This window comes from Lolium perenne, chromosome 7 (assembly GCF_019359855.2).
Source record: "Lolium perenne isolate Kyuss_39 chromosome 7, Kyuss_2.0, whole genome shotgun sequence".
Classification (NCBI taxonomy): Eukaryota; Viridiplantae; Streptophyta; class Magnoliopsida; order Poales; family Poaceae; genus Lolium; species Lolium perenne.
The window spans coordinates 75118581-75190669 of record NC_067250.2 but is presented as its reverse complement, the minus strand read 5'-3'; the positions used below and the strand labels follow the sequence as shown (position 1 = coordinate 75190669).

The 72089-nt window shown below is 45.0% G+C and overlaps 1 protein-coding gene and 1 pseudogene across 1 annotated transcript; both read left to right on the top strand.

The window, feature by feature from the left end:
- Positions 1-32994: 32994 nt before the first annotated feature.
- LOC127317026 (uncharacterized) lies at positions 32995-39838 on the top strand. Its single transcript, XM_051347547.2, has 4 exons — positions 32995-37550; positions 37645-37732; positions 38548-38675; positions 39317-39838. Exons 1-4 carry the CDS (start codon positions 33118-33120, stop codon positions 39591-39593), a joined length of 4926 nt encoding a protein of 1641 aa, XP_051203507.1. The 5' UTR covers positions 32995-33117; the 3' UTR covers positions 39594-39838.
- Positions 39839-64374: 24536 nt separating this feature from the next.
- LOC127315909 (UDP-glycosyltransferase 89B2-like) lies at positions 64375-65903 on the top strand (annotated as a pseudogene).
- Positions 65904-72089: the final 6186 nt, after the last annotated feature.

Genomic DNA, 72089 nt, shown 5'->3' with positions numbered 1-72089 from the left:
ATTGGAGAGATAGTTTCTCTATTAGCCAGCCGAATAACCACATCAATATCTTCAAGTTCACAAGAACCAATTTCGTGCATAATCTCCGTGTAAAGCTCATAAGGAATAGCACTAATACTTGCACCAATATCACATAAACCATAATAACAATGATCTCCAATTCTAACAGATAACATAGGAACACTAGCTTTCTTAGACTTATTAGGATGTGAAACAATATTAGAAGCATCTTCACAGAAAATAATATGACCATCCTCCACATTTTCAGTCACAAGATCTTTAACTATTGCAACAGCAGGTTCAACTTTTATTTGTTCTTCAGGTTCTATAGATTTCTTTTCACTTTTATGAACCGCACTATTTATAACAGAGTACTCCTTCATTTTAGCAGGGAAAGGAGTTTTTTCAATATAAGCTTCAGGAATAACATGATCAACAGTTTCAACTACAACACATTTATTAATAGATGAATCAATTTTATCTTTATACGGTTCATGATACTTATCAAAATTCTTCTTAGGCAATTCATAATGAGAGGCAAAAGCTTTATAAAGATTTGCAGCAACTTGAGAATCAAGACCATAAGTAGCACTCATATTACGAAATTTATCAGTATCCATAAAATCTTCAATGTATTTATAATCATAATTTATACCTGATTCTCTATTTTTGTCGTTCTCCCAACCTTCAGTATTTTCCTGGATCCGATTAAGAAGGTCCCTTTTAAACTCTTCTTTGTTGCGCGTAAATGATCCAGAACAAGAAGTATCCAGCAAGGTCTTGTCTTCAAAAGAAAGTCTTGCATAGAAATTATCAATAATAACATTACCAGGAAGCTCATGAATGGGGCATTTGAGCATTAAAGACTTCAATCTCCCCCACGCTTGGGCAATACTCTCTCCATCATGAGGCCAAAAATTATATATGCGATTCCGATCCTTGTGAATTTCACTTGGAGGATAGAACTTAGAATAAAACCGGGGCACAATATCATTCCATTCAAGAGAATCCCCATTATCCAGTAATTTATACCAATGCGCCGCTTTACCAGACAGCGATATGGAGAATAGTTTCTTCCTCACTTCATCCATAGCAATACCTGCACACTTGAATAAACCGCATAATTCATGTAAGAACAGTAAATGATCTCCAGGGTGGACAGTTCCATCCCCTGTATAACGGTTATCCACTACACGTTCAATAATTTTCGTAGGTATTTTGTATGGTATTTCTTCCTCACCTGGCGCCTCATCCACTACCTTTGCAGTAGTAGTAGATTTTCCAAATAAAAACTCAAGAGAAGATCTCTCCATAATGAATTATGGCAGCAGGCAGAAATAAAATCAGCACAAACAGTAGAAATTTCCCTTACCAATTCCACTTACCAATAGCGCTTCACTCCCCGGCAACGGCGCCAGAAAATAGTCTTGATGACCCACAAGTATAGGGGGTGTATCGTAGTATCTTCGATAAGTAAGAATGTCGATCCCAACAAGGAGCAGAAGGTGTTGACAAGCAGTTTCGATGAAGGATTCACTGTAAATGCTCACAGACAAGTATTCAGGGGGTTTTGATGTAACAGATGAATAAAGTACGAGTAAGTAAAGTGCGAGAGTAACAATTGCAGCGAGTGGCCCAATCCTTTTTAGCACAAAGGACAAGCTGGTTTGTTTACTTATAATGACCAAACGTTCCTGAGGACACACGGGATTTTAGTCTAGTGCTTTCGCTACATACGGCTAATTAATCTTCATTGTTTTGATAAGTGTTGTGTGGGTGAACCTATGCTAATGTACCGCCCTTCCTAGGACTAATACATACTTGTGATTATACCCCTTGCAAGCATCCGCAACTACAAGAAAGTAATTAAGATAAATCTAACCACAGCCTTAAACTCTGAGATCCTGCTATCCCTCCTGCATCGATATACCAACGGGGCCTCAGGTTTCTGTCACTCCGGCAACCCCGCAATTGGCAAACGAGTACAAGATGCATTCCCCTAGGCCCATAAAGGTGAAGTGTCGTGTAGTCGACGTTCACACGACACCACTAGAAGAATAACACCACAACTTAAATATCATAACATTGAATATTACTCAACCATACTTCACTACTAACATTTAGACTTCACCCATGTCCTCAAGAACTAAACGAACTACTCACGAGACATCATATGGAACATGATCAGAGGTGATATGATGATGAATAACAATCTGAACATAAACCTTGGTTCAACGGTTTCACTCAATAGCATCAATAACAAGTAGAAATCAACACCGGGAGAGTTTCCCCTATCAAACAATCAAGATCAAACCCAAATTGTTACAGCGGTGACGAGGTGCAGCGGTGGAGACGGCGGTGATGATGATGGAGATGATGATGATGGTGATGGAGATGATGTCCAGCTCGATGACGGTGACGATGGCGTCGATTTCCCCCTCCGGGAGGGAATTTCCCCGGCGGATCTCAGCCTGCCGGAGAGCTCTTTTCTCTCTGGTGTTCTCCGCCTCGCAGAGGCGGCTGTGATTCTTCGCGACCTATCCCCTGGAGCTTGGGTTTTCGGGACGAAGACGTTCGCGAAGAAAAGGAGGCGAGAGGGGGTTGTGGGCCCCCTCCTCACAGGGCGGCGCGGCCAGGCCTTGGGCCGCGCCGGCCTATGAGGTGAGCCCACCTCGGGTCCCCGCGGCTCCCTCTTCTGGCTCCCTTCGTCATCTGGAAAAATAGGATTTTTCATATAATTTCCGTCAACTGTTGATCTTCCGAAATATTGCATTCTGACGGCGCTTTTTCCAGCAGAATCCTGACTCCGGTGCGCGATCCTCCAATAATCATGAATCATGCAAATTAGATGAAATAACATAAGTATTATCCCCAAATATGAAATATATCAATGAATAACAGCAAATTATGATATAAAATAGTGATGCAAATTGGACGTATCACTCGTCATATGCATATGGACTCCGATGCTACAAGTGCAAACAAGAAGGCCACCTTCCACGGGAATATCCCAATCTCCTATGTGATGTGTGCAAGGCAAAGGGTCACATGTTGTGGCAATGCACAACGCCAAGCGCCAAGATGCTCCACTTCGACGAGCTACATGCCCAAGCCACCAAGAAGTCTATGGCGCCCACACTTCAAGATGAAGATCAACAAGGTCAACTCAAGGGTGAAGTTGATCCGAGCCTAGCTCTCAACGACACTATGGCGCCACCGCTTGAGGAAGACTTGGGAGGCGATGGAGTTGAGATGGTTGAGCATGGGAATTTCCCTTCAACCAAGGAGGCGCATGGCGATGAGAAAGTCGAGCCTACTCCTAGATGCTTACATGATGAGTTGGTACCAATCCCATGTGAGCATGAGCGCCACTTAGCCCACTTGAGTGAGAGCGATAGTGAGTTGAGTGACTACCACCTCATATGCGAGATTGAGTGCTTACATTTGGAGGACATGAGTGAGACACCGAGAGAGTTGCGAGAGGTAGTTGATAGGTCCATGGAGGAGATCACATTTTCTAACACATTAACCTCTCCCTGTATTGGGTCTTCTTATGTTGCCCTAGGTTCCATGGATGTCGAAGCGCTGACGATGGAGAAGAACATGTACATGGTGCAAGAAGTTCACACCACACGATGCTTATTTGACGATGAGAAGATCGACCATGTGGAGCCTACCACTACCACAATACCTACATCAAGTGAGTCGAACTACCAAGATAACAATAAAGGTATTGTTGAGAACATGATCCCACTAGTGGACATGAAAAATGATGAATTGTCTTGCTTGCCATATGAGGACCACTTTCTCCTTCACATATGTTGTTGACAAGGATGACATTAGCTTTCACATGATTTGCCCTAAATGTTTGCACTATTCCATGATCCTTGCATCCAAGATTTCGCCCAATTGCTCTTTACTATGCTTGGTATGCAAGAATGCTTATTTGATTGTTCACGAGATGGCCCCCATAGCCTTCTCAATTTTTGATGACTCCAAGTTACCACATACCACAAATGCACCATCATGCCATATGCACACTCGCCATGCATTTCATAAAACCTTGATTGACACTAATGGTGATGTGCACAAGACATGGCACATCATGATGGATGATGTGTTCATATACCATGCACACACGCTTTTTGTTTGGCCTATTGTGTGTATAGGTACAAGAACGACAATCTCAACCTCCACGGAGCATGGATAACGAAAAGAGCGCTAGAGAGCTACCTCAACAAGGACTTAAACAAGAAGATCGAACACCGCACCGTACTCATACTAACCGCTCACCGCACCAAACCCGACGGCAAGGACGAGATGCATCATCCAACTCATGATATTCATGCCAACGTGTATGTTCATAAAAGCCTTCACCCACGCGTGTTTCCGACAATTCTTGGCATGCTTGCGGTTTTTTCCAATGCTTCATCATCCCTTTTTGCGTCTTATGCAACATATCTTGAAACATCGTGTTGGCACAATGGTTGTTGTATGTCTCGATGATAACATCATACAATCCAAGAATCTCAAGGACCATGTTATACATGTGAGAGACATCTTATGCATCTTGTGCCACTCTTCACACAAAAAGTTGCTTTCCTTTCGATTTGTCGTTTCATCTATGGCATTTGGAACGGATTCTTTGAAACTTGAGGATACTCATGCTCGGCTCACGCCAACCATAATTGCCCAAGCTAGAAGTTTCCATAGCTTTGCCATTGTACATAGCAATTTTGAACAAAATTTTGCCTCCATTACTTGCCTCTTGAATGTTCCATTTGTTTGGGACAACGCTACGCACCACGTTTTTGGCAACTTGCAAAGGAAACTTTTCCACGCACAAACTTTCGCTCTACCAAATTTTGAATACACTAAAACTCTTTTTGTCCCCATTTTTGCCAAATGTCCCTTTGAGAAAGGACTTGATGCTTCGTATTTGCATGAGAGTTTTTTATTCCCCGATATCAAAATTTGCAAACCCAAGTTTTCCATTCGAGATTTGCTTTTACCCAAATTCTTGTTCGGACGCGACATTCTCTCCCCACCACTTCATGAGAGAACCATCATGGACTTTGCTTGTGACGGTAAAGCCTACGTCCGTTGGGAACCCCAAGAGGAAGGTATGATGAGTACAGCAGCGAGTTTTCCCTCAGTAAGAAACCAAGGTTATCGAACCAGTAGGAGATGAAGATCACGTGAAGGTTGTTGGTGAAGGAGTGTAGTGCGGCGCAACACCAGGGATTCCGGTGCCAACGTGGAACCTGCACAACACAATCAAACTACTTTGCCCCAACTTAACAGTGAGGTTGTCAATCTCACCGGCTTGCTGAAAACAAAGGATTAAACGTATGGTGTGGAAAATGATGTTTGCTTGCAGAAAACAAAACAGAACAATGATTGCAGTAGGTTGTATTTCAGATGTAAAAGAATGGACCGGGGTCCACAGTTCACTAGTGGTGTCTCTCCAATAAGATAAATAACATGTTGGGTAAACAAATTACAGTTGGGCAATTGACAAACAGAGAGGGCATAATAATGCACATGCATATCATGATGACTACTATGAGATTTACTTAGGGCATTACGACAAAGAACATAGACCGCCATCCAGCATGCATCTATGCCTAAAAAGTCCACCTTAGGGTTAGCATCCGCACCCCTTCCAGTATTAAGTTGCAAGCAACAGACAATTGCATTAAGTACTGTGCGTAATGTAAACAATACAAATATCCTTAGACAAAGCATTGATGTTTTTTCCCTAGTGGCAACAGCACATCCACAACCTTAGGGGTTGTTGTCACTCCCCCAGATTCAATGGAGGCATGAACCACTATATAGCATAAATACCCCCTCTTGGAGTTACAAGTATCAACTTGGCCATAGCCTCTACTAGCAACGCAGAGCATGCAAGATCATAAACAACACATATAAGATAGATCTATAATCAACTTGACATAGTATTCCATATTCATCGGATCTCAACAAACACAACATGTAGCATTACAAATAGATGATCTTGATCATGATAGGCAGCTCACAAGATCTAAACATGATGGCATAATAGGAGAAGACAACCATCTAGCTACTGCTATGGACCTGTAGTCCAAGGATGAACTACTCACGCATCAGTCCGGAGGCGGGCATGGTGATGTAGAGCCCTCCGGTGATGATTCCCCTCTCCGGCAGGGTGCCGGAGGAGATCTTCCGAACCCCCCGAGTTAGGGTTGACGGCGGCGGCGTCTCTAGAACTGTTCTGGTATTTTGGCTCTCGGTACTAGGGTTTTCGGAGACGAAGGAATAAATAGGCGAAGGGGCAGCGTCGGGGGAGCCAGGGGGCTCCCTCCCCACACCTTGGCACGGCAGTGGGGTGATACGTCCAAAACGTATCTACTTTCCCGAACACTTTTGCTATTGTTTTGCCTCTAATTTGTGCATTTTGGATGCAACTAACGCGGACTAACGCTGTTTTCAGTGACTGATACAGTGTCTCGTTTTTGTGCGAAATCCAACTTTCGGGAAAATCCTCGGAATTTCTGCGGAAGGTCCTATTTTCCAAGAATATTGGCGGAGCCGAAGGGCAAGCCGGTGGGGGCCGAGGGCCCCACACACTAGGCCGGCGCGGCCCGGAGGGGCCGCGCGGCCCTAGTGTGTGGCGGCCTCGGTCAGCCCCCGACGCCCTCCTTCGGACTACTTATTGCCTTCGACCTAAAAACGCACGGGAAGAAGTCGAAGTCGCCAGAAACCCTCCAGAACGCCGCCACATCGCGAAACTCCGTCTCGGGAGCCAGAAGTCTCCGTTCTGGCACTCCGCCTGGACGGGGAATTGGAGGAGATCATCGCCATCATCACCACCGACGCCTCTTCATCAACCAGCCATATTTCCCCCATCCATGTGTGAGTAATTCCCCCGCTGTAGGCTGAAGGGGATGGTAGGGATTGGATGAGATTGGTCATGTAATAGTATAAGATTGTTAGGGCATAGTGCCTAGTGTCCGTAATTGGTACTTTGATGATATTGTTGCAACTTGTTATGCTTAATGCTTGTCACTAGGGCCCGAGTGCCATGATCTCAGATCTGAACATGTTATTGTTTCACCATGATATTCATTGTTTTATGATCTTACCTGCAAGTTGTATACACATGTCATTTGTCCCGGAACCAATGGCCCCGAAGTGACAGAAATTGGGACAACCGGAGGGGATGGTAGTGATGTGAGGATCACATGTGTTCACGGAGTGTTAATGCTTTGCTCCGGTACTCTATTAAAAGGAGTACCTTAATATCCAGTAGATTCCCTTGAGGCCCGGCTGCCACCAGCTGGTAGGACAAAAGATGTTGTGCAAGTTTCTCATTGCGAGCACGTACGACTATATATGGAACACATGCCTATTGATTGCTTTGTACTTAGACACCGTCCTATTATTATCTGCAAATGCCCTGCTATGATTGTTACATGAGTTTCTCTCATCCATGCAACGCCCGTTATCCGTCCCCGTGCCTACAATATTTTAATCCTGCTGTTTACTATAATCACTACTGCTGTCTCTGTTACTCTGCTGCTGTTATTTCACTACTGCTACTGCTATAAAACTGTTACTACTGATAAACTCTTGCGAGCAAGTCTGTTTCCAGGTGCAGCTGAATTGACAACTCCGCTGTTAAGGCTTTCAAGTATTCTTTGTCTCCCCTTGTGTCGAATCAATAAATTGGGATTTACTTCCCGCAAAGACTGCTGCGATCCCCTATACTTGTGGGTTATCAAGACTGTTTTCTGGCGCCGTTGCCGGGGAGCATAGCTTTATTTGGAAGTTCACTTGGATTGATATTGTTCGCTGCAAATTCTCCATCATGGGTAAAACTCGTGATTCTAAAGTCGCCATATTACCATCCACTACAAGAAAAGGTACAACTCTGAGTACCTCTGCTACTCTTGATTCACCATCTGTGATAAGTCAACTTGTTTCACCGCCGCAAGCTTCATTTGCTGGTACTTCTGCTGAATCTGAAAACTCTCATAATATTGATAATGTTTCTGCTGTGCTTGATGATAGTGGTTCATTGGGATCCTTTCTAGATGCTACAATTGCTAGGTCTAGACAAATTGAAAATGCTGAAACTCCTAATGAAAATGCTACTACACCTGTTAATTCACCTGAACTTGATTATTCTAGTGATGATCCTGATGAAGATTATGTGGAGCTTAATGATGATTTTATTAATAGATGCAATGCTACTGATGATGCAAGAAAAATTAAAAAGTTTCTCGCACAATATACTGTTAGACATAAGTTATCTCCTGATCCTGAATTTGCCACATCACCTATATGCATTAAGGATAAAGATTATGATTTTTCTCTTGATCTATCTCATATAGCTATTGTAGAGAAAACACCCTTTTGTGGTACTGAAAAAGAAAGTGCTGTAGAACACATGATTGAACTTTCTTCTATGAGTAGCTTGTTTTCTGATGATGGCAAGATGCGTACTTACTTTGTCGCTAAATTTTTTCCTTTCTCATTAAAGGATGATGCTAAAACTTGGTATAATAATTTGCCTCCTGGTTCTATTAAAAGTCCAACTGAGCTGCGTGATGTTTTCTTTCGAAAGTACTTTCCTTCTAGTGCTCAACATATTGCTTTACAGAAAATTTATAGATTTGACCAGGGAGATGAAGAGAAATTGCCTGAGGCGTGGGCAAGATTTTGTTCTCTTATCAGAGCTCGACCTGGACATGATTTAGAAAAGAATGATCTACTTGATATATTTTATAGTGGACTAACCATTGAGTCTAGAGCATATTTGGATAGTTGTGTGATGCGTGTAGTTGACACGTCCATTGGGAACCCCAAGAGGAAGGTGTGATGCGCACAGCGGCAAGTTTCCCTCAGTAAGAAACCAAGGTTTAATCGAACCAGTAGGAGTCAAGAAGCACGTTGAAGGTTGATGGCGGCGGGATGTAGTGCGGCGCAACACCAGAGATTCCGGCGCCAACGTGGAACCTGCACAACACAACCAAAGTACTTTGCCCCAATGAAACAGTGAGGTTGTCAATCTCACCGGCTTGCTGTAACAAAGGATTAACCGTATTGTGTGGAAGATGATTGTTTGCAGAAAACAGTAAAATAGTATTGCAGTAGATTGTATTTCAGTATAGAGAATTGGACCGGGGTCCACAGTTCACTAGAGGTGTCTCTCCCATAAGATAAACAGCATGTTGGGTGAACAAATTACAGTTGGGCAATTGACAAATAGAGAGGGCATGACCATGCACATACATATTATGATGAGTACTGTGAGATTTAATTGGGCATTATGACAAAGTACATAGACCGCTATCCAAAGCATGCATCTATGCCTAAAAAGTCCACCTTCGAGGTTATCATCCGAACCCCCTCCGGTATTAAGTTGCTAACAACAGACAATTGCATTAAGTATTGCGCGTAATGTAATCAGTGACTACAACCTAGAACATAGCACCAATGTTTTATCCCTAGTGGCAAAGACATCCATAACCTTAGAGGTTCTTGTCACTCCTCCCAGTTCACAGAGACATGAACCCACTATCGAGCATAAATACTCCCTCTTGGAGTTACTAGCATCAACTTGGCCAGAGCATCTACTAATAACGGAGAGCATGCAAGATCATAAACAACACATAGACATGAATTGATAATCAACATAACATAGTATTCTCTATTCATTGGATCCCAACAAACGCAACATATAGAATTACAGATAGATGATCTTGATCATGTTCGGCAGCTCACAAGACCCGACAATTAAGCACAATGGGGAGAAGACAACCATCTAGCTACTGCTATGGACCCATAGTCCAGGGGTAGACTACTCACTCATCACTCCGGAGGCGACCATGGCGGCGTAGAGTCCTCCGGGAGATGATTCCCCTCTCCGGCAGGGTGCCGGAGGCGATCTCCTGAATCCCCCGAGATGGGATTGGCGGCGGCGGCGTCTCTGGAAGGTTTTTCGTATCGTGGCTCTCGGTACTGGGGGTTTCGCGACGGAGGCTTTAAGTAGGCGGAAGGGCAGGTCAGGGGGCCACACGAGGGCCCCACACCACAGGTCGGCGCGGCCAAGGGCCAGGCCGCGCCGCCCTAGGGTTTGGCCGCCTCGTGGCCCCACTTCGTCTCCTCTAAGGTCTTCTGGAAGCTTCGTGGCAAAATAGGACCCTGGGCGTTGATTTCGTCCAATTCCGAGAATATTTCGTTACTAGGATTTCTGAAACCAAAAACAGCAGAAAACAGCAACTGGCCCTTCGGCATCTCGTCAATAGGTTAGTTCCAGAAAACGCATAAATATGACATAAAATGTGCATATAACATGTAGATATCATCAATAATGTGGCATGGAACATAAGAAATTATCGATACGTCGGAGACGTATCAGCATCCCCAAGCTTAGTTTCTGCTCGTCCCGAGCAGGTAAACGATAACAAAGATAATTTCTGGAGTGACATGTCATCATAACCTTGATCATACTATTGTAAGCATATGTAATGAATGCAGCGATCAAAACAATGGTAATGACATGAGTAAACAAGTGAATCATAAAGCAAAGACTTTTCATGAATAGCACTTCAAGACAAGCATCAATAAGTCTTGCATAAGAATTAACTCATAAAGCAATAAATCAAAGTAAAGGTATTGAAGCAACACAAAGGAAGATTAAGTTTCAGCGGTTGCTTTCAACTTATAACATGTATATTTCATGGATAATTGTCAACATAGAGTAATATAATAAGTGCAATATGCAAGTATGTAGGAATCAATGCACAGTTCACACAAGTGTTTGCTTCTTGAGGTGGAGAGAAATAGGTGAACTGACTCAACATAAAAGTAAAAAGAATGGTCCTTCAAAGAGGAAAGCATCGATTGCTATATTTGTGCTAGAGCTTTTATTTTGAAAACATGAAACAATTTTGTCAACGGTAGTAACAAAGCATATGAGTTATGTAAATTATATCTTACAAGTTGCAAGCCTCATGCATAGTATACTAATAGTGCCCGCACCTTGTCCTAATTAGCTTGGACTACCGGATCATCGCAATACACATGTTTTAACCAAGTGTCACAATGGGGTACCTCCATGCCGCTTTGTACAAAGGTCTAAGGAGAAAGCTCGCATTTTGGATTTCTCGCTTTTGATTATTCTCAACTTAGACATCCATACCGGGACAACATGGACAACAGATAATGGACTCCTCTTTAATGCATAAGCATGTGGCAACAATTAATTTTCTCATATGAGATTGAGGATATTTGTCCAAAACTGAAACTTCCACCATGAATCATGGCTTTAGTTAGCGGCCCAATGTTCTTCTCTAACAATATGCATGCTTAACCATAAGGTGGTAGATCTCTCTTACTTCAGACAAGACAGACATGCATAGCAACTCACATGATATTCAACAAAGAATAGTTGATGGCGTCCCCAGAAACATGGTTATCGCACAACAAGCAACTTAATAAGAGATAAAGTGCATAAGTACATATTCAATACCACAATAGTTTTTAAGCTATTTGTCCCATGAGCTATATATTGCAAAGGTGAATGATGGAATTTTAAAGGTAGCACTCAAGCAATTTACTTTGGAATGGCGGAGAAATACCATGTAGTAGGTAGGTATGGTGGACACAAATGGCATAGTGGTTGGCTCAAAGATTTTGGATGCATGAGAAGTATTCCCTCTCGATACAAGGTTTAGGCTAGCAAGGTTATTTGAAACAAACACAAGGATGAACCGGTGCAGCAAAACTCACATAAAAGACATATTGTAAACATTATAAGACTCTACACCGTCTTCCTTGTTGTTCAAAACTCAATACTAGAAATTATCTAGACTTTAGAGAGACCAAATATGCAAACCAAATTAGCAAGCTCTATGTGTTTCTTCATTAATGGGTGCAAAGTATATGATGCAAGAGCTTAAACATGAGCACAACAATTGACAAGTATCAAATTATCCAAGACATTCTACCAATTACTACATGTAGCATTTTTCGTTTCCAACCATATAATAATTAACGAAGCAGTTTCAACCTTCGCCATGAAAATTAAAAGCTAAGAACACATGTGTTCATATGAACCAGCGGAGCGTGTCTCTCTCCCACACAAGCATTTATTCAAAAAAAAAACAAAAACAAAAGCACACAGACGCTCCAAGTAAAGTACATAAGATGTGACCGAATAAAAATATAGTTTCAAGAGAAGGAACCTGATAATTTGTCGATGAAGAAGGGGATGCATTGGGCATCCCCAAGCTTAGATGCTTGAGTCTTCTTGAAATATGCAGGGATGAACCACCGGGGCATCCCCAAGCTTAGACTCTTCACTCTTCTTGATCATAGTATATCATCCTCCTCTCTTGACCCTTGAAAACTTCCTCCACACCAAACTCGAAACAAACTCATTAGAGGGTTAGTGCATAATCAAAAATTTCACATGTTCAGAGGTGACACAATCATTCTTAACACTTCTGGACATTGCCCAAAGCTACTGGAAGTTAATGGAACAAAGAAATCCATCCAACACAGCAAAAGAGGCAATGCGAAATAAAAGGCAGAATCTGTCAAAACAGAACAGCCCGTAAAGACGAATTTTAAAATGGCACCAGACTTGCTCAGATGAAAATTCTCAAATTGAATGAAAGTTGCGTACATATCTGAGGATCACTCACGTAAATTGGCATAATTTTCTGAGTTACCTACAGAGAATTAGACCCAGATTCGTGACAGCAAGAAATCTGTTTCTGCGCAGTAATCCAAATCTAGTATCAACCTTGCTATCAAAGACTTTACTTGGCACAACAATGAAATAAAATAAGATAAGGAGAGGTTGCTACTGTAGTAAACAACTTCCAAGACACAAAAATAAAACAAGGTACTGTAGCAAAATAACACATGGGTTATCTCCCAAGAAGTTCTTTTCTTTATAGCTATTAAGATGGGCTCAGCAGTTTTAATGATGCACTCGCAAGAAATAGTATTTGAAGCAAAAGAGAGCATCAAGAGGCAAATTTAAAACACATTTAAGTCTAACATGCTTCCTATGCATAGGAATCTTGTAAATAAACAAGTTCATGAAGAGCAAAGTAACAAGCATAGGAAGATAAAACAAGTGTAGCTTCAAAAATTTCAGCACATAGAGAGGTATTTTAGTAACATGAAAATTTCTACAACCATATTTTCCTCTCTCATAATAACTTTCAGTAGCAACATGAGCAAACTCAACAATATAACTATCAAATGAAACATTCTTATCATGAGTCACATGCATAAAATTATTACTCTCCACATAAGCATAATCAATTTTATTAGTTGTAGTGGGTGCAAATTCAACAAAGTAGCTATCATTATTATTCTCATCATCAAATATAGGAGGCATATTGTATTCATAATCAAATTCATCCTCCATAACAGGTGGTAACAAAAGACTACTATCATTATAATCATCATAAATAGGAGGCAAAGTATCATCAAAGTAAATTTCCTCCTCATTGCCCGGGGGACTAAAAAGATCATGCTCATCAAAACCAGCTTCCCCAAGCTTAGAATTTTCCATAGCATTAGCAACAATAGTGTTCAAAGCATTCATAGTAATAACATTCCCATTAGCATGCATATAAAGTTCCATGGGTTTTTTAATTCTCTCTTCAAACACATCATGTCCTAATTCAAGATAAAGTTCATAAAGATCTCTCATATTTTTGTTGTTTTCCATTATGCCTAACTAGTGTAAACAAGAAACAAAAAGTTGCAATTGCAGGATCTAAAGGAAATAGCTTCGAGCACACACACAATGGCGCCAGAAAAGTACTTAACCTGGAACCGAAGTATGAGTGCCTTTTACCTTTCCTCCCCGGCAACGGCGCCAGAAATTTATTTGATGCGTGTAGTTGACACGTCCGTTGGGAACCCCAAGAGGAAGGTGTGATGCGCACAGCGGCAAGTTTCCCTCAGTAAGAAACCAAGGTTTAATCGAACCAGTAGGAGTCAAGAAGCACGTTGAAGGTTGATGGCGGCGGGATGTAGTGCGGCGCAACACCGAAGATTCGGCGCCAACGTGGAACCTGCACAACACAACCAAAGTACTTTGCCCCAACGAAACAGTGAGGTTGTCAATCTCACCGGCTTGCTGTAACAAAGGATTAACCGTATTGTGTGGAAGATGATTGTTTGCAGAAAACAGTAAAACAGTATTGCAGTAGATTGTATTTCAGTATAGAGAATTGGACCGGGGTCCACAGTTCACTAGAGGTGTCTCTCCCATAAGATAAACAACATGTTGGGTGAACAAATTACAGTTGGGCAATTGACAAATAGAGAGGGCATGACCATGCACATACATATTATGATGAGTACTGTGAGATTTAATTGGGCATTACGACAAAGTACATAGACCGCTATCCAGCATGCATCTATGCCTAAAAAGTCCACCTTCAGGTTATCATCCGAACCCCCTCCAGTATTAAGTTGCTAACAACAGACAATTGCATTAAGTATTGCGCGTAATGTAATCAGTGACTACATCCTCGAACATAGCACCAATGTTTTATCCCTAGTGGCAACAGCACATCCATAACCTTAGAGGTTCTTGTCACTCCTCCAGATTCACGGAGACATGAACCCACTATCGAGCATAAATACTCCCTCTTGGAGTTACTAGCATCAACTTGGCTAGAGCATCTACTAATAACGGAGAGCATGCAAGATCATAAACAACACATAGACATGAATTGATAATCAACATAACATAGTATTCTCTATTCATCGGATCCCAACAAACGCAACATATAGAATTACAGATAGATGATCTTGATCATGTTCGGCAGCTCACAAGACCCGACAATTAAGCACAATGGGGAGAAGACAACCATCTAGCTACTGCTATGGACCCATAGTCCAGGGGTAGACTACTCACTCATCACTCCGGAGGCGACCATGGCGGTGTAGAGTCCTCCGGGAGATGATTCCCCTCTCCGGCAGGGTGCCGGAGGCGATCTCCTGAATCCCCCGAGATGGGATTGGCGGCGGCAGCGTCTCTGGAAGGTTTTCCGTATCGTGGCTCTCGGTACTGGGGGTTTCGCGACGGAGGCTTTAAGTAGGCGGAAGGGCAGGTGTCGGGGGCCACACGAGGGCCCCACACCACGGGTCGGCGCGGCCAAGGGCCAGGCCGCGCCGCCTAGGGTTTGGCCGCCTCGTGGCCCCACTTCGTCTCCTCTTCGGTCTTACAAGCTTCGTGGCAAAATAGGACCCTGGGCGTTGATTTCGTCCAATTCCGAGAATATTTCGTTACTAGGATTTCTGAAACCAAAAAGCAGAAACAAACAAGCGGCCCTTCGGCATCTCGTCAATAGGTTAGTTCCAGAAAACGCATAAATATGACATAAAATGTGCATATAACATGTAGATATCATCAATAATGTGGCATGGAACATAAGAAATTATCGATACGTCAGAGACGTATCATTGTGCTGGTTGTGTTTTCAGGAAAAGAACTCCAGACGAAGCTGAAGAATTATTGGCTAAAATAAGCCGGAATCATGATGATTGGAATACACCTGAACCAACTCCAACGCCAATATTGAAGAAGAGGGGTTTAATTGAATTGAATGATGAAGATATGAGGGAAGCTAAGAAGTCTCTCAAGGAGAAAGGTATTAAATCCGAAGATGTGAAGAATCTACCTCCCATAGAAGATATATGTGAGATAATTCCCCCTTCATCCATGATTGAGGTAAACTCCCTTCAACGCTTTACTAGGGAAGATATTCCGTATTCAAAACCTCCTGCGCAATGCTTAGATGAGTTTGATAATTATATTGTTAAGCAAGAAAATTTTAATATGAGAGTAGAGAATCATCTAATGGAAAATTCTCAAGCTATTAGCAATTTGCATGATATTGTGGAGAGAACCTCCAATGATGTTAAGATGCTTGTTAAACATTTTCAAATGATTCAAACTCAAATTGATCAACTCACTAAAGTGCAAAATGACTTGTTAAAAAATAATCCTAAAGAGAAACATGCTTATGAAGTAACAACTAGAGGTGGTGTTTCTACCCATGATCCTCTATATCCTGAAGGGCATCCCAAGAGAATTGAACAAGATTCTCAACGAATTGAACCTAGTGCTCCTTCTAAGAAGAAAAAGAAGAAGAAACATAAAAATGTTGTAGAATCCTCTGAACCTGTTAATGATCCTAATAGTATTTCTATTTCCGATGCTGAAACTGAAAGTGGTAATGAACATGATAATGGTAATGATAATAATAAGAATGATGCTTCTGATAAAGAAGAAGTTGAAGATGAACCTGAAAAGCATGCTAAAAATAAAAAGTATACTAAAGAAGATTTTATTGCTAAGAAACATGGTAATGAAAGGGAACCTTGGGTGCAAAAGCAAATGCCTTTTCCTGCTAAGAAACTAAAATCAAAGGAAGAAGAACACTATAATAAATTTTGTGATTGGATGAAACCTTTATTCTTGCAAATCCCTTTGACTGATGCTATTAAATTGCCTCCTTATTCAAAGTATATGAAAGATATTGTTACTAACAAAAGGAAAATCCCCAATGAGGAGATTTCCACTATGCTTGCTAATTACTCTTTCAATGGCAAAGTTCCAAAGAAGTTGGGCGACCCAGGTATACCTACTATTCCTTGTTCTATTAAGAATAATTATGTTAAAACTGCTCTATGTGACTTGGGAGCCGGTGTTAGTGTTATGCCTTTTTCTCTTTATAAGAGACTTTACTTAGACAAGTTGATACCTACTGATATATCTTTGTAAATGGCTGATAAATCTACTGCCATTCCTGTTGGTATATGTGAGGATGTTCCTGTTCAAGTTACTAATAACTGCTTGATATTAACTGATTTTGTTGTGTTGGAAATGCCTGAAGATGATAACATGTCTATTATTCTTGGGAGACCTTTTCTTAACACCGCAGGGGCTGTTATTGATTGCAATAAAGGAAAGGTTACTTTTAATGTTGATGATAAGGAGCATACCGTCTATTTCCCCAAGAGGATTGATAAAGTATGTGGAGTTAATACTATTTCTAATGTGAGAACTATCAAAATTGGAACTATTGATTGTCCAATATATGAGCCTAAAGAAGGATATCAAAGTCTTATGATTGGATCCATATCAATACAATTCAAGGTAACATGATTGATTTGAGGTTTATTTCTTCTTATGCTATGTAAAATTTATTTGGTGGCAAGACTTGATCAACCTTGTTAACAAATACTTTTTATATGCATAGAGGAGGTAAACAACATCTCTTTCTCCCTCCATTTGCTTTACTTGCTGTATCTCTTTTGATTTGCAAAGTTCCTTAGTGAATTAGAGATTTCAAAAATTTTCCTGGCCAGTAATAATAAATTTAATACCCAGAAATGTGCATTTTTCAAAGTTTTCAAAAATTCACAAAAATTATACCATTGGTCCTATTTTTCGAAAATGGACCTGCGAGCACCTGGGGATGACCAGTGGGGCACCCCAGGGTGGCACCCCACAGGCCGGCGTGGCCAGCAAGGGGGGCGCGCCACCCTGGCGTGTGGGTCCCCCTTTGCCCCACTTTAGCATCTCTTCCTCCCAGACTCTTCTCTCTCCCGAAAAAATTGACACCAGCTTTCTCTCACTCGCGTTTTTGCTCAAGAGCTCAGGATTTTTCGATCTCTTTGCTCAGCCCAGATTTCTCTCTGAAATTTGGCACATTTGCTCTCCGGTATGTGACTCCTCCGATTATCCAAGTAGAATTTTGTTTGGTTGAGTATATCTTGAATATTTTGCTGCAGTAGGTAACATGTTTAGTGAGCTTGCATGCTTGTTCTAAGTTGTATAAACTAGTTTTGATGCATGATTAGTACTCTAGCAAGTTCCTATAGTAGTTCCCCTTGATTATATGTCACCAAATCAAATTTTATATTGTTTGTTGAAAAATTTCAGAAAATGGAGTGGAATAAATATCAACTAAACCAACAAGAATTGGAGGTGCAACAAGTCATGAGAGTGAACCGCGAAGAGGGAGTATACCCCTCTTACTACCCGTGCACAGATTTCATGAGAAGTGCAGGAATATTGGAAGATGTTCAGAATCTAATTTCTCGTGCAGGGTTGAATGATTTTGTTGATGGAGAACCATGCCAATATGCAAAATTGACTATGTCTGTTGTGTAGGATTTTAAGTTCAATTGGTCGCAATCTAACCCCATGGTTCAGTATAAGATTTATAATAAAACTGTCAACTTGCCATTCAATGATTTTTGTACAGCAATAAGAGTACCGCAATGGGGATCATGCGAGAAGATAAGGGGATCGCCGCGAGAGCTCTTAAGCCTCTTCGAGATGATTTGTCATGGAAGGAGTTTCTCAGAGGATGGTGGTAAAATCAGTAGCATTCAACTCCCAGCTATCCGCTACTTTGCTTATTTCATTACTAAATGCGTTCTTGCTAGGAAGAATGGTAGTAAATTATCTGTTCAGGATTTAGCTTTTCTAGCTGCTGCACTGCAAGGCAATAGGGCTTATAATCTGGGTGCATTGATAGCTTATAGACTTGCTACTAACCGTGAGAAGGGCGGAATTTGTGGAGGTCTCATCGCCTCTCGTTTACTAGCTTTGCATGGTGTAGAACCTCATCATCTTGATATTCAACTTTCCATAGAAAAACTTGACATAGTCTCCATGATTAAACATGAATTTGTTTCTGATTCATCTAACTTGAGTAACCTGTCTTACAAGATAACATTTTACAAGAAGACTTGGAGAACAACTAAGAAAACTGAAAAACTAGTAAGATTACCTACGCCTGTTCTATTTAACCTTGATTCCAGGGAGGATTGGTCAGTCACAGAAGGTGCACTGAATGCACACATAGAGGGAGGAGGCCACCATGCAAGAGACAACATGGAGGAGGCTGAGGAACACCTCGACTCGTCATCCGATGCAGCAAGTTCCTCGCATCAACATTTTGGGCATGTGGAGCCTCCACGCTTTTCTTCTGCACAAGGACCCTACTATGACTACGCCATGCATTATCCACCGGCGAGGAACATTGACCCTCGCTGGGGTTGAACTCCACTTAGGCCAAAAGCCTAAGCTTGGGGGGAGGTATACCGACATCACTCATTCTTTGCATATTATGGTTGCTGGATACTTGTATATACCTGTTTAGTTTGTTTGAGTGGTTTTCTAATGAGAGGGAGATGATATTTGGGGAAGTGCTGCCTGAAAACAGATTCTGGACTGTTACCGAAAAAATTCTCAAAAATAGCCAGAACGATATTTTGCGAAGCCAATTTTTGCGCATGTTCCCCAGGTTGTTATCTAACTTTCATTAGTTGAACACTTTTCGATTTGAGCAGCGGAAGAATTTCTTAAAAATCGAGTACTGTACTGCTGTCAAGTTTGACGAATTTTTGCTGCTTTGTGTTTATGTGACTCTCCTAGTTTGCCATTTCTTGTTTTTGCTTTGTTTCTTTCCTAAAACCCAAAAAGACCAAAAATATTTCTGTTGCTTCTCTTCACCATTTGTTTGTTTTGATTTCTAGCATTTATTTCGCTTTATTTGCTATCGTTGGTTTGCTATAAGAAAATCCAAAAAGATTTTGCTTTGTTTGCTTGTTTCCTTTTGTTCTTGTTTCCAATTCGAAAACACCAAAAATATTTGCTGTTCTTCTTTGGTTTGTAAAGTTCATCATGAGTTCAATGGTCTTCGGTGGCTGGAGCGTGGTTTTCATTTCATATTATCCAAGCTACACAAGTGAAAGGCAATAATGACGATCTACGACAATTGGATTGTGGTGAGAGGCTGGTATGAACTTTATTTGTTTTCATTTTTGTACATATACTCATCCATGTGAGCATGCTTAGTTGGTTCATGTGAGGTATATGTCATTTGAGAAAGTCTAGTAGTTCATGATCTCTCATGTTTAGCTCCAATTTATTAATATGAGTAGCATGTCATGGATGTTTGCTTGCATTGTTTTATTCATAAGTAGGTATGGCATTGTGGTATCCTCCTCTGAATAATTCATTTATATCGACTTGGCACATGCTCACGCATGCATATGACTGAACAAAAGTCAATTAAGCCTCTATGATTTACATTGCTTCAGAGTTCTTGTATCACTTTTATGCCTCCGTTAATTTATTTTGCCGCAAGCATGATTATGACAGTGACTGCTCTCTTGATTTGTCGCTCCCTAGTCTATTGCTAGCCTTCACTTGTACTGAGCGGGAACGTTGCTCGTGCTTCCAAACACCTGAAAACCAAGTTGTTCCAAAGTGTCTACCATAAATACCTATGCATGGCATTTCAAACCATTCCAAGTAAATTCTCATGCGCTACCTTTAAAACCTTCGAAATGCTTCTCAATTTGTGTTAATGTTTCATAGCTCATGAGGAAGTATGTGGTGTTTAACTTTCAACCTTGTCATTTACTCTTGACGGACTTTCATTATGGACTAGTGGCACATCCGCTTATCCAATAATTTTGCAAAAAGAGCTGGCAATGGGATTCCCAGTCCCAAATTAATTAACCTAAATAGACACTCCTCCATGGTATGTGATTGTTGGACGGCACCCGAAGGATTCGGTTAGCCATGGCTTGTGTAAGCAAAGGTTGGGGGGAGTGTCATCACAATAAAACTAAAATAAAAAGGCACTTCTTCATGGTATGAGATTGTTGGCAGGCACCCGAGGATTCGGTTAGCCATGGTTTGTGAAAGAAAGGTTGGAAGGAGTGCCACATAAACATAAAAATAATTCATGGGAGCCGCTCTTGGGAGTCCGGTTGGCGAGGTAGTTGGTGTACCCATTACCATTCGTTGACAACAACAAACACCTCTCAAAATAATTTTACTCATGTTTTAGAAATGAAAAGCTCTAGCGCATGTTAATCCCTGCTTCCCTCTGCGAAGGGTCAATCTTTTACTTTTATGTTGTGTCTCCATTCTTTCTTTGAGCACTATCTTGAGAGCACGACTGTCATTCTTAGTACAATATGCTTGTCTCAAAATATGATTGATTGTGGTATAACTTTGATGCTTTTATCTTTGACAATCACTACTTCTAGTCTTTCTATGAACTTCAGAGGTGCCTGAGCATTTATGTTTTGCTGATCAAATATGGGCAAGCGAGATACCACTCTATCATACTCTTTTATGAATATTGCAATCATGCTTATAGACATGATTCATGATGCTTATTATTAATTATTGGTACATCTCCATGATTGACATAGCTGTTAGATGATCTTATTTGCATGTATCTTATTATGGACTGCCTAAGTATTAGCCATAGCATGAGAATATTTACATCATATGAACAAATGTGTTCGTGAAAGTTCTTTTATCGCTCAGTTGTTAACTGAATTGCTTGAGGACAAGCAATAAGCTAAGCTTGGGGGGAGTTGATACGTCCAAAACGTATCTACTTTCCCGAACACTTTTGCTATTGTTTTGCCTCTAATTTGTGCATTTTGGATGCAACTAACGCGGACTAACGCTGTTTTTAGCAGAACTGTTCTGGTGTCTCGTTTTTGTGCAGAAATCCAACTTTCAGGAAAATCCTCGGAATTTATGCAGAAGGTCCTATTTTCCCAGAATATTGGCGGAGCCAGAAGGGCAAGCCAGGTGGGGGCCCGAGGGCCCCACACACTAGGCCGGCGCGGCCCAGGAGGGGCCCGCGCGGCCCTAGTGTGTGGCGGCCTCGGTCAGCCCCCGACGCCCTCCTTCGGACTACTTATTGCCTTCGACCTAAAAACGCACGGGAAGAAGTCGAAGTCGCCAGAAACCCTCCAGAACGCCGCCACATCGCGAAACTCCGTCTCGGGAGCCAGAAGTCTCCGTTCTGGCACTCCGCCGTGACGGGGAATTGGAGGAGATCATCGCCATCATCACCACCGACGCCTCTTCATCAACCAGCCATGTTTCCCCCATCCATGTGTGAGTAATTCCCCCACTGTAGGCTGAAGGGGATGGTAGGGATTGGATGAGATTGGTCATGTAATAGTATAAGATTGTTAGGGCATAGTGCCTAGTGTCCGTAATTGGTACTTTGATGATATTGTTGCAACTTGTTATGCTTAATGCTTGTCACTAGGGCCCGAGTGCCATGATCTCAGATCTGAACATGTTATTGTTTCATCATGATATTCATTGTTTTATGATCTTACCTGCAAGTTGTATACACATGTCGCTGTCCGGAACCAATGGCCCCGAAGTGACAGAAATTGGGACAACCGGAGGGGATGGTAGTGATGTGAGGATCACATGTGTTCACGGAGTGTTAATGCTTTGCTCTGGTACTCTATTAAAAGGAGTACCTTAATATCCAGTAGATTCCCTTGAGGCCCGGCTGCCACCGGCTGGTAGGACAAAAGATGTTGTGCAAGTTTCTCATTGCGAGCACGTACGACTATATATGGAACACATGCCTATTGATTGCTTTGTACTTAGACACCGTTTTATTATTATCTGCAAATGCCCTGCTATGATTGTTACATGAGTTTCTCTCATCCATGCAACGCCCGTTATCCGTCCCCGTGCCTCTGATTATTTTAATCCTCTTGTTTACTATAATCACTACCGATGTCTCTGTTACTCTGATGCTGTTATTTCACTACTGCTGCTGCTATAAAACTGTTACTACTGATAAACTCTTGCGAGCAAGTCTGTTTCCAGGTGCAGCTGAATTGACAACTCCGCTGTTAAGGCTTTCAAGTATTCTTTGTCTCCCCTTGTGTCGAATCAATAAATTGGGATTTACTTCCCGCGAAGACTGCTGCGATCCCCTATACTTGTGGGTTATCATGGGGCCCCCCGCGCCGCCCTATGGGGTGGGCCCCCTGCTGGCCTTCCTCGACTCTTCTTCGGTCTTGTGGAACACTCCGTGGAAAATAGGGCCGTGGGCTTTTGTTTCGTCCAATTCCGAGAATATTTGTAAACCAACTTTTCTGAAATAAAAAAGCAATGAGAAAACTGGCACTGTGGCATCTTGTTAATAGGTTAGTCCCAGAAAATGCATAAAAACATTACAAAGTGTGAATAAAACATGTAGGTATTGTCATAAAACTAGCATGGAACATAAGAAATTATAGATACGTTGGAGACGTATCAAGCATCCCCAAGCTTAGTTCCTACTCGCCCTCGAGTAGGTAAACGATAAAAAGAATAATTTCTGAAGTGACATGCTACCAACATAGTCTTGATCAATACTATTGTAAAGCATATGAGATGAATGAAGTGACTCAAAGCAATGGTCTATAGTTTGCTAACAAAAAAATAATGACTAAACAACTGAATCATATAGCAAAAACTTTTCATGAATAGTACTTTCAAGACAAGCATCAAAAAGTCTTGCATAAGAGTTAACTCATAAAGCAATAGATTCTTAATAAAAGGTTTTGAAGCAACACAAAGGAAGATTTAAGTTTTAGCAATTGCCTTCAACTTTCAACATGCATATCTTATGGATAATTGTCAACACAAAGTAATATGATGAGTGCAATAAGCAAGCATGTAAGAATCAATGCACACAGTTGATACAAGTGTTTGATTCTAAGATAGAAAGAAGTAGGTAAACTGACTCAACATAAAGTAAAAGAAAGGCCCTTCGCAGAGGGAAGCATGGATTAAATCATGTGCTAGAGATTTTCAAGTTTTGAAATTATAAAGAGAGCATAAAAATAAAGTTTTGAGAGGTGTTTGTTGTTGTCAACGAATGGTAGTGGGCACTCTAACCCCCTTGTCAAATAGACTTTGAAAGAGCGGCTCCCATGAAGGATGTTATCTCTACCAACAAGGTAGATCATCCCTCTTCTCTTTTGTTTACACATGTATTTTAGTTTTATTTATAGATGACACTCCTCTCAACCTTTTGCTTTCACAAGCCATGGCTAACCGAATCCTCGGGTGCCTTCCAACATTTCACATACCATGGAGGAGTGTCTATTGCAAAATAAGTTGCTTACTGATAAATCAGGGCAAAACATGTGAAGAGAATTATTAACGAAAGTTAATTAATTGGGGCTGGGCACCCCGTTGCCAGTTCTTTTTGCAAAATTATTGGATAAGCGGATGTATATGCCACTAGTCCATTGGTGAAAGTCTTCCCAACAAGATTGAAAGGTAAAACACCACATACTTCCTCATGAGCTATAAAACATTGACACAAATAAGGAGTAATAAAATTTTGAATTGTTTAAAGGTAGCACATGAAGCATTTACTTGGAATGGCAGAAAAATACCACATAGTAGGTAGTTATGGTGGACACAAATGGCATAGGTTTTGGCTCAAGGTTTTTGGATGCACGAGAAGCATTCCCTCTCAGTACAAGGCTTTGGCTAGCAAGGTTGTTTTGAAGCAAACACAAGTATAAACCGGTACAGCAAAACTTACATAAGAACATATTGCAAGCATTATAAGACTCTACACTGTCTTCCTTATTGCTCAAACACTTTTACCACTTTTACCGGAAAATATCTAGACCTTAGAGAGACCAATCATGCAAACCAAATTTCAACAAGCTCTACGGTAGTTCTCCACTAATAGGTTTAAACTACATGATGCAAGAGCTTAAACATGATCTACTTGAGAGCTCAAAACAATTGCCAAATATCAAATTATTCAAGACAGTATACTAACTACCACATGAAGCATTTTCTGTTTCCAACCAAATAGCAATAAGTGCTGCGGCTTTCAGCTTTTGCCATGAACATTAAAAATAAAACGAAGAACACCAGTGTTCAAATGAAAAAGTGGAGCGTGTCTCTCTCCCACACAAGCATGTTAGGATCCGATTTATTCAGAAAACTAAAATAACAAACAAGAATAAAAGCACACGGACCCTCCAAGTAAAGCACATAAGATGTGACAGAATTAAAATATAGTTTCACTAGAGGTGACCTGATAAGTTGTTGATGAAGAAGGGGATGCCTTGGGCATCCCCAAGCTTAGACGCTTGAGTCTTATTGAAATATGCAGGGATGAACCACGGGGGCATCCCCAAGATTAGACTTTTCACTCTTCTTGATCATATTATATCATCCTCCTCTCTTGATCCTTGAAAACTTCCTTCACACCAAACTCAAAGCAATCTCATTAGAGGGTTAGTGCATAATCAAACTTCACATGTTCAGCAAGGACACAATCATTCCCAACACTTCTGGACATTACCCAAGGTTACTGAAATTTAATAGAGCAAAGAAATCCACTCAAACACAGTAAAAGAGGCAATGCGAAATAAAAGGCAGAATCTGTCAAAAACAGAACAGTCCGGAAAGACGATTTTTTTCGAGGCACTTAACATGCTCAGATGGAAAAGCTCCAGTTGAATGAAAGTTGCGTACATATCTGAGGATTCCTCATGATTTTTTTCAGGATTTTTAGATTTTTCTACAGAGAGAAAAACTCAAAACCGTGACAGCTAAAAATCTGTTTCGGCGCAGAAATCCAAATCTAGTATCAACTTTCTATCAAAGACTTTACTTCGCACAACAATGCAAGAAAATAAAGATACAAATGTATTGCTACAGTAGTAACAATCACCTTGACTCAAATATAAAACAAAAATTGCAGAAATAAAATAATGGGTTGTCTCCCACAAGCGCTTTTCTTTAACGCCTTTCAGATTAAGAGTTAACTCATAAAGCAATAGATTCTTAATAAAAGGTTTTGAAGCAACACAAAGGAATATTTAAGTTTCAGCAATTGCCTTCAACTTTCAACATGCATATCTTATGGATAATTGTCAACACAAAGTAATATGATGAGTGCAATAAGCAAGCATGTAAGAATCAATGCACACAGTTGACACAAGTGTTTAATTCTAAGATGGAAAGAAGTAGGTAAACTGACTCAACATAAAGTAAAAGAAAGGCCCTTCGCAGAGGGAAGCATGGATTAAATCATGTGCTAGAGCTTTTCAAGTTTTGAAATTATAAAGAGAGCATAAAAATAAAGTTTTGAGAGGTGTTTGTTGTTGTCAACGAATGGTAGTGGGCACTCTAACCCCCTTGTCAAACAGACTTTGAAAGAGCGGCTCCCATGAAGGACGTTATCTCTACCAACAAGGTAGATCATCCCTCTTCTCTTTTGTTTACACATGTATTTTAGTTTTATTTATAGATGACACTCCTCTCAACCTTTTGCTTTCACAAGCCATGGCTAACCGAATCCTCGGGTGCCTTCCAACATTTCACATACCATGGAGAAGTGTCTATTGCAAAATAAGTTGCTTACTGATAAATCAGGGCAAAATAAGTTTCACATACCATTCCCTCTCAGTACAAGGCTTTGGCTAGCAAGGTTGTTTGAAGCAAACACAAGTATAAACCGGTACAGCAAAAACTTACATAAGAACATATTGCAAGCATTATAAGACTCTACATTGTCTTCCTTATTGCTCAAACACTTTTACCAGAAAATATCTAGACCTTAGAGAGACCAATCATGCAAACCAAATTTCAACAAGCTCCACGGTAGTTCTCCACTAATAGGTTTAAGCTACATGATGCAAGAGCTTAAACATGATCTACTTGAGAGCTCAAAACAATTGCCAAATATCAAATTATTCAAGACAGTATACCAACTACCACATGAAGCATTTTCTGTTTCCAACCAAATAGCAATAAGTGCTGCGGCTTTCAGCTTTTTCCATGAACATTAAAAATAAAACGAAGAACACCAGTGTTCAAATGAAAAAGCGGAGTGTGTCTCTCTCCCACACAAGCATGTTAGGATCCGATTTATTCAGAAAACTAAAATAACAAACAAGAATAAAAGCACACGGACCCTCCAAGTAAAGCACATAAGATGTGACAGAATTAAAATATAGTTTCACTAGAGGTGACCTGATAAGTTGTTGATGAAGAAGGGGATGCCTTGGGCATCCCCAAGCTTAGACGCTTGAGTCTTATTGAAATATGCAGGGATGAACCACGGGGGCATCCCCAAGATTAGACTTTTCACTCTTCTTGATCATATTATATCATCCTCCTCTCTTGATCCTTGAAAACTTCCTTCAGACCAAACTCAAAGCAATCTCATTAGAGGGTTAGTGCATAATCAAAACTTCACATGTTCAGCAAGGACACAATCATTCCCAACACTTCTGGACATTACCCAAGGTTACTGAAATTTAATGGAGCAAAGAAATCCACTCAAACACAGTAAAAGAGGCAATGCGAAATAAAAGGCAGAATCTGTCAAAAACAGAACAGTCCGTAAAGACGATTTTTTTCGAGGCACTTAACATGCTCAGATGGAAAAGCTCCAGTTGAATGAAAGTTGCGTACATATCTGAGGATTCTTCATGATTTTTTTCAGGATTTTTAGATTTTTCTACAGAGAGAAAAACTCAAAACCGTGACAGCTAAAAATCTGTTTCGGCGCAGAAATCCAAATCTAGTATCAACTTTCTATCAAAGACTTTACTTGGCACAACAATGCAAGAAAATAAAGATACAAAGGTGTTGCTACAGTAGTAACAAGCACCTTGACTCAAATATAAAACAAAAATTGCAGAAATAAAATAATGGGTTGTCTCCCACAAGCGCTTTTCTTTAACGCCTTTCAGGCTTTCAGTTAGACGCAGAAAGCGAAAATCAGGTAACATCAAGAGAAGAAGAATCAACAACATAATTTGTTCTAATAATAGAATCAAAAGGCATCTTCATTCTCTTTAGGGAAGTGTTCCATACCTTTTTAAAGAGGGAATTGATATTTAATATTTCCTTCTTTCATATCAATAATAGCACCAACAGTTCGAAGAAAGGGTCTTCCCAAAACAATAGGATAAGATGCATTGCAATCCAAAACAACAAAATGAACGGGGACAAGGTTATTGTTAACCGTAATGTGAACATTGTCAAATTCTCCCCAAAGGTTTCTTTATATAATTATCAGCAAGATTAACATCCAAATAACAACATTCTAAAGGTGGCAAGTCAAGCATATCATAAAGTTTCTTAGGCATAATAGAAATACTTGCACCAAGATCACATAAAGCATTACAATCAAAATCATTGACCTCCATTTTAATGATGGGCTCCCAACCATCTTCCAACTTCCTAGGGATAGAAGCTTCAAGTTTTAATTCCTCTTCCCTAGCTTTAATGAGATCATTTGTAATATGTTTTGTAAAGGCCAAGTTTATAGCACTAGCATTAGGACTTCTAGCAAGTTTTTGCAAGAACTTAATAACTTCAGAAATATGGCAATTATCAAAATCAAAACCATTATGATCTAAGGCAATGGGACCATTGTCCCCAACACTTTAAAAAATTTCAGCACTTTTATCACAAATAATTTCAACAGTTTTAGGCAATTTTGCACGCTTTGTAGTAGAAGTAGAAACATTGCCAACACCAATTATTTTACCATTGATAGTAGGAGGTTTAGCAACATGTGAAGCATCAACATTACTAGTGGTGGTAATAGTCCAATCTCTAGCTATATTATTCTCTTTAGCAAGTTTTTTTTTTCTTTCCCACCTAGCATGCAATTCAGCCATCAATCTAATATTGTCATTAATCGAACTTGGATAGCATTTGCTGTAGCAAATGACTTAGTATTTTTAACTTCATTAGGCATAACTTTCAGTTTTAAAAGATCAACATCAAGAGCAAGACTATCAACCTTAGAAGCAAGAACATCAATTTTACCAAACTTTTCCTCAACAAATTTGTTAAAAGCAATTTGTGTACTAATAAATTCTTTAAGCATTACTTAAAGATCAGAGGGTACACTCCTACTATTGTTGTAAGAATTACCACTATTAGAAGGATATGACCTATAGTTGTTGTTACCAAAATTATTCCTATAAGCATTGTTGTTGAAATTATTATTTTTAATGAAGTTCACATCAACATGCTCTTCTTGAGCAACCAATGAAGCTAAAGGAACATTCTTAGGATCAACATGAGATTTACCATTAACAAGCATAGACATAATAACATCAATCTTATCACTCAAGGAAGAGGTTTCTTCAACAGAATTTACCTTCTTACCTTGAGGAGTCCTTTCAGTGTGCCATTCAGAGTAGTTGATCATCATATCATCAAGGAGCTTTGTTGAAGCACCCAAAGTGATGGACATAAAAGTACCTCCAGCAGCTGAATCCAATAGGTTCCTTGAAGAAAAATTTAATCCTGCATAAAAGGTTTGGATGATCATCCAAGTAGTTAGTCCATGGGTAGGGCAATTCTTTACCAAAGATTTCATTCTCTCCCATGCTTGGGCAACATGTTCATTATCCAATTGCTTAAAATTCATAATGCTACTTATCAAAGATATAATTTTAGCAGGAGGATAATATTTTCCAATGAAAGCATCTTTACATTTAGTCCATGAACTAATACTATTTTTAGTCAAAGATAACAACCAATCTTTAGCTCTTCCTCTCAAGAAGAAAGGAAACAATTTCAGTTTTATAATATCCCCATCTATATCCTTATACTTTTGCATTTCACAAAGTTTAACAAAATTATTAAAATGGGCAGCAGCATCATCAGTACTAACACCAGAAAATTGCTCTCTCATAACAAGATTTAGTAAAGCATGTTTAATTTCATAAAATTCTGCTGTAGAAGCAGGTGGAGCAATAGGAGTGCATATGAAATCATTATTATTTGTGCCAGTGAAGTCACACAACTTAGTGTTCTCAGGAGTACTCATTTTAGCAATAATAAAAATAAATAAAGCAAAACCGAATTAAATAAAGTAAAACAAGTACCTAATTTTTTTGTGTTTTTGATATAAAGAAAGCAAACAAGATAGAAAATAAAATAAAGCAAGACAATAAACAAAGTAAAGAGATTGGGTGTGAGAGACTCCCCTTGCAGCGTGTCTTGATCTCCCCGGCAACGGCGCCAAAAAAGTAGCTGCTTGTGATGGTAAAGCACACGTCCGTTGGGAACCCCAAGAGGAAGGTATGATGAGTACAACAGCGAGTTTTCTCTCAGTAAGAAACCAAGGTTATCGAACCAGTAGGAGATGAAGATCACGTGAAGGTTGTTGGTAAAGGAGTGTAGTGCGGCGCAACACCAGGGATTCCGGTGCCAACGTGGAACCTGCACAGCACAATCAAACTACTTTGCCCCAACTTAACAGTGAGGTTGTCAATCTCACCGGCTTGCTGAAAACAAAGGATTAAACGTATGGTGTGGAAAATGATGTTTGCTTGCAGAAAACAAAATATAACAATGATTGCAGTAGGTTGTATTTTAGATGTAAAAGAATGGACCGGGGTCCACAGTTCACTAGTGGTGTCTCTCCAATAAGATAAATAACATGTTGGGTAAACAAATTACAGTTGGGCAATTGACAAATAGAGAGGGCATAACAATGCACATACATATCATGATGACTACTATGAGATTTACTTAGGGCATTACGACAAAGAACATAGACCGCCATCCAGCATGCATCTATGCCTAAAAAGTCCACCTTCGGGTTAGCATCCGCACCCCTTCCAGTATTAAGTTGCAAGCAACAGACAATTGCATTAAGTACTGTGCGTAATGTAAACAATACAAATACCTTAGACAAAGCATTGATATTTTATCCCTAGTGGCAACAACACATCCACAACCTTAGGGGTTGCTGTCACTCCCCCAGATTCAATGGAGGCATGAAAGCACTATCTAGCATAAATACCCCCTCTTGGAGTTACAAGTATCAACTTGGCCAGAGCCTCTACTAGCAACGGAGAGCATGCAAGATCATAAACAACACATATAAGATAGATCTATAATCAACTTGACATAGTATTCCATATTCATCGGATCCCAACAAACACAACATGTAGCATTACAAATAGATGATCTTGATCATGATAGGCAGCTCACAAGATCTAAACATGATGGCATAATAGGAGAAGACAACCATCTAGCTACTGCTATGGACCCATAGTCCAAGGATGAACTACTCACGCATCAGTCCGGAGGCGGGCATGGTGATGTAGAGCCCTCCGGTGATGATTCCCCTCTCCGGCAGGGTGCCGGAGGAGATCTTCTGAACCCCCCGAGTTAGGGTTGACGGCGGCGGCGTCTCTGGAACTGTTCTGGTATTTTGGCTCTCGGTACTAGGGTTTTCGGAGACGAAGGAATAAATAGGCGAAGGGGCAGCGTCGGGGGAGCCAGGGGGCTCCCTCCTTCACACCTTGGCGCGACAGTGGGGCCCCCCGCGCCGCCCTATGGGGTGGGCCCCCTGCTGGCCTTCCTCGACTCTTCTTCGGTCTTCTGGAACACTCCATGGAAAATAGGGCCATGGGCTTTTGTTTCGTCCAATTCCGAGAATATTTGTAAACCAACTTTTCTGAAATCAAAAAGCAATGAGAAAATAGGAGCGCCACTGTGGCATCTTGTTAATAGGTTAGTCCCAGAAAATGCATAAAAACATTATAAAGTGTGAATAAAACATGTAGGTATTGTCATAAAACTAGCATGGAACATAAGAAATTATAGATACGTTGGAGACGTATCAGACTTCAACAAGCACGCCCGCACCACGAAGAAAATCCATAAGGATACAAGGGCACCCATACACGAACATGTCCTTCACCAAGCTATAAGGATCAACAACGACATCATCGACAAACAAAATTCAAAGTACTTGGTAAGCAAGATATCCAACACCTCAGACATCTCATCCCATTATGGAGATGAGGAGGAACAAGAGTCGAGGACGACTCTTTCCCAAGCGGGGGAGATGATACAGCCCCGCTCAAGGACGACACTACATCATGGACAACTTATCCCCCAAGTGAACCAATGACTCGAGCCCGAGTGAAAGCTACACTTGATGAGGTGAAATCACTCCTCTCTACACTCGAACTCGACATAACCTTGGACGGATTGCTACCTCATACCGTTATACTATGTGTCATTAGGTACCAATCTCGTCAAGGATTCGAAGGGGAAGAAGCAGCGTTGCTCAAGAACAAGAAAGGAAGACCGAGGAGAAGGACTCCAGCCGCCAGCCACATCACCAGGCCGGCACTGCCGGTGGGAGCACCCTGGCACTACCGTTGGACACACCCCAGCACTGCGGGCCAAACTTCCTCGGCACTGCCGGCCCCACCGGCACCGCCAACCCTTCCCAAGTCAACTTCATCTGGGCCGTCTATTTCCATCCTATGGCTATGTTTATTCCGTGCAAATGACTAAGTTACCCCTGCTCCGAATCTGGGCTATATGTATCTCATCCCCCACCTAGATTAGGGTTAGACAATGATTTTAGAATAAACTTGAGCTTTGTCTCCCTAGGACTATTGTTCTTTGTATCCAAGGTACTCTGGTGGAATCTTACTCTCTTCATGGATGATTCTAGGGCAACCGCTCTCCCAAGTTTTAGGGTGGATCTCTTCATCCAATCTCTCACCTCTTGGATTCTACCTAAGGGTCTTTTCTAGAGTTGATTCTACTGGCTTAGTCTAACCAACCAAGGGAGTGAATTGGTTTGTATTGGGTTGGTGTGTGTGTGTGTTTGTGATTTGAATTTTGTGTTCTTCTTTCTTTTCCACCTCTTCCATCCACAAACTTGGTCAAATTCGCCTAGCCCTTATCAAATACACTCTTTTAGAGATAAATTTAAAGCTAAACATTGATGGAGTAGTTTGTACTCTTTGTGAGAGAAAAACTTCAGCGGAGCAAGCAAGACCTGACGCCATGTGGTCATGATAACCCCACGTGACATCCACATCTCTGATCTTGTCGTCGCGTCGCCCATGACTTGCAGCAACCCCTTTCCCCAGACAGCACAACAGTCACGTACACGCAATCCGAGCCCGCGTGATGGATTCCTTCAATCAAGTGCGATCCAGCACGGTCGCTGTACTATACCAGTAGGACTCGATCTGAGCCGTCAATTCCCCATCGCACGGCACAGAAACATGCAGCGGCTGAATCTGATCCAAAGTTTCGCAGTCCTGTAAACGGTCCAACAGGCAACAACACACGACGCCACGTCACAGGCGATCCAGTCCCGGACCCAAAAGTTCACCACCTCCACCACTCTCTCCCACCCACAGTCTCGCTCCTTCTTCCGCGGCCGGCGGCGCACCGGGCCGCCGCGCGTCGCCATGTACAGCTCCTACTCCGCGGCCGCCTTCGCCCTCAGGGCCGGGAAGCCGTCCTATCACGCCCACTCCTCCGCTTACACCACCTCGCACCACTGCCAGCAGTACTCGGACGGCGACGCCGGTCAGCGGGAGCTCGCCCCGCCGAACCCTCACCTTAATCCCCGCTTTCTGCTCGACGGGTACCTCCTCCGCCACTCCACCCACCTCCTCCTCCTCTCCGCGCGGCTCCGGCCCCCGCCCCCGCCGCATCCGCCTCACTGCTGCCACCGGCGTGTGGCAGCTCGCTGCTGCAGCAGCAGCAGAGGTGGATGCGGTGGTACAAGATCGTCTCTCCAGCACGTTCCTTGGCGATTGGAGGCGGCCGCGCAACGATGCTGCGTGCAGGGCACTACAAGGTCGGATCTTGGAGCGGTTTGCCGGCGATCGAACGCGCCGGGATGCGGCTGTGGCAACTCTGGCAGTGGCAGGTTTGGTCTTGAGAATAGCTGTGGAAATCGGGGTACGCTGAGGTTGCTGGGGAGGGCCGTCCGGCAGGAGGTGTGGGAGTACGATGGTGGTCAGTGGCCGCACACAAGCTACTCGATGGAATGCCATGATGACTGGGATGACCAAGAGGAAGAGGATGAGGATCAATGCAGCCATGCTCAGTGGGAGCTGCAACGGAAGTCGCGTATGAGAAGAAGATGGAAAGAAGAAGATGACGATGCTAGATGTAGAGATTGTCATGGGAGGAAGGCTGTGGAGAATGATTGCTATCATGAAGGTGAGTACAGTGGCCGTCGGAGAGAAATTAGGGACGTGAACGGGACTCGTGCTAGTCTCCAATCTGCTCGGAGGAGGTTGGAGCAGAGGGGCTACCTCGACGATGAGGATACGAGGCGAAGAAGGGAGGTGACAGAAGAGAGAGATAGGAGGGAGTTTGAATTTGATGATGCAAGGAAAGTTGGTGCTAGAAGATACAGTGAGGATGACAGGAAATATGATCGCAGAAGAGGAAAAAGGGATTCTGATTATGAGGATGTGTTTGATGCTACAAGATACAGTGAGGATGACATGAAATATGACCGGAGAAGAGGAAAAAGGGATTCTGATTATGAGGATGTGTTTGACTCTGGAAGAGTGAGAGCTGACAGGTACACTGAGGATGATCGAAAATTTGGTCGCAGAACAGAGAGGATGGATTTTGAAATCGACAATGAGGATCATTTGAGAAGAGATGGGAGGCGCCATAGAAATGATGATGAAAGATTTGTTGTCACGAACCCAGGGGGAAAGAAGTATAGGGAGGAGGATGTTTCACCCTCAGGATCACGCCGTTGGCGTGATAGCGAGTATCATAACGATGATCGAGATATTGCTGAGCGTAAGCACTACTCGCGTGATAGGTCTCGGAGTTCTGCTTCTGCATTTCATAAGGATGACTCACAGAGGGCGTCGAGTTCAAGGAACACTGTTGATGAAAGACTTGCAAGGGAGAATTCATCCTCGAGGGTGCGGTGGGATGATAATGTAGACCGACGAACTGCACAGACATCGGAAGAGAGGGACCGACGTTATTCTTCGTTTGTTGGTTTATCAAATGATGATAAACGTGAGTACGATTATGATGAAGCACAGGTTGTCAGAGCAAGAGATTCTAGGATGGGAACACAAGATGTCAAGGTTATAACTGAGGATGATACAAGCTTGATTTCCAGTTCAAAGAACTCTTCCATTTTGAAGCACCGTAGAGATTTAGATCAGCAAGTAGCAGCACGAAGGGAAGAATCAAACAAGAGCTCACAGAGGATAATGGAGACATCTGAAGTCAGACGTAACAATACTGAACTGGATTCAGCAACACTGAGTAATTACCAGGAAGATAGAAGAAACTACATTGATAATAAGTCATCTTCCCTTCAAAGTTCTGTAAATGTTGCTACTGACAGTAGAAGACAAATTGATCGGCATGATGAGGTCGAGGTGGATCATCAGATGGTTGCACTCACTGACTCGAGGAAAAACTCAGAAAAGCTCACGGATATAAAGATGGATAGTAGTCACAATGTGAACAGGGCCTCTCACTCACAGAGAAATTACGAGGAAGTTAACCAGATGGACATCGATGACAGATCTACTTCCATAGAGAATATAACTCATATCATAAGAGACAAGAAGAGGTATGTAAACCAGCAGGTGATGCATGAAACAGACATAGATGTGCAGAATGCTACACATGCTGATGTTTCTACAGTTCGTGCTAGTGATATTTCTATGTCGAGGAGCTCACACAATCATTCTGAAACTAGATCGGATGTAAATTCTATTTCTAACACGAGTCTGATTGACCGGGCAAGGGTCCAGCAAGAACAAATCCATCAAAACAAGGTCCTTGCTAGTGATAGGACGATTGTTAGGGGTTCACAGAGTAGTCAGGACACTGGAGTGTATGGTCAAGTTCATTCGGTTTCAGTTACTGGTAGCACAAAAGAGATGCAAGAACAAGTGGAACTTACTAAGGCTCGTACAAACAATACTGCAACAAGTACTTCAGAAAGCCACATTGAAACAAGAACAAATGATCGATTTCATCCGTCCTCATCTGTATATACTGCTAGTGGCATGAAGGAACAAACTGATGTTACCAAGATCCACGCTAGTGACACTGTAGTTGTTAGCAGTTCTCATAACCGAAGTGACAATCAAGCTCAAAAGATTTCAGCTGTCAATCTTGTGGATGCTATGGATAGCCGTGAAAATAGTGATCTGCAAATTACACAAGGCTCTAGTGAAAGAAGCGATCAAGTAAGGACCACATTTTCTGAATCCTCTCAAGACTCTAGAGGAATACTCACAAGAGTAGAAGAAACCGGGAGATTCGTGAACCATAACACAGCTTTGAACTCGCAGCAGACAGGCAGCAGCAGAATCTCTGATGACAAAGATATTACTGGTTTGGGGATCGAGAACAGCGGCAAGGCATCCGACATCAATGTGGATATGGAGGAAAGAGGAACAATAGTAGGAAGGACTGAACCGACTGCAATACAGAGTTTACCAGGTGGTTCATCTACCAGAAAGTCTGTCAACGAAAGCATGTTAGAATCAGCTGCTCGATTAGAGAAATCATCTACATTTCATGTAGGGCAATTTGTTGGTGAGCTCCAAAGAGATGCCTCAGATGCAGATACTACTTTAACAAAGAAAAACGAGAAGTCCATAATGGAAGGTACAACGAGATCTTCATCCAGGTCCAGAATGAAGGGGCCATCAGATGAGATTTGGGATGTTCAAAGTGCTACTTCCCAAGAGACCTTTAAGACGGCAGATAAGGAGGAAGGATCCTCAGCTGATGGAGGTGCAAACTCAGCCTCTCAGACACCCAAAAATGAAACTGCTATTGCTAAAAAAGTTCACAAGTCACTTTGGGCCTATGTTGCGGACATAGTCCGCCTTGGTTGGGTTCAGCGTGGTGAGTCTCACGACTCTAGCAACAAATCATTTAAGAAAAGTTCATCCAGTAATTCTCAGAGCACGGAGGGTTGGCTGTCAACTCAGGGGCATGATAATGACAGCATTCAAAAGAGAAATTGGAGTATCAAACCAAACGATAATCAGTTGGTGAAGTCGCACACCACAGAATCAGAATCCATAGTAGCATCAACACTAAAGGAGGAAAGCATGCCTACAGGTACACAAGCTTTGCAAATATCAACCTCTGGCAATGTATCTGAAGTAGGTATATCCAAAGGAGACTTTGTACCCAGAATTTCCAAGGGTGATATTCAGATATCAGGGGAGAGGGCAAAACAGTCTGAAGTAGGTGCATCACCCAGAGGAAATACCATGGGACACAAGGATAGCATATCAACTTCGGTAGATGACACAATAGGACAGACACTTGGAGATGAAGTGGCAAGCTCGTCCAGGATCACAACTCAGGGTTCTGCTGAAATTGATGCTGGAAAAGGAGTTTCAGCCGGCAACTCTTCTATGACCGCTAAACCCGAGGAAGCTTGTCACAATGACGGTTCAGATAGCTGGAGATATGGACCTTCAGTCGCTATAACACCTTACCATGTCCCTCAGACCCAGACAATGATACCACATGAGCATACCTCATCTGCTTCGTTTGAATCAACGGAATTGCCTACTGGTGGTTCCACTAGACTGGAGGAGAAGATTTTTGTGCGCAAGGCCCCTGAAATCATCAGAACAGAAGTAAAAGATCCTGAGCTGAGCAGGAGAAAGATTCAGAGGAATAAACAGGTATTGAAGGAGACGTTTGAGGATTGGGAGGAAGCATATCAGCATGATGCTAAACAGAGAAAGACTGATGAATTATTCATGAGGGAGGCTTTACTTGAAGCTCAGAGGGCTGCAGATATATGGGAGGTGCCAGTTGGAGCTGTGCTAGTGCATAATGGAGAAATTATTGCTCGTGGTTGCAATCTGTAAGCAGTAGCATATATGATGTAGCCAAGTGTTAGTAAAAACTACTAATGAAATATCCACTTTGCTTATTATTCTGTCTCTTTTTGTTTTCAGAGTTGAAGATCTCAGGGATTCAACTGCACACGCTGAAATTGTTTGTATAAGAGAAGCTTCTAGCAAACTTAAAACGTGGCGCCTGGCGGTACTATTTCACACCCAATAGCTTTCTGTTTTTCTTATTCAATCCTGTCAAATAATTGGAAGATAACCATTGCCCTCTTATTAAGAGTGGACTTTTGTAGGATGAGCTACACATAGCTCGTTTTTTTGAAAATTTCAAAAATGGCACTCTAAAGTTTCAAAAAAATCTAAAAAAAATTCTAGATGTAGGCAATGTTAAGTTCTATCACTGTGTAAAATTTGAACCTGAGATACCATATATTCTAGGAAGCACAAAATGACAAAATCTGACAGATTTTGAGATTGTAAGAGATTGTACTGTTCACTATTATAGATATCAGAATTTGTCATTTTTGCACAGCCTCGAATATAAGGTATTTCGAGTTGCAATTTTGCACGTTGGTAGAACACAAGATTGTCTACAACTAGATTTGTTTTCAGTTTTTTTTGAAACTTTAAAATATCATTTTTGAATTTTTCGAAAAAACGAGCTACATGTAGCTTGAGCTATGTTTGTGGTTTCCGCTCTTATTAAGTCATTTCCTTTTAGATAGTATATTTCATGAATTATTATGATTTATATCTATCTGCTGAAAAATCATCTCAAACTTGATATTTTGGAATTGGACATAAATTAAATAAATGATGTTATTTTTTGAAATTCAGCAAGATAATTGCCTTCCAGTTTTCGCAAGCAATGTGCTTGCTATCTTTATTTTTTGAGATTTCTGTACACAAACATATTTTCATTAAAATTATGTATGCCAAATCCTCACATTTTAATTAATTCTTACTCATTCTTATATATATCATCCTTTCCACATCAAATTAATGCAGGATACAACACTTTATGTGACGTTGGAACCTTGTGCCATGTGTGCTGGTGCTATTCTTCAAGCAAGAGTTGACACTGTGGTATGGGGTGCCCCGAACAAGCTTCTTGGAGCTGATGGAAGCTGGGTTAGGTATGGGAAGTATATATCATATTTGATCATTTCTCTATACCACCATACTTTTCAAATAAAACATTTTTATTACTATTCATCTCGCTAATTAAATTCTCGAGATGGTGGTGTAGTTCAGATGCTAGGTTTATATGTTTCCTCTTTTTTCACCCTACAAGGGGAGGCTCTGGTCCCCCACCCACCCACGACCACCAGCACACACACACTCCATGGTTATACCTCCGAAAGCTTTCCAGTTACCACAGTTAAAAGTTTTCGGAAATTCCCAGTTTTCTTGTAGATGTTGGGAACTTGATTGCATTTGTAAGATATAGGAACCTGATGGGAACTCGGGAAGTGAAACTGAATAGTTATGAACAGTGAAGTTCATTGGTCAAGTGGAACTTGTATTCCCCATATATTTAAAAGCCCGAGCGTGGTCAGGGTGATGAAAGGAAGGCTTAATCTGCACTTTTCTGAATGTGGTAGGGGATAATATGCCTTTTCCTTTCTATCAGGGATACTATGCCTTTTCCTTTCTTAATCTGCTTTCTATAATGGGCAAGGGCTTTCATCTTACGTGTATGATTGTAAATATTATTATCTTCCATTCATTAAAGACGAACAGGAAAACTTAAGAAACCGATGTGCTTTTTCTACAGGCTTTTCCCTGGTGATGCGCAAACAAGCACGTTGGATCCTGCAAACCAGAACCAAACTGCTGGGCCTGTCCACCCTTTCCATCCGAAGATAGTGGTAAGGCGTGGTGTACTCTCCACGGAGTGCTCTGAGATAATGCAACAATTCTTCCAGCTGAGGAGGAAGAAGAAGCAGAGGCCAGAGTCGCCACCTCGCGCACACCTCTCTGGGCACCACCACCATCCGATCAAGTTCTTCACCAAGATGCACCACATGTTCGGCACAGCTTTCTGTTTATAGGCACTTCCTCCTTTTCTTTTCGCAATCGTAAGTAGAATCTTAGCTTTCACATTCAATCCACTCACTGTGTTTCTATGCATGTCATCCTTGATTTCCCTTTTCGGGTGTCAAAATAATGTATAGTTTTGTGTATTGAGTTTTTTCTCCAGTGGTACTGAGTCTTTTTTCCTTTTATATAAATTCTTTTTAGCTGTAATACTGAAGACAAATCCCCCTGCGAGTTATCACTTATGTTGTATCTAAAATCCAAAAACAAAAGTAGCTTTCTGAGAGACTTACGATAGAACAGTTTACGCAACTTCTCCTTTTCACTTGTGGTAACAAGCTGTCATCCAGAAAACAATTTCCCCACAGTTGTTCAGGATTGAAACAACTTAATAAGTGTAAAAGACAGCACAGTGCTTGTTGGTCTCCTCTCTGAAAGTAGATTAGCGCACCTGTGTGGAGTTCAGACTTTGTTTCATGTACTGTTTCTGAAGAAAGTGACAAATGAAGCCAGACTTTGTTTTTATGTATTGTTTCTGAAGAAAGTTACAAATGAAGCCTTATATTTTTGACAGTACGAAGAAACTTCTTGGCAGTGGTGTTGTTATTGTCTATTAGAGATTTTGTTACGTGCCTCCCTTTTTGTTGACAATTTTAACAGTTATCTCTACGGTTTTCATAGTCTTAGAATTTGTTATGTCTTGGTCACCTAAAAGAAGTGCACAGTGCAAAAAAATGCATCTTGTTTCAGGTTGCATTTTATTTGAACTGTGGTTGTGTTTTTCTCATGTGACTAAGATTTAAGAAAATCTCAGTTGATTGAGAAATAGACAAATCCTTATCTTTAGCGAGCCATCCATATAAGATTTTCGAATGGAGAAAGATCAGGTCACACATACAACCAAGTCTTGTTCGATAACCATGTGGAGGCTGTGGTTACCTACTTCGATTCTGGCAACTCAACGAAAAAAGAAAGACAAACAACGTTATGCTCAGACCACAAGAACAGCAAGGTCTTAATAGACGTCGAAATCAAAGCCCGCATGTGGTTCTTTAGCTCGAAAGAGGCAGATGCTAATTGGTGAGCTGCTGGAACTAGAGAGGGACATTGCATAATCCTGAAGCCTCCCAAAGCTATGAATCTGCTAGATAGTATGACCCTGACCACACTGAAAAATCAGTTTACCTAGCACTGTATCCATGATGGATATCATCACCTTCCTACAGTCTTTGATCACTGACCAGCCCCGGTTCTCTTCTCACAGTTTTATACATGGTTCAAAGACACTAGCACAATATCTTGGAACTAATGCTTTGGTCAACTGGAACATTGTTTCCCGCCTCACTGTATCATCCAACACTCCGGGGAGGAATTTCTCCCAACCTAACCCTCCCCCGGGTGGCGGCGCCGCGCCACTCCGGGGAGCCCCTCCTCACCGGACCTCCGGCCCCCCTCCGGCCCTTCCCTCCCCTCGCCGCCGCCGGAGGTATCGTCGGGCAAAGCCCGCGCGGCATGGGGGTGGCGGGGGTTGCAGCTGGTCGCGACCCTGGGAGGTGGGGGCGGCGCTCCATATCTTCTTTTGTGGTGGTGGTGGTGCGCGGTGTCGGCGGCCGGAAGGCGAGGCGGCGGCGGTGGTGGCGTGGCTGGATCTTGGCCCTTGGGGCCTGGAGGCGGCCATGTCTGCTGCGCCTTCTCCTCCGCGTGACGGGCTGCTCCGATCACATGGGAGCCGAGGCGGCGGCCCCGGGCATGGCGGCGGCAACCTCCTCTCCGGATGTGGACGACCTCGTTGGGATCTGGGGTGGGGGATCTTGGGATCCCACACAGATCTCCGACATGGCGGTGGTGGTCTTCTCTTTCGCCGGAGGAGATCAGCTAGTTGTGTGGCTAGCTTTGGTGGATCTCGCGATCCGTCGTCTAGCTCCCGATGGTGAGGCGTAGCTGCCGGTGAAAGCCAGCCCGACTTCGGTCATGGAGGATGATGGCGACACATGTTCGTCGTTACCTTGTTGAAGGCATTGTCTCTGCAGTCTGCGTTCCTCGCCTGGGCTGCTCCAGGGGAAACCCTAGCCCGGGTCTCCCGGATCGGACGATGGCGGCGTGCATCACCATTCTACCTGTTGGGGGCATCGTTTTTGGAGCAGACAACGGATGGTGGTGGTGGTAAGGTGGAGCGGTGTTCTTTGCTGTGTCGGCGTCGTCGAGTCTTCGCGGCATGGTGCAGTGGTGTCTCGAAGACGGACGCAGTGTGATGGATGCGCGTAGGATGGTGGTGTCATCTGGTGCCGTGGCGGCATCGATGGCAGGCCTGGCAAGGTCAATGCGATGATCCCCTTGAAGATGGAGTCGAGGAAGACGGCGGTAGCTGCTTCTGTGGCGTGTGCGTTGGCGTGCGCTGGGAGTTGGCTTGAGTGGATGTGCTTCTCATCTGCTATTGGGCGGCTTGGAAAGATATTTGGTTTTTTGGATGGTGTGTGTTGGTGTATTGTCACCCCCTTGATCCCACTGTAAGTTTATCGAGATGACTTCGAGTTTGATCTTTTGTATTGCTTTTGTAAGATGTTGTGAATAATCTAATAAAAAAACCGTGTGCATCCCTTGGATGCAGATGTATCATCCAACACCGACGCCAGCAAGCCTCAGCTAGAATTTGCATTAACGTTTCGTATTTGGAAAGTACATCAGATTGAAGCATGATTATCTATTATGTCTAGAATTCTTAAAACGTCATATAGGCGACGCGGCAAAGCGCGCTTGTTTATCTAGTTGTAAATTTACTGCTGTATCATTTCCAGGAGATGGGTAGCTTGAGCACATCAAGATTCAGATAGTGAACTCGCAAAGTAGTTCATACCATATGAGTGGAGATTTGGTGCACATTGACACCGGTGATCCTTTTTTTCTTTTCAAAAATTTATATTTTCAAGTTTTAACCACAAACATGAAAACTACCAATTGGAAGTACTGTGTATTTGGGCTACGAAAAAATGATAAAAGTGTAGATCTAATTATCACATTTTCAAATAAACAAGAATATCAGAAATTGTCATTTTTGTCTAGCACATAATAAAAGGAATTTTGCATTGCGATTTTGCATGCTCGTGAGACATATCATTGGCAAAGTTCAGAATTTGTTTCAATTTTTTTTTGAACCGTGTAAATATGATTTTTAATTTTTTTAGTATAGAGAGATCACTGCAGCTCATGTCTCAGAATAACTTCTCAATAATCCACAAATTGAAGTAAGCAATGAACACATCAGGACTGTAAATTATGTATACAACTCTAATATTTCAGTTTGTTTGCCATGGCCCAAGCTAAACTAAATTGCCCATGTCATCTATCGAAACCTTGATCACACAACATTTTATCACACAACATTTAATCAACATTTCTTCCGATTACTAAAACTAAATTAAAAAAGTATAAAGAGCATATAATAGGGATATGCAACAGTTAGAAGCTGTTCAAAATACCAATTACATATGGCCTCTGCAATAACATATTATCAAAAACTAGTCAAGACAGCAAGGGTGCACACAACCATAATAAGAAAAAAACAAACAAGGCCCTGCCAAAGCAATCAACGACTCATAGCAGAAAAACATTTACCACCATTGGAAACACTTAGACTGCGGAAGAGGTTCTCCAACAACAACGCCCGCAGAAAAGGAACAATGCACAACAACAACCACAGCTGATATAACAATCAAGTCACATCATGTGACTTCACCGAGGAGAAATTCCGAGTAATCTCTAGACAATGTCACCAACAAGGAAACACTACTAGGAAAATCCTCATCTGTGGCGCACGTTGTTTTTACTTTCTGTGGCGCATATTTCGTGGGCCACAGAAGTCACGGACATATATTTATTTCTGTGGCGCATATCTACATGCGCCAGATAATTTCTTCAAACTTCTGTGGCGCACCAGGTAGGCATGCGCCACAGAAAATTTATGTGCCGCACCAAGCAGTGGTGCGTCACAGATTTTTTTTATTTTAAAAAATGGTGGCCAGATCTAGATCTAGATCTAGGGCCGCCGAAATTTTGCCAGTTTTTTATTTTATTTTTCCGGAGGTCGCCAAAGCTGGGTGGTTGGGTTGGGTAGGTGGGGTGGGTGGTGGAGGATGAGGTGGTGGTAGTGGTGGTGGAGGAGGAGGTGGTGGTAGTGGTGGTGGAGGAGGAAGTGGTGGTAGTGGTGGTGGAGGAGGAGGTGGTGGTGGTCACCAGAGGAGGTGGTGGTGGTGGGTGGGTGGAGGAGGAGGAGGAGAAGGAGGAGGAGGTGGTTGCCATAGGAGGAGGAGGAGGAGGAGGAGGTGGTGGTTGTCGTCGGAGGAGGTCGCCGGAGAAGGAGGAGGTGGTCACCGGAGGAGGAAGCCGGAGGATGAGGAGGAGATCGACAGTGTGGGGGAGGAGAAGAAGGGAGAAGAAGGAGGAGAAGGAGGAGAAGGGAGAAGAAGGGAGGAGAAGGAGGAGAAGTGGAGGAGAGGAGGAGGAGGAGGAGAAGGGCGCCGCCGAAATTCAAATTTCGGGCTAAGAATTCTGTGGCGCATGTGCATATGGTGCGCCACAGATTTTTTTCGAATTTCTTATTTTTGTAGGAAAATATCTTGACTTTGTCATAACTTTTTACTCTTTTCGAATTTGCTGATTCTAAAAATTGGCTAACTGGGTAAACCCCGGTGAATTCGGATGTAATTTTTTCTCCCGATCATTTTGATATATTGTGCGTTTTTTAAGCTCGTATGCAACCATAAATCCAGTTCTACCGATATACAACGCAAATTTGCAAAATAAAGTAGAAATTCATGTTTGTTAATTCTCAGTGGTACTAGATGACATAATACGTACATGGGCACCTGGAAGGATTTTTTGTTTTTGAATTTTCTATCTATTTTTTGTATTTTACAAAGCTAAGAAAGCGATCCACGGGGGAGAGGGGGTGGAGCTGCGTGGAGAGCAAAAAAAACCCTACACATTCTGTGGCGCATATGCCCACATGCACCAAAGAAAGATAAACTTTTGTGGCGCATATTAACATATGCGCCACAGAAATGTGGCCTGCTACTGTCAGGTTTGGGCCCACATGGAATTCTGTGGCGTATATGCCAACGTGCATCACATAAGTCCATCTTTCTATGGCGCATGTTGGTGCGCCACATGCGCCATAGAATTGCCTTCACCCATGTGTAGTACCGGACCTCACGTGGACCCTATAAAGTTTTTGTGGTGCATCTGGCAATAGAAAGCAAGAATTATGTAGTGCACCATTGTTTGATGTGTCAGAGAAGTTGAAATTTTTTGTAGAGCATATTAACCTATGCATCACAGAAATATTTTATGGAGCACGCACTTTTAGGTGTGCCACATAATACGTTCCTACCTATAAATATTTTCCTAGTAGTGAAATAGTTAAAAGCCCATTGCCATGTATAACCAATGAAGGTTAGATCTATAATTTTGACCCCAGACATCTAGAATTTTGACCCCAGACATCGAACTCATACTGAGCACCACCACAAACAAAGTTATCCCGTGTTGCTTCCCCACTTTCCGAGAACTCGGTTGCGATACAAAAAGGAAAACGCTTATCATCAGCCCACCGATCGCGTCAAAAATATCGGTCGTCCTTCCGCGCTCGCTTGCTTCGCTGGCCTACACGCAGTCTCGCTGTGGTCCCCACCTTAATCTTATCTTCTCGTCAATGGACACCCTCCACTCGTTTTGCTTTTCCTCCTGTAAACAGCGACACACACCAGGAGGCAGGAGCTAGCCCGCTGGCCGCCGCCCTACCGCCGCCCCAGATCTCCTTCTCTACTCCTCTACCTCTTCCTTCTGCCCGCGCTACTCGCATGGACCGTCCCAAGCACCATTTCAGGCACCACCGCATCATGAGATCTCAATCCTCAACCACTCTATGTGCGTGATCCGTGACGGCGATGCGTCGCCGATGACGATGTGTGAGGTCGACGAGCTGCTGCGGCGGCGGTGCGGTGCTTCAGTTGGTCGACATCGTCGGGTACCACCGGTGATATTGGATTTTTCATATTTCTTTTTCTACAATTTGTGGTGTATTTTTGCTGAAATTTGTTGTTGTTATTTTTTGTTTTAAAAGATCGACAATTATATTGTAAACATCCAATGATATTGTGTCAATCGTCTTCGGCTTTTTGGTTGTGAATTTTTGTAGCAATGCGACAAGTGCTATTTTTATTGTAAAATTTCAGGAATTATGTTGTAAATATCCAACAATTTTGTGTTAACCATCTTCCGGTATGTTTGCTGTAAAATTTTCTTCTATAAGTGCTATTTTATTGTAAACTTTTAGAAATTATGTTGTAAATATCCAAGGATCTTGTGTCAACCGTCTTAGGTATTTTTTGCTGTGTAATTTTATTGGGATGATACAATTGCTAATTTTTGTTGTAAAACTTCAGAAATTATGTTGTTCATATTCAAAGAATTTGTGTTGATCCTTTTCGTTATTTTTGTTGTTTTGTATCACTGTTGCATACACGGTATTTGACTTGTGAAAGTATAGAAATAATGGCAGCGCAACATCTTTTTGGTCGTTATCCCTGATTTTTATCCACGGAGCAGGTCTTCGGTGAGAGAAAAAATGAGAAAGAGGCTTTGCATGGTCCCACCATGTTGGAAAGCGACATCCTGGGGAAAAGCTACTCGTACCTTTCTTTCAATGGGGTCATCGGACGGTCGCGCGGGTTGGTTGGGGGACCATCTGACGATGCGCGTGCGACCGATTCCACCCCCCCCAAATCGGTCGCCCGACGCCCAGTGCTGCCCATACAAAAATCCTTAGGCTCCAAATCATCACGTGCACGGTTTGGACATGGACATCGCCACACAAATGAAATTGTATTCGCACAACAAGTTGTGAAGTATTGTCCTATGCCAATCAAAGATTCACACCATCACTTAGAGTTCTCGAACTCGACATGAGCAATTGAGATACTCTAGCCTTGATAACACATATGCTAATGTACCGATCTCAAGTTGCACCATGGTAATCTTGTTGGACTCCTGGACGGTGCACCCGATGGTGACGAGGAAATGCGGGGCTTATTATTGCCTAGGCCCGCATACGTAGATTGGGGTGTAAGCCCAGAGATAACGTAGGTAGATCATTGGATTTCCATATCACATCTATCAGGACGAGAGCGAGACGAGGTAGCCCGAGACTCGGAAAAGATCGCTACAGTAGAGAAAGCACGGGCAGAGATGCCTCGCTGTCGTCGTCTGCCGTCTCCGGTGGTGGCGGGGTGATGCAGTAGCTAGGTGGGGGCTAAGGGGGTGGCGGTGGGGCCTCCTGAGTCCCTGGCGAGGTGACCCAGGAGGCTATGTTTCGCGAGGCGACCCGAGAGGCTAAAAAGATAAACATAACTGGAAGTAGTGTGTACTAGGACAAATCCCGTACTTCGCTACGGAGCAAGTACCCGCTCTAGACCGGCAATCGGGGACTGAGGCGGGGATGTGATGGAGGAGGCATGTAGCTCGAGCGATGGTATGGAGGAATGCATGTGTTTTTATGGGTGCGGTTTCACCTTGAAACTGTTTTTTTTTGTCCAACCAAGCTGTTATTTCAACCTCCATCCTATGTTAATATCTCATAAACATATTACTCGTCATACATAGGCACCTGTTGCCATATAAGCATAACCTTGATTATATTACTATTCATATTTCTCACGTTAAGGATTTTGCACTTTCCACGAAATCTTTTTAAATGCTCTATAGGGCAATCATTTGGTCTTCGGTAAAAGCGATGTTCATCAATGACTTTTACTACTTATGGATCAATTTTAAAAGACTCTATAGGAATATCGTTATCTTGAGGAAAAAATTTCACACTAAAGGGCCAATGTGTTCTTCTCTCCATGCTTCTCACAAGATAATTACTACTAATTTTTATGTGGTATTGAATTTTTATGAAAAAGAACTAACCAGCAAAGACTAAAAACAAGACAAGTAAAATACGATCCAAAATCTAAAAGATATAAGAGAGCTCACATGGTTGTTCCCTCCCCAAACTTAGGTGAGATGTAGTTGTAAGATGATTCTTCACGGCAACGCCAGAAAATACCTCTTACGCAGCAACCACTGTGATGTAACTCTTCCAGCTAGTTCCCCGACAATGACACCAGAAAATTGTCTTGATGACGTCGGGACTCCAAGTCCAGAGTGTTGTGTCACCTGAGTATTTTCCCCACAAGGATGACTCGAGGGTTTATATCGAAGTTTCGAGAACTAAGCAAAGAGCGTTATCTCCCTCTCTTCTTCTAGCAATCCTGCAAAGTAAATAAAAGCCTTGTGTCACCAGCTCCACAGTGTGGTTGTCAAGCACAAGATTTTGCGTAAGTAAATAAAACACAAGTAATAATAAAACAAGTAAACTTGATAAAATAAAGTAACTAAGTAAATACAGTAAAAGGGTTAATTGTTTTGGGTGTTTTAGATGCAAATAGGAAAGTAAATTTTTTTTTATTTTCGTATTAAAATAATGCAGAAAATAGAAAACAAGATAAAAGTAATATAAATGTGTTTTCTTATGATAAAAGGTTGATCGTGGTTCATGGGTTCATTTGACTATTCTCTCTTTTAAGTTGTAGTGGATAAATAGTAATTCATCAATGAGATATGATAATACATAATAATAACATAAGTAAGATATTGTTGCGGTTAGAAACCCACCGGCGAGCAGCGACGGGCAACACAGTAGAGCCGGGAGGCTCCCAGGACTGCGGCTGGCCCTGGTCCCTCCGAGCGACGGCCCGCAAAGACTCGGCACGCACGTCCGATGCTGGTGCAAGGGCGTGCCACCTGACCTATACCTGGTCAGGAAGGTGATGGAGATGCCTCGCTTAGTTTCCTGCATGGCATACACGTAAACATTAAATACGAGCCTCGATCGGCTCTCAGGTTGTCCTGTGAATCGGCTCAAAGAGCCGATCCACCCATGATTCGCACGAGGTGTACGAATATATGGTGGTCCTGCTTGATCAATATAAAGCTAAAACGATCTACTACGATTTAGGGTTTTCACCGCATAATCGGAATATCCTACTCGTGATTGAGCCTGGCGGCCATGCACGGTGATCGTAAACCGTCCCTAGACAAGGCCTAAAAACCAACACGAGGTTGATCCCCGGAACATCCTGTCTAGGGCTAGCAAACTACACCCTACGCGCCACTTGATCCTTCAATCCGTTTGTAAGGCCTAACTATGCAGATATTAAACTAATCCTTGAAGAACAAGGAGCAACCATAACGGATCGGATCTACTAAATAATGATCAAGCGGGGTGCCGCCCCTACACCTAAGATAGGTGTAAGGGCGGCTAGATGTCTCAGGGTTGCACGACGACAGCATATGATACGATGAACAATGCTAACCCTAACACATCTAAGATAACTACGTTGCTCGCCATCAAAAACGCGTCCGTCCGAGCAACGCATGAACAGCGAATAAACTTGTACTGCCTAGATCGCAAGATGCGATCTAGGCAGCATGATGCTTACCCGGAAGAAACCCTCGAGACAAGGGAGTTGGCGATGCGCCTGGATTGGTTTGTGGTGAACGTGATTGTTGTTTATTTCATAAACCCTAGATACATATTTATAGTCCGTAGACTTTCTAACGTGGGAATAATCCCAACCGTGCACGAGCCAAACTCTAACTAACCGACACGTATCCTACTATATTACAGATACACGGGCAAACTAGCCCAAACTTTGCATATAAGGCCGATTCACGTATATCTTCCATGTATATCCTTCAAGCCCATCTTGATCGCGGCCCACCTCTGATTTGGTCAAATTCTGGTGATAACACATGCCCCCTGGTTTTGGAATTGATAATTCTAAAATCACTCTGCTTTTTCTTCGTCGGGTCATGTCGTGGCAGAACCGTCGCAGTATCCATCATCATGATGCCCTGCCTTCTCAACTTCTCCGCGTGACCTGGCAGTTTTTTTTTTCATTGGGCACCACTTCCTCGAAAACTGCTGTGGCATTGAATTTCCACTATATCCCCTTTATTTAACCGTGCCGAACGGTTCGCCACTTCATCCCCTTGCTCTGCTCCGGCCATCGGCACCTAAAAAACCCTCTTTCCCTATAGCAATGTCTTCCTCTTCCTCCATCTCCTCAGGCCTCTCTCTCCAATCTTCCTCTTCGAGCGAGCAGGAGTGGAACTTTGATCCCGTGCCAGATGGCCCACCCGAAGCACTCGTCGGGTCAGATGGTGACTTACCTCTGACCGATGGGGAGGACGACCTCGAGTTCCTCATCGAAGGGGAACTGAAGAGCGAGAGCGAAGACGACCTCCATTCCTGGGCGAACTCCACCTCCTCCGACGAGGAGGAGGAAGAAGAAGAAGCAGAGGAAGAAGAGGAAGAGGAGGAGGATGATTCCTCCTCCTCCGCTGGGTATCCACCGGCGAAGCGCTTCCGCGCTTGGGCGGACAGCGAGGATGATGATGATGACGAGGAAGAAGAGGCTCCGGCCGAGGGCTGGGGCAGCAGCGACGAGGAACTCCCTGGAAGCAGCGCCGACGGCAGCTACAATGGCGACGATGAGGACAGCGACGACCCCTAGAACAGGGGCCAATTAGTGTAGGACTAGTAGTAGCAGTGCACTAGGCATCGGATCCCCCTTTTGAGAGCCATCGGCTCTTTCTTGTAAAGCCGCTCCTTTGAATCAATAAGAATTGTTCTTCCAATTTGACTCTCAATTAATCCAATTTCAAGTCTTCCGTTTGCCGCACCAAGACCGATAGCAACGTATCGGACTTTTCGCCTCGAGGACGCCCATGAAGCGGACTCAGATACCAATTAGACCGTCAGTCAAGCACTTTTCAAATTCAGACTGTAATTTGATATCTGACCATAATACTTCGCAATCCTATAGCCGATGGCTGTTCATCGGCTGTTTTGAGAATCCAGTCTCCTTCATTTTCTTGCAGCAACAGGACGGTCCAAACCCTGTAGATGACGACGGCTTCCCTTTCAGGCTCCTTTCCGCAGCTCTAGTAGTCTTCTTCTGCAACAACTCACCACTTTCGAAGAAGGTTATGATGCAGGGTCAGCCGATGCAACTCCAATCGACTCCCAAAAACAGAGTGTCTACCAAATCAGCTGCCCCCCGAGCCTCAGTTAAGGTGAGAACAGTGGCGAGGATACACAGTTCAGTCCAAGGGCCTTGAACTCAGGCAATTGAGACAGCCACCATGCAGAGGTCCTAGTCATTCCTACGAGCGTAGCTGAGAAAGTGGCCAACTTAGCCAGGCCGACGGTAGATACACCGGAGCCGATCACCTTTTCTTCCTTTGAAAGCCGATATTGCAGACGAAACACCAACGGCCTAATAAGTAAAAGGTTGGAGGTTGGCCTTGAGGCTGAACTGAAAACCGGCCTGGTCAAAATCCGTGTCTTGAACACGCAGCTGGTAGACCTTGTGTAATTGTACTAGAGTCGATGGCTGTGCATCGGCTTTGTTCCTTAGCTCTAAAGTCGATGTCCGTGCATCGGCTGTATACCATGAGAATTTTTTTTTACTGGCCGATTTTTCTATCGGCCCCCCAATATTTCACTGCACACATGTTCATCTGCACATGTTCGTCTGACTAGGTGCCCCCCGAGCCGAATCTGCCAGGTAACTGCGGATATCGTCTCTGTAGTTAGCCAAGGCACTGTATTTGAACGTCGGCTCCAGTAGGACCAATGCTGATTTTTTTAGCTTATCTCGACGTAAAACCGCTGCCCATTAGATCGACGTTGAACACAGGCAGAATGTGTGGTGAGGATAATTTTGGCCGATTGCTGGAATCGGCCTCCACGTTGATCGAAGCGCTCAATGAAGGTTTTGCAATGTCCCTTCATAGATCTTTGGGGCCGATCCCAAGGATCGGCCTCGCCACGTTTGTCCATAGGCTTGTTCTTGCTATACGGTCAGGACAGTGGATAAGACCAGCCTAACCCCATCCTTTGTCACATCGATGCGCTCGCAGTCGTCCAAATTGATGCCTGAGAGTGGCTCTTGCCCTGCTGTCTCCCAAGCGTTCATGCCAGCCGTTGAAATCTCGGCTGAGTCATCTGCATGGACGACCTCTACCTCATCTCCATCCCACTGTATTACGCATTGGTGCATCGTGGATGGAATGCAACAGTTGGCGTGGATCCAATCTCTTCCCAGCAGGACAGCATAGGTGCTCTTGCTATCGACAATAAAGAACGTTGTAGGGATGGTTTTCCTTCCTACGGTCAGATCCACGTTCAGAACACCTTGTGCGTCAGACGCTTGGCCGTTGAAATCGCTCAGTGTCACGTTGGTCTTGATCAGATCCGAGCTAGAGCATCCCAACCGACGTAGCATGGAGTATGTCATAATGTTGACTGCCGCTCCGGTGTCCACCAGCATCTTGTTGACAGGCTGCCCATTGATATAACCTCGTAAGTACAGGCCCTTTAGATGTCTGTAGCTTCTTTCTCGTGGCTTCTCAAAGATAACCGGCCGTGGGCCGCAGTCAAGTTGTGCCACGGGTGCCTCGTCTAATCCTGGAGCGCTAAACTCCGTCGGAAGGATGAACACCATGTTTGTGCCAGCCGATGTTTCATCATCGGCTTTCCTTTGCTTGGGGCGCCACTCCATTTTTTGTGGTCGACCCTCTTCATCCAGGGTTCGCTGAATTTTCGCGGCCAGATCAGGCCGCGCCTTCCTTAGCGTGTGCAGGTATAACCTTTCGGCTTCCTCCAAGCCACGCAGTCGCTGAACCCTACGCTTTTGGGACCGGCTGAGTCCATCAGGGCACCACCTTGGCCGGTGGTACCTGTCTTCTTCTTCTTCATCATCGTCTTCCAAATCCTCGAGATCTTCCACCCGAGGGGACTCAGCGTGCTTGTACCGAGGCGGGAGAGGCCCTAGACGTTTGAACACGGACACGTTAGCTGCATCCTTCCTCTTCTGTCTATATTCTGGGCAGTTGCCGATGGTAGGCAATCGGCTCATTCCTGAATCCCAGCAGTGTCTGAAGAAGGGACAGTCCCAGTGCCTATCCTCGTCGTCTTGCTCCCTTGACTTTTCCTTGGCACGGCGCTCGTACTTCTCCTCATCGCGATCATGCCGACGATGTCTCCTGGCATCGCTAGCCAGACGGTCTCTTTCACCATCGTCGTTGGGTCGTCGGCGTTGGTCATATTGACTCACATACTTGTTGAGGAGGTGATCAGAGAGAGGTCGCTGATATCTCACATTCCTTACTTCTCCCTCTGTGATGTAGCGCTTGCCATCGTGACGGAGCCGATCGCGTGGAACGGCTTCCTCTGTGTCCTTGCTACGAGAGCAGCTGCCCTCGTCTCCGTCCTTACAGTGGTGTCCAGGTCCTACCATGTTGATGTTGAACGAGAATCTTGGCTGGCACCCTCCGAGGGTAAGTGCACTCCACCATGTTAACGGCGGGGAAGGGGTGAGTGTCGACTTTCATGGCGTCTTGGTTGAAAATTAGACGTCCTTGTTCTATCGCCATTTGGATCTGCGACGCCACACCTGCGGTCGTTGGTGGTATGGGAGAACGAGTTATGCCATTTGCGGTATGGCTTTCCGTTCAGCTCTGTACCGTGAGGATTTTGAGGCCTTCGGGTAACTTCATTGCTTCTCCTTAAGTAAGAGGTCGAAGATTTGCTCAGTTTTAGTTACGTCAAAATCAAACCCTCTGGGCGGACCTGGTGGCTTAACCCATTTGCAGGACACGGGGGTTGCCCCCCGAGTCCATTCAGCCACTGCTACCTCTTGATCTCCCGCAGACCCTTCGTCTTCATCCGCCTCAACCAGGACTACCGCACGCTTGAATTTGTCCTGGTACAAGTCCGGGTGGCGCCGTTCATATAACGACGGTTTCGAACCATGTGCGCCGATGAAGGGTAGTCTGCAGGAGGCCACATCCTTGATTGGTGATGCAAGGCCCACCACTGCCAACTCGATTGCTTCTTTTTCAGTCACACGAGCCGAATAACATCGGTTCCTAACGATTACGAAGCGGCTGGACGTGATTCTGCCGCGTTTCTCCACGCTTCGACGTACTTGTGCTAGATCGGCAATGCCGGCCTCGGAAGCTCTCTGAGTGATACTGCATGTGGAACTGCTCTTACAACTGCTTCCACGTCCGGATTGAGTCTGGTGGCAGCGATGTGTACCACCCGAAAGCCGATCCTGTGAGGGACTGTGCGAAGAACCTCACACGCAGCTCATCTGCTGCCGAGATCGTGCCCAGCTGTGCCAAATATCGGCTCACATGCTCGATGGAGCTGGAACCATCTGATCCATTAAACTTGGAGAAATCAGGGAGCCGATATTTGGGTGGTAGCGGGATCAACTCGTACTCGTTGGGGTACGGCTTGGAATAGCCGATTGTCCTCCTTTTCGGCACCATGCCGAACTGGTCTCTCGGGATGGTCTTGATCTGATCCATGGTCTTTGGCTGCATGAGTCGAACTACGAAGATTCGCCGGAGTGGCATACTTAGCCAGCCATGCTTGCTTTTCCAGCTCTGAGCCAACTGCAGGAGCTGAGCTGCAGAGGTTTGTCGGAGTGGCATACTTAGCTAGCCACGTCTGCTTCTCAAGATCTGTTCCCGAAGTTCCTCCTGTTGTTCCGAGAGGTCCCTATTTGTTGCGATCTGGTTTGTGAGTGCCCGATTCTGCGATGCAGCACGTATGTGCACGTGTATCCGTGAGGGATCTCCTTCGGCGCCTCATGCAAGAACTGGTAGTCACTAGGGTCACCACCGATCTTGTAGACGACGTATGCCGGTGAACTCGGCACTTCTGGTGCTGCCAACGCGAATGGCAGCGGTGGACGGGACTGGAGTGGCATCTCTCCTTGGTAAGTCCCGAGAGCTGGTCCTGACGGAGAGTACTGATGCCTCATGATTTCCTGGATCACCCGAAGAGCGACACGCTCCAAAGTGTTCACTAGGCTCTCAGAATGGCGGTGTAGCGAATGAGCTACCATGAAGTTAACCTCCTGACGCAGGGACCTGGTGCGTTCTTCTGACGGAGCGGACAGGTCCACTCCATCGAGCGCGCCTTCAGGCGAGAACCCTTTCCACCTGATGCCATGTGAGCGGGTTCTGTGAAAAGAGCCGATGAGGTCGGCTTCGAGGATCGCTTTGACCTCGTCATACTTCTTCTTGAGCTCCTCGGTCAGATCCTCGTTTCGGTCAGACCGGGCGTGCCAGAATGTGTTGCGGTCAGAAACCCACCGGCGAGCAGCGACGGGCAACACAGTAGAGCCGGGAGGCTCCCAGGACTGCGGCTGGCCCTGGTCCCTCCGAGCGACGGCCCGCAAAGACTCGGCACGCACGTCCGATGCTGGTGCAAGGGCGTGCCACCTGACCTATACCTGGTCAGGAAGGTGATGTAGATGCCTCGCTTAGTTTCCTGCATGGCATACACGTAAACATTAAATACGAGCCTCGATCGGCTCTCAGGTTGTCCGGCCTGTGAATCGGCTCAAAGAGCCGATCCACCCATGATTCGCACGAGGTGTACGAATATATGGTGGTCCTGCTTGATCAATATAAAGCTAAAACGATCTACTACGATTTAGGGTTTTCACCACATAATCGGAACATCCTACTCGTGATTGAGCCTGGCGGCCACGCACGGTGATCGTAAACCGTCCCTAGACAAGGCCTAAAAACCAACACGAGGTTGATCCCCGGAACATCCTGTCTAGGGCTAGCAAACTACACCCTACGCGCCACTGGATCCTTCAATCCGTTTGTAAGGCCTAACTATGCGAGATATTAAACTAATCCTTGAAGAACAAGGAGCAACCATAATGGATCGGATCTACTAAATAATGATCAAGCGGGGTGCACTTCACACCTAAGATAGGTGTAAGGGCGGATAGATGTCTCAGGGTTGCACGACGACAGCATATGATACGATGAACAATGCTAACCCTAACACATCTAAGATAACTACGTTGCTCGCCATCAAAAAGGCTTCAGTACGAGCAACGCATGAACAGCGAATAAACTTGTACTGCCTAGATCGCAAGATGCGATCTAAGCAGCATGATGCTTACCCGGAAGAAACCCTCGAGACAAGGGAGTTGGCGATGCGCCTGGATTGGTTTGTGGTGAACGTGATTGTTGTTTATTTCATAAACCCTAGATACATATTTATAGTCCGTAGACTTTCTAACGTGGGAATAATCCCAACCGTGCACGAGCCAAACTCTAACTAACCGACACGTATCCTACTATATTACAGATACACGGGCAAACTAGCCCAAACTTTGCATATAAGGCCGATTCACGTATATCTTCCATGTATATCCTTCAAGCCCATCTTGATCGCGGCCCACCTCTGATTCGGTCAAATTCTGGTGATAACAGATATGCATTCATATGGGCATCACGTCTTAAAATAGAGATGATGCAACACATCTCTCGTATACTCCACAAGAAAGGGAAAACTCCATTTAATCTTGTATTAAGAATTAATAGATATAGCCTTAAGTACTTTGATATGATGTTTGAATATCAAATATGCTACCTTGAACCAACAAGATCATCATTTTTGTCACGTGACAGACATAGTACATGCATTCACTTTATCCATAGTGATGTAGCAAAATAAAAGGCAAAACCATAATAGATCTGTTGTCACTATCCAATGACTAAAACCATGCTGCTCCATCTAATACGCATATGACCCCACACACACTCTTGCATATAAGTTTGATTAGAACAAATACTTAAGAACGTGTACATAATATGCATCTATCAATACATCTTGCACATAATATAATCATATCTCATAACACAATATCATAGAATAAAGATCCACCACATAGGTATTACGAATATGGCCACAATCATGTAGTGAAGCTCATATGTCACTAAGAACTATGAAGAATATGAGAGAAATAGATTAAACTACTGTCACAAACCGGTAGTTCAGAGGTGGACTACTCCCTCTTGATAATGGTGATGACAATGAAGACGTTGTAGAAGGTGGAGATCCTTCCGGCGGTGATCCCGACGGAGTTCCTCCTTTCAATCTTCGCTGCTGCAGTCTCTGTTTTCATGTTTCTGTCTTCTACGACATTCTCCTCCTGAGAACTCTTCGGGGCCATATGTATATAATAATTTTTGGGTAAAAATACGTTGGTGAGCGAAATAATCGAGTGGATTGGATGATCGGTCGAAAGAGGGTGTGTGGCGTGCACTACATGTTTGGGCACGCCACCTGACCACTTTTGGGCCTTAGGCCCATCCAGGTCTGCTTCCAGGTTCCAAGGTGCTTCTCCCGATGAAAAAGTGATGCTCCAAAAATCTTAGGCCATTTTGATTCCGTATAGATCTTTGAAAGTGAAAAATACGCGAAATAGAGAATTCCTATTCTGGAGAGATATAAACCAAGTAAAGGTGATCATTGGTAAATCCCCGTAAATCAATGTAAAATATGGTATTATCATCTCATCGTATATGTTGCACATATGTGGAAATTCAATATGATAAATGACAAAGTTTATGTATACATTTTACATGCATCAGCCTCAATCAAATGACCTCGCGGCAACAATGAATCGTTCCGACCAAGTGCTATGCACACTGTTAGAGTATTTGTACAGTACTCAAGGTCGAATAGAACCATTATGCCACCAATATCATGCCACATTTTTAAGCATTGGCACAGTAAGCAACAAGCTAGGAGATGTCTCAGCAATGTGCAAGCTATGAATTATTGTGGCACATTATAATCACACGACCAGTATGTTAAACATTTATAAGTTAGCCTCATACAATGTAGCAAACAGTAGTCCGAAGAAATGCTAAACCTAGAAAATATCCTATGCATATCATCAAACAGCGCGCTTACAAACCATATACACATAGATCTACGGTACATAAGTGCCAGTGAGGGATTTTGAAAGGCTTACCGACATGCCGAGTTGCCGAAGTTCAAAGTCGAGGCGGTATATGGGTTTTTTCTTGGAAACGACGATGCGCGGTCAAAGTCGAAGTAGCTGAGGAGGCGGTACATAAACTCCACCGTCGATCTACGCCTCGGTGCCAGCGGAGGAACCGCCGAGATGTTTGGGGGAAGGGAGTGAGAGGAAAGAGAGACAGAGGAGGAAGTGGACGGTGAGAGTAATTTACGGCTCCTGACATGGACTGACATGGACTGATGGACCGACGTTGCTCTGCTTTCCTATAGGTGAAGGGAAAATCTTAATTTACGCTCCATCGGGACCTACATCCGCAGAAATGGCCAGATCAGCGTAGCAGGTGGGACTTGTCCCAAACTGGTTTAAACGTGCGAGACAAAAAAAAAATTGAGGAGGCTCATGCATCCAATCATCTGATTTTTTTAGCCTTTATTGCCTATTTAAGAGCATCTCCACCGATAGCATCTAAATAGTCACCCGCAGGGGCGCTGGTCCTGCTGTATGGGGGCGTCGACAATGCATCCTCCATTTGGGGACGCTGTTCCCACACCGGCGCCTCTCAAACGGCGGCCCCCATTTTTTTATTTTTATAATATTTTGAAACAACATATCAATCACATTTTATTCATACAATCACATAAATAGTATTAAATTATTCATACAATCAATCAAATAAATAGTACTTCAATTATTCATACAACCCAACAAATATATAGTACTCATAAATTATTCATACATGCAAATAAATAGAAATAAAATCATGCATTGTTGGCGGTTCCTCTCCTCGCCCACAGATGCGCAGCTAGATCCGCCTTCAGCTGTGCATGACCCACATGCATCTCGAGTTTTATTGTGCATATGAAGAAAATCAGCAAATTCTTGGGGTACATGCTCTACCTCAGCTAGTGGCCCTTGATAATCAAATGGATGATCATCATGGACAGGTGCATCGCGCTCGCTCTCAATGATCATATTGTGGATGATCACACAACGTTCATCACCTCCCACATTTGAGCCCCAGACCAAGTGAGAGCAGGGTACCTGACAATGGTGAAACCCTGCTGAAGCACCCAAAAAGCACGCTCAACATCCTTGCGTGTTGCTTCCTGGCATGTTGCAAAATAGGCTTCCATCTCGTTTGATGTAGAGTCAATTATCTTCACAAATGTAGCATACTTCGGGTAGATACCATCAGCTAGATAGTACCCCTTGTTGTATGTGTGGCCGTTTATCTCAAAGTTCACAGCAGGAGCTTGTTCCTCAGCTAGCCTAACAAACACCGGAGAGCACTGCAGCACGTTGATATCATTGTTTGTTCCTGCCATGCCAAAAAAATGCATGCCAAATCCAAAGCTCATGGTCTATCGCCACCTCAATAATGACACTGCACTCACCAGTATGCCCCTTGTAGATCCTCTGCCAAGCAAAAGGACAATTCTTCCAGCCCCAATGCATACAGTCAATGCTTTCGAACATCCCATGAAATCCTCTTGCTGCATTCTTTTGCAGGATCCGAGCTGTATCATCTTATCTTGGTTCTCTCAAATAGTCTTTAGCAAACTCCGTTATGATGGCTCGGCAGAACCTGTAGAGAGCCTCTGTACATGTCGACTCTCCATCCGTAGGTAGTCATTGGCTGTATCTGGAGGAGCTCCGTATGCAAGATAGCGCATTGCAGCAGTGCACTTCTAAATTGAGGTGAAGCCCCTCAAACCTGTGCAATCTTTCTTGGCCATGAAGTACTTGTCGTACTGACACGCGTACAACACGCGACCGTTGGGAACCCCAAGTGGAAGGTGTGATGCGTACAGCAGTAAGTTTCCCTCAGTTAGAAACCAAGGTTTATCGAACCAGTAGGAGTCAAGAAGCACGTTGAAGGTTGATGGCGGCGAAGTATAGTGCGGCGCAACACCAGGGATTCCGGCGCCAACGTGGAACCTGCACAACACAACCAAATTACTTTGCCCCAACGTGACAGTGAGGTTGTCAATCTCACCGGCTTGTTGTAACAAAGGATTAGATGTATAGTGTGGATGGTGATTATTTGCAGAAAACAGTGGAACAAGTATTGCAGTAGATTGTATTCGATGTAAAAGAATGGACCGGGGTCCACAGTTCACTAGAAGCGTCTCTCTGATAAGAATAAGCATGTTGGGTGAACAAATTACAGTTGGGCTTTTGACAAATAAAGAGGGCATGACCATGCACATACATGATATGATGAGTATAGTGAGATTTAATTGGGCATTACGACAAAGTACATAGACCGCTATCCAGCATGCATCTATGCCTAAAAAGTCCACCTTCAGGTTATCATCCGAACCCCTTCCAGTATTAAGTTGCAAACAACATACAATTGCATTAAGTATGGTGCGTAATGTAATCAACAACTACATCCTTGGACATAGCAACGATGTTTTATCCCTAGTGGGAACAGCACATCCACAACCTTAGAACTTTCTGTCACTGTCCCAGATTTAATGGAGGCATGAACCCACTATCGAGCATAAATACTCCCTCTTGGAGTTACTAGCAAAAACTTGGCCAGAGCCTCTACTAATAACGGAGAGCATGCAAGATCATAAATAACACATAGGTAATAGATTGATAATCAACATAACATAGCATTCTCTATTCATCGGATCCCAACAAACACAACATGTAGCATTACAGATAGATGATCTTGATCATGTTAGGCAGCTCACAAGATCCGACAATGAAGCACAATTAGGAGAAGACGACCATCTAGCTACTGCTATGGACCCATAGTCCAGGGGTGAACTACTCACTCATCACTCCGGAGGCGACCATGGCGGTGAAGAGTCCTCCGGGAGATGATTCCCCTCTCCGGCAGGGTGCCGGAGGCGATCTCCTGAATCCCCCGAGATGGGATTGGCGGTGGCGGCGTCTCTGGAAGGTTTTCCGTATCGTGGCTCTCGGTACTGGGGGTTTCGCGACGAAGACCTTAAGTAGGCGGAAGGGTAGGTCAGGAGGCTTCACGGGGGCCCCACACGCTAGGGCCGCGCGGGCCCCCCCTGGGCCGCGCCGCCCTAGTGTGGCGGCGCCCCGTGGCCCCACTTCGTGACTCCTTCGGTCTTCTGGAAGCTTCGTGGCACAATAGGGCCCTGGGCGTTGATTTCGTCCAATTCCGAGAATATTTCCTTACTAGGATTTCTGAAACCAAAAACAGCAGAAAACATCAACTGGCTCTTCGGCATCTCGTTAATAGGTTAGTGCCGGAAAATGCATAAATATGACATAAAGTATGCATAAAACATGTAGATATCATCAATAAAGTGGCATGGAACATAAGAAATTATCGATACGTCGGAGACGTATCAGCATCCCCAAGCTTAGTTCCTGCTCGTCCCGAGTAGGTAAACGATAACAAAGATAATTTCTGGAGTGGCATGCCATCATAATCTTGATCATACTATTGTAAGCACATGTAATGAATGCAGCGATCAAAGCAATGGTAAATGACATGAGTAAACAAATGAATCATATAGCAAATACTTTTCATGAATAGTACTTTCAAGACAAGCATCAATAAGTCTTGCATAAGAGTTAACTCATAAAGCAATAAATCAAAGTAAAGGTATTGAAGCAACACAAAGGAAGATTAAGTTTCAGCGGTTGTTTTCAACTTATTACATGTATATCTCATGGATATTGTCAATGTAAAGTAATATAACAAGTACAATATGCAAGTATGTAGGAATCAATGCACAGTTCACACAAGTGTTTGCTTCTTGAGATGGAGAGAAATAGGTGAACTGACTCAACAATAAAGTAAAAGAAAGGCCCTTCGCAGAGGGAAGCATTGATTGCTATATTTGTGCTAGAGCTTTGGTTTTGAAAACATAAAGAGAGTATAAAAGTAAATTTTGAGAGGTGTTTGTTGTTGTCAACGAATGGTAGTGGGCACTCTAACCCCCTTGCCAGACAAACCTTCAAAGAGCGGCTCCCATGAATTATTTTTATTTTTGTGTGGCACTCCTTCCAACATTTCTTTCACAAACCATGGCTAACCGAATCCTCGGGTGCCTGCCAACAATCTCATACCATGAAGGAGTGCCTTTTTATTTTATTTTTATTATGATGACACTCCTCCCCACCTTTGCTTTCTCAAGCCATGGCTAACCGAATCCTTTGGGTGCCGTCCAACAATCACATACCATGGAGGAGTGTCTATTTAGGTTAATTAATTTGGGACTGGGAATCCCATTGCCAGCTCTTTTTGCAAAATTATTGGATAAGCGGATGAAGCCACTAGTCCATTGGTGAAAGTTGCCCAACAAGATTGAAAGATAAACACCACATACTTCATCATGAGCTATAAAACATTGACACAAATAAGAGGTGATAAATTTTGAATTGTTTAAAGGTAGCACTCAAGCAATTTACTTTGGAATGGCGGAGAAATACCATGTAGTGGGTAGGTATGGTGGATGATACGCGTACAGCACGCGTCCGTTGGGAACCCCAAGAGGAAGGTGTGATGCGTACAGCGGCAAGTTTTCCCTCAGTAAGAAACCAAGGTTTATCGAACCAGTAGGAGCCAAGAAGCACGTTGAAGGTTGATGGCGGCGAGATGTAGTGCGGCGCAACACCAGGGATTCCGGCGCCAACGTGGAACCTGCACAACACAACCAAAGTACTTTGCCCCAACGAAACAGTGAGGTTGTCAATCTCACCGGCTTGCTGTAACAAAGGATTAGATGTATAGTGTGGATGATGATTGTTTGCAGAAAATAGTAGAACAAGTATTGCAGTAGATTGTATTCGATGTAAAAGAATGGACCGGGGTCCACAGTTCACTAGAGGTGTCTCTCCCATAAGAATAAATAGCATGTTGGGTGAACAAATTACAGTTGGGCAATTGACAAATAGAGAGGGCATGACAATGCACATACATGATATGATGAGTATAGTGAGATTTAATTGGGCATTACGACAAAGTACATAGACCGCTATCCAGCATGCATCTATGCCTAAAAAGTCCACCTTCAGGTTATCATCCGAACTCCTTCCAGTATTAAGTTGCAAACAACAGACAATTGCATTAAGTATGGTGCGTAATATAATCAACAACTACATCCTCGGACATAGCATCGATGTTTTATCCCTAGTGGCAACAGCACATCCACAGCCTTAGAACTTTCTGTCACTGTCCCAGATTTAATGGAGGCATGAACCCACTATCGAGCATAAATACTCCCTCTTGGAGTTACTAGCAAAAACTTAGCCAGAGCCTCTACTAACAACGGAGAGCATGCAAGATCATAAACAACACATAGATATAAATTGATAATCAACATAACATAATATTCTCTATCCATCGGATCCCAACAAACACAACATATAGCATTACAGATAGATGATCTTGATCATGTTAGGCAGCTCACAAGACCCGACAATGAAGCACAATTAGGAGAAGACGACCATCTAGCCACTTCTATGGACCCATAGTCCAGGGGTGAACTACTCACTCATCACTCCGGAGGTGACCATGGCGGTGAAGAGTCCTCCGGGAGATGATTCCCCTCTCCGGCAGGGTGCCGGAGGCGATCTCCTGAATCCCCCGAGATGGGATTGGCGGCGGCGGCGTCTCTGGAAGGTTTTCCGTATCGTGGCTCTCGGTACTGGGGGGTTTCGCGACGAAGGCTATAAGTAGACGGAGGAGATAGGTCAGGGGGCCTGACAGGGTGCCCACACTCTAGGCCGGCGCGGCCAAGGGCCAGGCCGCGCCGCCCTAGCGTCTGGCCACCTCGTGGCCCCACTTCGTGACTCCTTCGGTCTTCTGGAAGCTTCGTGTGAAAATAGGCCCCTGGGCGTTGATTTCGTCCAATTCCGAGAATATTTTCTTACTAGGATTTCTGAAACCAAAAACAGCAGAAAATAGCAACTGGCTCTTCGGCATCTCGTTAATAGGTTAGTGCCGAAAAATGCATAAATATGACATAAAGTATGCATAAAACATGTAGATATCATCAATAATGTGGCATGGAACATAAGAAATTATCGATACGTCGAAGACGTATCACGTACCCCCTGACGCTGTGGACAATCTTCAAGAACAGCTCCTTGCTTATCCTACACCGCCACCGAAATTCCTTCGGCGAATAAGTCGCGTCGTCGTTGAAGTAGTCGGCGTCAAGCAGCATTGCGCCAGCTTCACGATGCCGGTTGATGTTCCTCCTATTGCCTGGCTTTGAGCTGCCGCGCCGAGGCACGGCGAAGAAAGGCTGGCGAACGCGCAACATGTTCGTCAGAATCAGCTGTTGCTGTTGCCGCCGAACAGCCTGAGCGTTCTGCTCCTCCGTGAACAGCTGCACCAACATCTCGTCGTCGCTGTCCATCGCGGCAATCAAACGAACACCTTGTGGGCGGGGTGATACTATCGCGGTGGCGGCGAGCTTTGTTCCGAGCGAAACAGCGGCCGTCGGTCGAGGAGGTGGTGGCCGTGTCGATGGACGGCGGTTCCTAGACAGTCGGCGGTGTCTATTGCAAGCAGGGGGCGGCGGCGATGGAAACGGTGACAATCTAGAGGGGTGGGATTCGGCTCGGGCATGTGTAGGACAGTAGGAGGTGAAAAATCGTTGTGTCTGGCTGCCAGACGGAGCCCACACTCGTTTTTAGACGCGAGGCGCCGACAAGTCTGATTCACGTCCTTGGCGAAGGGGCCGGCACGAGGTTACCGACGATTATATTGAGCTCGAAAATTGGCCGGCGCCGTTCGAGGCTGCTATGGGGGACCGGTGGAGATGCTCTAAAGATGATGCTACCTACCAATGGCGTCCAAGCAAACAACCCACGTAGCGCTTCGCGTCATCGCGCGCGACCCCGCCAGCTGACGTATAAGCGCCGGCGCGGGCGTTTAGTATAGTCCATGGACGCACCACTACAGACTACAAGCGCCAGGAACGCCGACGGCAAGCCACACGTGCTTGTCGTGCCGTACCCATCGCAGGGTCACCTGGTGCCGCTCCTGGACCTCGCGGCGCTGCTCGCCGCACGGGGCCTGGCGCTCACCGTCGCCGTCACGGCAGGTAACGCGCCGCTTGTCGCGGCACGCCTGCCGTTCGTCGCCACGGCCGTGCTTCCCTTCCCTGCATCGCCCTTCCTCCCGGCTGGATGCGCCGAGGACAGCAAGGAGCTCCCGGCCCACCTCTTCCGGCCGTTCATGGCCTCCCTCGCCGCCCTCCTCGCGCCGCTGCTCTCGTGGTGCAAGGCTCAGCCACGCTGGGTCTCGGCCGTCATCTCCGATCTCTTCACGGGGTGGACGCTCCCGTTAGCCGAGGAGCTCGGCGTGCCGCACGTCACGTTCGCGCCTGCCAGTGTTCACTACCTCGCTACATCGCTCTCCCTCTGGCGCCGCATGCTCACGAGTCGCGATGACGACGACACCGTCGCCTTCCCGGACGTGCCAGGCTCTCCTAGCTTCGCCTGGCGCCACCTGTCTTTGCTGTTCAGGATGCACGTGGCCGGCGGCGACGAGGTGTCAGACACGATACGCCAGATCTTCCTGTGGAACCTAGAGAGCTGCTGCTTCCTGGCCAACTCGTTGGCGGCGCTCGAGTCCGCGTACATGCGCGATCTGCTCCCGGACCTGGCGGGGAAGCGGGTGTTCGCGGCGGGCCCGCTGTTGGAGGCCTTGCACGGCGGCGGCGGCCCCTCTCCACCGGCCAAGTTGGACGCATGGCTTGGTGCATTCCACGACGGCTCCGTCGTGTACGTCGCCTTCGGGACGCAGCAGGCTTTGTTGCCGGCGCAGGTGGCTTGCGTGGCTAACGCCTTGGCGCTAAGCTCGGCCGCGTTCGGCTGGGTGCTGACGAGTGGCACCGCCTTGCCGAAGGGGTTCGAGGCGGCCACGGCCTCGCGGGGCGTGGTTATCCGCGGGTGGGTGCAGCAGGTGGAGATCCTGCGCCACCCGGTCGTGGGGTGGTTCCTCACGCATTGCGGCTGGAACTCGGTGCTCGAGGCGGCCGCGGCCGGCTGGCGATGCTCACGTGGCCGATGACCGCCAACCAGTTCACGAACGCGTGGTTGCTTGCCCAGGCCGGCGTGACCGTGCCGGTGGCGGAGGGCGTCGGCACCGTTCCTGACATCGGGCGGATGGCGAGCACCATCGCGGCAGCTGTCGCCAGAAAGGGGGAGTCCGAGAGGCTGTGAGGGAGCGCGTGGTGAAGCTCCGCCGGAAGGTGGTGGCTGCGGTGGCCGAGGGCGGGACTTCTCACAGTGACTTGGACGAGCTAGTATGCATGCTCAATGAAGTCGGGCAGTGAAGATTTTAATTATTTGGACGCGTGGTTTGCGTGGATAATGACGGGTGGTCATCGATCCTTGTCAAGCCAAAATCATCTGTCTCATCTCTGTGTTTGCTGCTACGGTTTGCATCCCGTAATCTCTGCTCGATCTACAGCCACCTATGATCCGTGAACTCGGTTCTCGTTTATGGAAGATAGAACTTCATTGCGTTTTTCAACAATTATTTTGTTATATTGTTTGTATTACTTAGAGCATCTCCAGCATTAGCTCTATAATCCGGCGTTGTATAGTCGCGGTGCAGAGCGCTGCATAAAAAATGGAGTGCGGAACGCCGGCGACAACTCCACCGGACACTGTATTTTTGCGTGCCGAGCGTAGTGGCCGAAACAAGGCCTCTCACCAGGCGCTGCAAATTACAGCGTAGGGTGACGGCGCAAACAACATATTCCCTTTTGTATCCACTCAACAAGATCAAACCAATCAAATTAAATCAACAATTATTGTTGAATTTATTATTTTACAACATAGGCAAATAGTATACGGGCAATAAAACAAATAGAATAAATGTTAACAATAAATAAAAAAGTTGTTGATCCTTTCGATCCGGATTATAAATTGTAGTGTTGTAAGCTTTTTTTCTAAAAGATCTAGATTTAATTAAATCTTAGGAAGCACAACTAAAATGGTTGATCTCCGGCTGAAAAAAGGCTCGGCGTTCTACACCTACACCAGATTCCATTGAATTTTGTCTGCTGCCTCAGGCCCTCGCGGCTTCTTTGAATCTCTTTGCTTGTTAGTATGATCGATATATATTCCTTTCCGTTCATTGACTTAGGGCATCTTCAACTCGGCGACCCAAACGGACGTGCTGGACCGTCCGTTTTAGGCCATTTGGATGGCCGCGCGGACACCCGGACAGCGTCCCGCGTCCGCGTATCCGTTTGGGTTGCACAGTGCACCCAACACAGCGGCCACCCATTTGGCTATTTGGCATATTTCTTTGGGAAATAGGCCATCTGGCCACACATACTTATAAATAATATCAACAAATATAGAATAATATCTAACAATTATAGAATAATATTAAATAGCATAAAATAATATCAAATAAAATGTTGCATGATGAAGAAATGAAATGTGCCATAGTTCGAATAAATATAAAAATTACAAATTGAGATTATCAACTCAATTTGGGCGCTCTAGGATCTCCTTCTGCCTCTTCTGGAACCAAGTTCTCTTCGCCTCGCTCATGTTGGTCAAGTCGGCGTTCATGATCAGGTTGTCCTCGGCTTGCCGTTTGAGCTCAACTTCCTTCGCCTTCAACTCCACCTCTTTGGCCCTTGCCATTGCTACGAGCTCAATTTCTCTCTCTTTAAGCTCAATTTCTCTACCTTTGGTCTTGGCCTTGACCTCTTCAATCTCAAGCTTCTTCTTTTGGACATCGAAGTAGTTCTTCCTGTCCTCTTCTTTCTCCCGGAGCCTCCTCTCATCCCTCTTGTCCGTGGACACCTCTCTGTCCGCATGCATCTCCTTCAAAGTGCCAAACAATAGCATGAACGAAGCATCACGCTTCATGTCGGCTTTGGTTGCCTTGTGGCCGCATGGACGACTTGCACGAGAAGCGGAGCTACCACAAGGCTGCCCACCATCAAGGTCAATGATCGTGGGATCTTTGGCGGTCTTGTTGCCAGTCAAGGTCGCCATGTACCCCTCGTACCCCTCCTGGAACTTGGGGGTGCCTTGGAGTTCCTTCCAACAATGAGGGAAGGCAAAGGTCTTTTCTCCATTGTTGCCTACTTGCCTTTGTACCATTCCAAAGCTTGCCACACCTAGAGCAAAGCGAGACAACAACAATAAACATATGTGCAAACATTGGATGAATAAGTTGAGGTTAAGAATCATACCAAGTCCTTCACACCCATGCCACTAACGGGGATCCGCTTCACGTGATCATACGCCGCCTGGAACTTGTTGCATTCCGTTTGAATTGCTCCCCACCTCTTTTGGAGCGATGTCTCGCTGTGGTCGCTCTCAAATGGCTCTAGTCCGTATTTGGCGATGTTCATGGAAATAATCATAGATCCGGCGCCAGAATGCGGTCCCCTTCTGCTCGGCACCCGTCAATGCATCTTGCCCGATGGTCAACCATCCTTCGACGAGCACCTTGTCCTCCTTCTCCGTGTAGTTGGTGGATCTTTTGCTTAACCGGCAAGCTCGAGCTTGTGCAGTTGCGGCTAGTGTGAGCTCCTGAGTGAACAACGGCTCCTCCTCGATGTTAATGCTGCCGGGACAGGCAGTGGTGTCCTCCTGTGTGTCAATGGGAGGTGGCTAGGGAGCCTGTTGTGTCGAAGGATATGGCATGGTCGTCGGCATTGTCTACGGGAACGGAGGGGCCTGCACGGTGGACGGTGCCTGCAACGGTGGCTGCGCTCGCTCGGCCGACAAATCGTCGAGCAGGTTGCGTGCACCGGCCATCGCTGCTGCTCCCAGGTGCTTGGGGCCTTTGGAGTTCGCCGGCGCACGGTTGAGGTCAATGGACGAAGGTGACGGCCCCGTCATGGACTCGCCCACCTCCGGTGACCCATCCCGTGACGGGTACGCGTACCGCCCTGACTGCGCCCCCATTTCGTGCGCGTCGGGCGTGTACGCAAACGGGGCAGTCGGCGGGCCAATTGACCTTGGAGGAAGGAGCCGGGTCATGGGATGAGGCCGAGCTCCCCCCCCCCCCCCCCCGATGCTGTGCCGGTGCCCGGGATGATCATGTGCTGGCCGAGCGCTACGTGGCCGTAAAAGAGCATGGCATGCGCCTGCTCTTGAATGACACGAGCCTTCACCTGAATTTGGAGTTCGAGGAGCTGCTCCGCCGCCCGATGCCGCTCCTCCGCGGCGGCGGCCTCCCTCTTCCGTTGCTCGAGCTCCCTGCGCCGGTCCCCCCGCTTCTTGCTCTCCATCGCCCTCTGCTCCGCGGTGAGCTCGGGCTTCGCCTTCTTCGTCGGCGGCCCGGGCTCCACGACCACCGGAGCGTCCAGTTGAGGAGCCGCCGCCATGGGAGGAGCGGCTACGGCCGCGAGCTGTGCCTCGTCTCCGATGGTGGCGGTGGCGGCGGCAGTCGCTTCGTCGGCCATCTCTAGGTTTTGGGAGTGGAGTGAAGTGTTTCTGTTTTGGGAGACAGACAGGCGGCCAGGGGCGGACAAGGGGAGGACGCGAGCGACCAGCCTTCGGCGTCCGCGGCCACGCAAACTCGTCCCAGATTTGGGCCGGGTTTGAGTCGTCCCGGACGCCGCGGCCATCCGTTTTAGGGATGGGTCCGCGCGCGTTTTTTGTCCGGTTGGACCCATCCGAACGCGCGGACGCGGGATGGGTCGCCCCGTTGAAGATGCCCTTATCGTCTGCTGGCCATCATCGACTGAAATTCCTGCAAACAGTGCACATCTACCTTCTTCAATTGATAGGTATACTCTAATCTCCTCCTCTTGAATTACCTCGAGGTATATCCTGAGCACAACTCTGTAATTTATCGCACTACTATGCTAAATTTTTTGATGTATGGACTCCGATTTTTCACTTACGAAAGAGTGATGCCCAATTTTTAGAAGATTGTGTCTTTTTGGTATACCAGCACATAATTGCCCCCCTCTCCCCCATGATCGCCAGGCAACAGAAGTGCAGCCAGCCAGCAACTGAATGATCTTTTTTTAGATAAAAGGCATACAAGTGCCCAACTTTGAATTAACAAAGCCACCAAGGATGAAAACGGTACAAAGTGCTAAACCCAGCTTACATATCGAAACCACACACCCACACGAACTACCAAAGAAGCTACAACCGAAAGCACGACCAACAGACTCAGCCAAAACGCCTACGAAGACTCGGAGCAGAGCTGGAAACTACTGTGTCGGGCCGGAGCTCACTCGAGAGCGAGCCTTTTTTTCACGCGTGCCGTCAATAGAACCCCTCTGTCGTAGAAGCGCCACCGGAAGCCGACCACCACCGGGGACCAACCCACGTTGCTCACAGACCGAAAAGCAGCACCAAGGAAGCTCGAACAGGGAAGGGTACGGAGCAAGCCTTGCTGAAGATCGCCGAAGAATCACCTCCGTCACAACCATCGGAGAGCCTCGTGTTGTGGGCTCCAAGACGCTGTCTTCGAGAAGAGCACGACACCGTAGTGTCGCCACCGCCCGATCCGAGGATCTTGGGTTTTCACCCGGAGGAAGTAGAGGGCCGGAGATTAGCCTCACGGCGCTTTCAACAAGGGAACTCCGTCCGCGGACATCGCCACCGTGACCCAAGGGGCAAAGGTTCCCCTTTGGCAAAGTCACCGCCATCTACACCCCACAACACTCAACTCGCCGACCACCACGCCGCCCTCACGGCCGTGGTTACCAGCCAGCACTAGAGTCATTGGCTCGCCCGCTAACCAACATGACTCCCCGTTCTAGGGCCGCCGCCCGGCGTCCCAGCTCAGAGCTCAACGGAGAGAAGGATGGGAACGAGTAGAACATTCGCAGCGAGTACCCCGGACCCCCTGCCCTGGAAGCATCAAACCTGACTGGAGAGAGCACCTCCCGAGGATCGGTAGACCAACAGCCCCCGTGGCTACCGGCCACACCAGATCGCGGGACAGAAGGCGCTGGATTCGCATGGCAACAGGCCCCTGCTTGGACCGTAAGCAAGCCAGCACACCCCCGAACACCCTCACCAACACCGGCAGGCAACCCGCCGCCGGCCAAGCTTGCCACCAAGGCAGCGCACAGCACCCGACCTCTGTACACGCCCACCGAATCGCAGATCCCGTTCAAATCGGGGCTGGATCTGGACTCAGAAGGGGCCCGGGCCCCTGCCCGGCCCGTGAGGCGCCAGATCCCAACCTGGGGCGGCACGCAGGGTCGCTGCTGGCCAAGAGTGCCACAAACACGCCATCGGGCCTTCCCCGTTCACCCTCTCGAGCCCGCTGAGTGAGGAGCTCGCGCCGCTCGTGCCTGCAGCCACCAAAACCGCCACCGCCACGAGCACGCACCTGCCGCGAAGCCACCACACCGTCGCCGCAGCGACCGCACCGCCGCGCCCAACACCCAGCGTGGCGCCTCCGCCGGCCGTCGCGGCCCGCGCTGCCACCACCACGCGAAGGAGAAGGGGTCGGCCCCGCCGCCACCGACGCACCCGAGCTTCACCCGGGCGGCGCCTTCCGGTGGCGGCGAGGGGGAGCGGAGAGGAGGGAGGGGCTAGAGAGGGGGCGCCGCCAGGAGCTCCCAGGTCGCCCGCGGGGCGATGCCAGGAGCTAGGGTTTTTTTCCAACTGAATGATCTTCCAATCTCCCTAATGGATTTTCTATGGACTTATGCCATATCGTCAAGGAAAAATGCCCAAGAAGCTGAGGTACTGCTTTGCCTGATCTTTCAGTCTCCCTACTGGATCTCCTCTAGCATGTCTCGCAGCTATCTATTTCAACTTTCAGATAAGAGAGAAACCAGTTAGGTAATAATTCTCTGGGGAGATGACTAAGCTCTGGCTTCCCTCTGTTCTGCGGTTTAATTCAAAAAAGTATTGCACTAAACGGCAAGAGCAACCAACGATGCATTCAGTGGACCACATTTTCCAACTTTCAAGTCCACCGAGGGCCCATATGCGCTGTTTTATACATTGCCTCAGCCATAAAAATTGTTCATGTCAGACCATATTGATGGAGTTCACTGAAAATATTTCTTTATGTTACCAACTATAAGACAGCTTTGGATTTTTATGCCAAAGAAGTAAGGAGAAGGTGAGAGCCGCCAGTACAGCTTTTTATGAATTATTATATAGTTCGGTGAACTTTCAATTTACTCCTCGAAATAGGCTTTCGTCCCGCTTTATAAATAAAGCAACGATCATACATGGATTCACACACACGGAAAGTGCTGGGCAGCAGCAAAAACATGCCCAACAAGAAAAAAAAAGATACAACTCGAAGACAACACAGACAACGTCTAGCGACGAAGCAAGACTGCAGCCCTCCACCATGCCGCCCTCTGAACTTGCCCTACCAAGCTACTTCTTGAGTCAAAGATCCTCGCGCACCAAGGCAGCACCTTCAAGAAGGGAGGCGACGTCGTGACGCCGCTGCTGCCCGGGCCAGCAAGCTGGTCCTAGGGTTTCCCCCGGCACTCGGCAGGGAATGGAGAGGAAGGAAACCACGACGCCCTCAAAGGAGGAAGGACGACACCCACAGGCGCCGCCGCGTCGGTGCCAAATTACGCCGGCAGGGATTTCTCCCGTTCC

What these genes read in the sequence shown, in the direction of transcription:
- LOC127317026 (XM_051347547.2), top strand. Translation starts at nt 33,118, where the DNA reads ATGTACAGCTCCTACTCCGCGGCCGCCTTCGCCCTCAGGGCCGGGAAG. An exon ending in ATTGCTCGTGGTTGCAATCT is followed by an intron (nt 37,551 to 37,644) that starts GTAAGCAGTAGC and finishes TTTTGTTTTCAG; the next exon opens with AGTTGAAGATCTCAGGGATT. An exon ending in GCTGATGGAAGCTGGGTTAG is followed by an intron (nt 38,676 to 39,316) that starts GTATGGGAAGTA and finishes CTTTTTCTACAG; the next exon opens with GCTTTTCCCTGGTGATGCGC.